Source organism: Prionailurus bengalensis, chromosome B3 (assembly GCF_016509475.1).
Source record: "Prionailurus bengalensis isolate Pbe53 chromosome B3, Fcat_Pben_1.1_paternal_pri, whole genome shotgun sequence".
Taxonomy (NCBI): Eukaryota; Metazoa; Chordata; class Mammalia; order Carnivora; family Felidae; genus Prionailurus; species Prionailurus bengalensis.
The window spans coordinates 139,505,408-139,566,355 of record NC_057355.1 but is presented as its reverse complement, the minus strand read 5'-3'; the positions used below and the strand labels follow the sequence as shown (position 1 = coordinate 139,566,355).

The following is a 60,948-nucleotide window of genomic DNA, read 5'->3' as shown; positions in this document are numbered from 1 at the left end:
CTGAGCCACCCAGGCGCCCTCTTGTTTTCTTTTTTTATACTCTAATTATTTCTGCAAGTTCCTTGGGGTTAGGACCCCTAGCCGTATCATCTCTGCATGCCTAGCCATCAGCGGAGAAAATTTGGGGCGGGCAAGTGGAAATGTAACAAGAGACCCGCACCGGAAACTTGTATGAGTTTCCTATGGCTGCTGTAGCAAATTACCACCAACTGGATGACTTAAAACAACACGACTTTATTGCCTTATGGATCCGGAAGCCAGACATCCGAAGTCCGTCTCCTCGGGCTGAAGTCGGGTGTCTACAGGGCTGGCGCCTTCTGGAAGCTTGAGGGGAGAACGCGTCTCCTTTCCCTTCTCCGGCCTTCAGCGGGTGCCAGCAACGGCTCGGGGCTCCTCACGACACTCCAGCCTCTGATCCTGCTGTCACGTGGCTTTCTCTGACCCTGACACTGCCGCTGCCCTTTTACAAGGACCTTTGTGGCTCCGTCGGGCCCACCCAGACTGTCCCCTATAATCTCCCCCTCTCGAGATCCATGGCTCCATCACCCGTGCACAGTCCTCCCACCCTCATCACACCCACGGTCCCCAGGGACTGGGTCCTGGCCATTCGGGGGGCTCGCTGTCCCCGCCGACCACAACAGGACTTCCCCATGTCCGAAATGGCGGATCCGGAAGCCAAGCTTCGTGACTCCCCGCCGGTTTACTTCTGCCAGAAAAGTTGGAGGATGTCTTTCCGCTGGGCCGGGCACACGGGACAAAGGCTCCTAGGGACGCACTGTTTACAAAGCTCCCGCACCTTGGTCTTGAAGAGCCGGCCCACGAAGACGTAAATCACCGGGTTCAGGCAGCTGTTGGTGAAGGCAAAGAAGTTGGCGTACTGCAGGCCCAGGTCTATGAACTTCTCCCAGAAGCAGCCGCGGACGGCCTGCACCTGGAACAGGAAGTCCAGGAAGGCAAAGAAGTGGTAGGGGGTCCAGCACACCAGGAAGGCAGCCACGAGCGTGAGGAGGAGCCCCGTGGTCTTGCCATCCGTGGAGCCCCCGCTCCGCGTGCCGCCCACCTCCGCGCGCCCTCGCAGGGAGGCCAGGATCTGGCCGTTGTAGAAGACGATGGCCAGCAGCGGCAGGAGGAAGCCCAGCACGTTCAACTCCACCATCCGCGCGACGTGCCAGGCCCCGGGCGGGTGCAGCAGCACGCAGGCACAGGTGTCGCTCAGTTCCGGGACGGCGGCGAGGGAGCGGAACAGGAACGTGGGGACGCTCAGGAGGCCCCCCGCCATCCAGATGAGCGCGCAGGTGGCCCGCGCCCGCCGCCTGCGCCCCCGCCTCCGGCTGGCCATGGGGTGCACCAGCACCCGGTAGCGGTCCTGGCTGATGGCCACCACCAGGAAGATGCTGGTGAATAAGTTGGCCTTGATGACCCCGTTGACGACGCGGCAGAGGAGGGCTCCGAAAGGCCAGCGGAACCGGTTCGAGATGTTCTCCGCCCAGAAGGGCAGGCCCAGGACGAACACCAGGTCGGAGGCGGCCAGGTTGGCCAGGTAGATTTGCGCCACGTTCAGGCGCCGCCGGGGCAGGAGGAAGACGGACAACACAAGCAGGTTTCCCAGCAGGCCGCAGGCGCAGATGGCGAGGATGAATTTCGGCAGCAGTCCGTGCAGCAGGTCCCAGGCCTCCCGAGCGTCGTCACAGGACGTGGCATTTGCGGGCGGGGGCTGGCTCCGGTTCAGGGACAGGAGCTCCAGGAGGGTCCGGGACGCCATCCGCGGCGACCTGCAACGACCGGCATGCGGCATCACCTGGGGGAGGCGGCCAGCCACAACCCGAGGCCCGGATGCAGCCCACCGCCAGCTTTGGGCAAGAAAGCTGTCTCGGCCCACGGCCGCACCTGTTCACTTACGTATCGGCCGAGGCTGCGGCTTGCAGAACGGGAGATAGCTGCCGTCTGTTCCCTTTGGGGAGAAGTTTGCCGCCCCTTGGGACGCAGGAAAAGACTAGGGCTTTGAACGCCGAGTCCAATTCCGAGCGCAGCCACTTGGAGTGAGCCACTGAAACCCGCTAACTTTTAGTTCCGTTTTCGAAAGGCAAAGCTAGTCGTATCCCTCTCGTGTAACCGTGGTAAGGACCAGGGACAGGGTCTATGGAGAGCCTGGCATGGTCACCTGGTCTAGAGGAAGCACTCGGCCTTATTAACAACCAGATTATTATCGTTCGCTCTTGGGCGGACATCAAAGAGCACCCGCTCTGTGCCAGCACCTTGCCAGGGAAAGGACCCAGCCCCCAGCCTGAAGGTGCTCACCGTCCAGAGGCGATGCAGACATGGAGACAGTGGGCGAGGACCTAAGAAAGAATCAGGAAGTGCTAGCAAGAGGTGCAGAGAGCGGGGATGTCCGTCCATTGGGTCCCAGACCAGTGGGGTGGACGGGGTAGGGACAACGGTGGGAGGTTTCCAGCACGAGAAGCCGGGCTTGCAAATTACCAGCAGTAAAACAACAGTAATAAAGCAGCTAACATTGATGAGATGATTTCTAAGCCAGACACCATTCGGAGAGTTTGACATTGACGTACTTTTTCATTTAATGTTCCCAGCAGCCCTGTGGGGGTAAGAGCCTCGTCATCTACATTTGCTCAGAAAACGGGGCGCGGAGGGACTGATCACTCGTCCACAGTCGCACAGGGGGCTGGAGTAGAGAGGGGATTCAGCCCGGCACAGTCTGATTCCAGAGGCCGGGCCTCTGTCTCCTTGATTCTGCTACATGTTTGGCTCCCAGTCGGTAGATGAGGAAGCCAGGCTCGGAAGCGAACAGCCTGTCCTGGGAGCCCTCAGTCTGTGCTGACCCGAAAGGCCACAGTCCCAGCCACACAGCAGGCCTGCCTCCCAAATGCCCACACGGAGTTTCAGCGGGGGAGGGATACGGTGGGAAGCAAGCAGACTGAGTCCCGCCGCCCTCTGGAACCCCACGGAAAGAAGGGATCGCATCCTGTACTCGTGGATTTATGGGCACCTGCCAGTCCAGCTGGCCACAGCTGACTCAGGAGACCCGTATGATCCCCACTCACACAGCGGTTCGCAGCTTGTGAACCATTCTTGGCTGGGTGACCTTGAGCAATCGCTTGATGTCCCTGAGCACGACTTTCCTCAACCGAGGACACGATGACTTTCGAGTTTGGATGCTGTGTGTAACTCACACGCTGTGCCATTCACACCGAGGTGTAATTTACCAGTTCCTCCATGCATTTGCCTACTGAGCCAGTATTTATTGAGCACCTACTATGTACCCGGCACTGTTCTAGGTATTTGGGACAGAGCAGTGAGTCAAAGTAGCAAAGACCCCTCAGAGGCTTCCAGCCTCGTGGGAGGAGAGAGCCCACAACAGTAAACATACTGAATAAAATTGTAGCACGGGGGTGGTAAGCAGGGGGAATGGTGAGATGGAATCAGTTTCCGGATTTTATATTGAAGGTAGTGCCGCCATGATTTTCAGTCGGATACAGGTGGGGAGAGAGGAAGGCTCGGATGATGCCAAGATTTTTGTCCAGAGCACCCGGACATACGACGTTGCCATCAGCTGAGATGGAGACGGCAGTGTGAAGATGGGGCAGGGTTTGGCGGCGGGGAGATCAGGAGTTCACTCTCGGACATGTCAAGGTTCAAGGTTGAAGTATCAAGTGGGGACATCAAGTGGGGATTTCCAGCGACTAGATATTCAAGTCTGGTATTCAATGACAAGAGCTGACACAGTGGACGTCCAAGAGTGGACGAAACCACCGAGGGAGAATGTAGACAGAGGGGAGAATGAACTGCTTGGCCACAAGTGGGGAGGTCAGTGGGATACACGGGGGATTAAGGGCTGGTGGCTGTGGAGTATCTGTGACATGGAGAACTCTGACCGAGTGCATACAGAAGAGTCGAGACACTCTTGTGCTGTAAATCCACAGCTAAATATTTATCTGGTTATTTGGGAATCGTTTTATTTATTTATTTTTTTTTGTGGAATTCTTTTTTTTTTTTTTTTTTTTACCCTGGAAACACTTTAAAAATTTGCAGTATGCCCTTTTGGCCTTGATGAGCTAAAAGATGAAAGTTTCAGGAGGATGTAAGTACTGAGCTCCCTTTTCTCAAGGAAGTTGGCAACAAATTTGCAAGTTGCACAGACTGTTGATGTTTATTTACATCACTAGGCAGGGCTCTGTGGCGATTTCACCAACCACAAGAAAACCTAAGACCCAAAGCTGCTCCTGCAGAAGTTAGTAATTTTAATTTTTTAAACCGTGTATTTTATTTTTGAGAGAGAGACAGAGTGTGAGCAGGGGAGGGGCTGAGAGAGAGAGAGAGAGGGAGGGAGACACAGATTCCAATGCAGGTTCCAGGCTCTGAGCTATCAGCACAGAGCCTGATGAGGGGCTCGAATCCACGAACCGTGAGATCATGACCTGAGCTGAAGTCGGACGCTCAACCAACTGAGCCACCCAGGCGCCCCAGAAGTTAGTAATTTTAAAAGATCTGCCCTAAGACACCAATTGCACCCACAGAGCTGCAGAAGGCGTTGTTACAGGTCGCTCTGGGAAGCGTGGATTTTCCATTCAGATCAAGCTACTATTCTGCCAATTAATTCAGCTCATTTTTGGTTCCAGTTTATCTCCTGCACAGGTAACAGTGGAAATGACAGCTGATCATGGGTCTGCTTCATAACAACTCCCCACACAGAGGAAATGTTATCGGTATCTTCTGATTCTTCTACTAGAAAAAAAATCAGTCATTTCCCAACATGATCCAATTCACGGACTCAAAGCCAAACTTCTGGAAGTTTCATCTGGGCGACTGGAACAACCACTTCTGGGGGATGCTATTCTAAATTCAGTTTCAGTTGTTTACGTTGGAACTAGAGTTGTATTTTTGTGATGATAATACAAATACAGATTTTGCTGGGGTGTGGTGTCATGGTAACAGCGACGTTCTTTCGAAAATAAGAGAGCAGTGGAACAGAAATGGACTTTGAAGAGGCCACTGGTGCACACACCGTTTGCAATTGCATATGAATAAGTTTCAGGATCCTACCAATTAAATCTTTTTTAATGTTATTTATTTTTGAGAGTGAGAGAGACAGAGCATGAGCGGGGGAGGGGCAGAGAGAGAGGGAGACACAGAATCCGAAGCAGGCTCCAGGCTCCGAGCTGTCAGCACAGAGCCCGACGCGGGGCTCGAACTCACGGACCGCGAGATCGTGACCTGAGCCGAAGTCGGACACTTAACCGACTGAGCCCCCCAGGCGCCCCTCAATATTCTACCAGTTAAAGTGGAGGTTAGAGTTGACAAAGTTTAGACAATCTAAAGATGGGTGCACAGGGTTACAGAACCACAAGCTTTTCGTAAGAAGGTCGACGATGAATTAAAAAAAAAAAAAAACCCCTAGAGCACGTATTTCCCTTCTTTGCTGCCCCATCATCAATCACTTTTAGGGGACCTTGAGCCTAAATGCCCGGAAATGTTACTGAGCTGTTTGTTAAAGCGGAACTCTAAATTTTGTTTGAATTTTGTTCCAAATCAATTGGATATCTTTAATCAAGGTAGTCAAAGAATGGAGCACCAAAACACCTGCTTTTACGCTTTTAGCAGACTGTAATTACCTTGAAAATGAAGGCATTTTGCAGAAAATAAAGGACATTTATTGCGAAAGGGAAAAAAATGTTTAAAGAATGCGAGCTCGGTGGCACCCAAGATTTGATTTTAAATCTCTGTAGCGAGCTCTGGCATATCTCAGTTTGTGGGAAGAATCTTTTCACTCGGGTAAATTCGTATTCCGTACAAGAAATGAGACGAAATTGAGAAAACCTACGATGCGCGGCCTCTAAGTTTCACAAAACGTTCAAAAAGGGGAAGTAACTACAACTGATTTGTAGAGTAAAAATATTACCTGGTAAAAATGTTTGTTGAAAGCCACTCTGAACTAGGGCATAAAGGCATCACCTGTGAACATACGTGGGCGAAAAGAGTTACGTGATTTTGTATGTAAAGAGTCAGACCTGAGAATAGCCTCTGCTTGGCAAAATTTGCTCAGAGATTAGCAGGTACCTCGGCACTTACAGCAAAGACATTTTCTTAAATACATTCTAGTCTGGGGCGCCTGGGTGGCTCCCTCGGTTACGCGCTCGACTCTTGGTTTCTGCTCAGGTCAAGCTCTCACGGTTTGTGGGTTCGAGCCCCGCGTCAGGCTCTGTGCTGACAGCTCGGAGCCTGGGGCCTGCTTTGGATCCTGTGTCTCCTTCTCTCTCTGTCCCTGCCCCGCTCATGCTCTGTCTCTGTCTGTCTCTCTCAAAAATAAATAAACATTAAAATTTTTTAAAAATAGGGGCGCCTGGGTGGCTCAGTTGGTTAAAGCGTCTGACTTCGGCTCAGGTCATGATCTCACAGTTCCTGAGTTCAAGCCCCACATCGGCCTCTGTACTGACAGCTCAGAGCCTGGAGTCTGCTTCAGATTCTGTGTCTCCCTCTCTCTCTGCCCCTTCCTGCTCGCGCTCTCTGTCTCTCAAAGATAAATAAACATTAAAAAAGATTTTTTTTTTTTAATTTTTAAAAAGAAGCTGGAAAAAGCAAGGATTCTCCCTTGGAGTCTCCAGAAGGAACACAGCCCTTCTAACACCTTGACGTTAGCCCAGTGCGACTGATTTTGAACATCTGACTTCCAGAATAATAAATTTGTGTTGTTTTAAGCCACTAAGGTTGTGCTGATTTGTTAAGAGCAGCTAGAGGAAATTCAGGCAATTTCGCCCTCCCTAGGGAATCAGGGGCTGCCTCCCAAGCCACCAGCAGAGACCTCTGACTTCAGCTCGAATCTGGTTGGTTTAGCAAACACTGCCCTCCGTCCCAGTGGACCCAGCTGTGTCCGTGGGCCCCCCACGGACACAGCACGTCTGCTCAAGCTGGGCTCATTTTGAAAGGGTTTGTCTTTACCAGCTGTTGTCTGTGTTTATATGACGTCGGACAGAAAGGAGAGCCCTTCCTTCACCAGTTCTTAGTTTTAGCTCTGATATCTGCCTGGCACATAGTAGGTGCTCAATAAACAGCAGCTATTGATAGTATCGGTAATACTCGATCTTATTTGAAAAACGTAGAGGTGATGTCGGGCAGGCCTGCTAGAGAAGATGATTCTGTAATTTCTACGTGATATTTTCTGAGTTTGCATATTTCAACCCTGGCATGTGCTACTCGGGAGACCACTTTCTTCAACGGATTGGGCCTCGTGGAATTCGTTCCAATTTCAACAGTGAGGTGAGATAAAGGCATTTGCAATGCAGACAGAGAGATGAATGAATCTCAACTCAGTCACATAATTAAGATGCGATTTTCAAGCCACAAAGAACCCAACCAATTCATTGGCCTTATGAAATCTTGCAAGCAACCCTGGGAAGACCGATTTGATTTTTAGAAATCAAAATTCGTAGATTGAAACTGGTCAGAGTCCACACGGAGCTCATTAGGGGCTGTATTATTCAGCCTCTACGTGTTTCATACGGCCTTGATGTCAAGAAAGAATTTCTGGGACCTCCATGAACTAGTCCAGACACTCCTCCTTTTCTGCTGGAAAAGCAACTAAACCCTGAAGCAGGCACACAGAATACAATCTCTCCCACTGATTTAGAATTACGTTTAAAACAAAAAATAAAACATACACGTAAAGAAAACAGAAAATCCTGCCAGGATTTCATTGTAAGAGGAAGCTTGCTTTGTTTGTTTTTTCGAACGAGACCTGAAGCTCCGCTCACACCTTGCTCTCGTAAAAGGAAAAAAAAAGAGACGGCTGTTTACTTACTCCGGGGATGAAAAAGCTCGCGACTTCGTCTGGGTTTTCTGATGGCGAGAGCTGCCTTCGGAGGTGTTTTCTGGGCTGAGAAGCACCGTGGAGACGCGATGGCCTTAAATTGCCCAACCTCCTCTCCAATGAGGTCACTGGAGGGATTGCCGAGAAAGTGAGTCTTTCGATGGAAGAAGCAAGCTGGGGTTTAAAAGGAAAATTGCTCTGTACTCTAAGGCTGGCAAGAGAGTATTCAGCTCCCAGCCCCCCTCTTTACTTTGGAGACATCTGGGGAGACCAGGGACTCTGCCAAAAAAAAAGTATGTTGGCCAATATGCCCTTAAACCATATTCCGGCATCATCCAGTCCCTTCGAGCCTCAGTGGACATTGAGTAATGACTGTGCCCCGTTCACCACGGGGTCCCACATGCCTGAGGTTTGCTACAAAACCTCAGCTTTTGTGGGAGCTGACTTCAACGTCCCTTTTGAGTTTCAGTCCTCAAGGACACACGGCCAAGAATCCGTTAGTGTGGACCCCATTAAACAAACAGTGAGCTAGGAAAAAAATTGACTCCTGCAACGTCCGGAACTGAATGGGATCAGAAACACTTTTCCTCATCTTCCCCAGCAGCTCTGAAGCCTATTTGTCTGCACACATCCAATTGAACTGCTCAAGACCTCCTGTTCAGACAGTAAGAAATTTCTGGCTTTCTTGAGTGTCTGGCTTCAAGATCCTGTCACTGAAATGCTCCTAACCCTCCCTCTTAAAAATTAAGACGCTTCAAACTCCCTCCCTAAATGCAGGAGAATGCATCCATGCCTGGGGCTTGAATTGTGGCTTCTGGAAAGGTCATCCTCAAATCTCAGGGCCCCAGCCCTCCCCACACCCAAGTCCTGCCTCTTGGATGCCCCACGTCCCCTCTTTAAAAAGAAATTTTTTTTTTTTTGCATTTATTTATTTTTGAGAGACAGAGAGAGACAGAGAATGAGCAGGGGAGGGGCAGAGAGAGAATGAGATAGAATCCGAAGCAGGCTCCAGGCTCCGAGCTGTCAACACAAAGGCTCAACACGGGGCTCAACACGGGGCTCAAACCCACAAACCAGGAGATCATGACCTGAGCCAAAGTCGCACGTTTAACCGACTGAGCCACCCGGGGGGCCCTCCATGTCCCCTTTTGATGCCACCTTGAACCCAACGTGTCTGGGGCAGAAGAATGTCCCCTTTGTCTTCAGAATCTAGGCTTCTCTGTTTCCTTTCTCTGTACTGACACCTCAGTGGGGACAAACTGCACTTTAGAACTTTCTAGCAAGTTTCTCCTGTTGCTAGATATGTTAAAATTGTGGAAACCGAAGAAACAAAGATTCCGAGACTCAGCAGCTGGGGAGCATTTGAGGGAGGAGACTGGAATTTGTCTTTGGGGACGGTCCCTTCACGTGAGGAGAGACCTGGGATGTTTTAGTCACGCAGACGTTAGGCGAATGTCGGCCAGCGTCTGGGTAGCTTTTCATCAGAGAAGGCCTCCAAATCCCAGGCCTTCAGTAACAAAGATGGGAGTCTCACCAGTGGAAACCATTTGCAGAGACTGACTGCCTTTTCTCTCTTCCATAGGAGTGGAGACTGGACTGCTTCTCACCAGTGTCTGTCTTAGGAGATGCCTTCCTGCCCAGACAGGCATTGACTCGGGAGGGTCCCTGAGACCAGCTCCGCGGGAGGTGAGCCACTCCGTCGGACCCTGGCCCCGCCTCACGTCGGGGAGAAACGGTGAGACGGTGAGAAGGGGCCTGTGTGTGGCAGGACCCTGTGGCCCCCACTGCTGGTGGCCCACTTGCCACGTGATGGCTGATGAGCGGGGCTTCGGGAGATGACTCTGTGGCAGCCTTGCCAAAGCCTTGGGGGCTCCCCCTGCGGGCGGGGTGGAAAGTTCTTTTAGGAATACGGATGTTCCTCCTATGGCTCACTCGGGGTGGGAAATGAAGTGGAGTTGCCCTCTGCCTCTGGGGCTGTGGGGAGAGGGGGCCTGAATTCCAGGGGCTGAGGGCAAGGCGAGGGAACCCCAAGTCTTAGGGACAGGGGGCCTGAATTCTGGGGAGGGGTTGAGGGCAGGGTGAGGGAACCCCAAGTCTGTGGGGAGAGGGGACCTAAATTCTGGGAAGTTGAGGACAAGGCGAGGGAACCCCGAGTGTTAGGGAGAGGGGGCCTGAATTCTGGGGGGTTAAGGGCAGGGCGAGAGAACCTCAGGTCTTGGGAAGAGGGGTCTGACTTTGCGGGGTTGAGGGCAGGGTGAGGGACCCCAAGTCTGTGGGGAGAGGGGGCCTGGATTCTGGGGGGTTAAGGGCAGGGTGAGGGAATCCTACATCTAGGAAGGGGTACAGGCCCCTGTAACGTGGAGGCAGGGGGAGGCCAGGAGTGGGGTGAGGGTCCTCTGGGGCCGGGGGCCTGTGTGGGGCCTCTGTAGGGAGAACAGGACAGCAAAGAGACTATTCTAAGGCATGAAGAGGCGGCTGGAAAGACACCCAGGGCTGCCGTGTAGAAACAGGACAGCCTGGCCAGTGTGCTGGGACAGGTCAACCTTCCCTGGATTGTCCCTGATGCTGATGCTGGGGACTCCAGGCAGCGGGGTCTCCTGAGCTGAGGGCTCGGGCTATGCTCCATGCATATTCCGAGAAGGTGAGCTTGAGCTTAAGGGACTTGGGGACACACGGGTCACAGTCCCACCATGGCACACACACAGTTCTCTGGTCACTAAACCCCAGAATCACCCTGTCTCCTCTCCTAGTCACGTCCAGCAGGTTCTGCAAGGTCACCTCCCTGGGCTCATCTCTACAGGTGACTTCCAGATGTCGGACACCTTCAGGGCTCTCGCTCAGTCCTCACAAGACACGAGCTGTCTCTTTTATCATCTTTACGTGTGGCCGCAGGAAAGGAACCGAGGCCGGCCCGCTTCTGGCCGGGACCGAAGGCCCAGCCGGCCGTCCTTCCCCTCCGTCCAAGCCTTCCTTCCGGCCGTAGGTGTTAGACAGTCACGTGGCAGACACGTCTGCGACAAAGAACTCCCAATCTCCTAGCTTTCTGAGTTTTGTCCTTCTGTCCATGCTTGTGCTGGATTAATATTCCAGAGCACCTGGATTTTGTCATTTCCTAGGACAACAGCTAAACCCCCTGGAATTCAGACTCCCCTGTGGTCCTACGGTAACACGCGGAGCCACCCTCCACCCTGGGACATTTCCTGACGGGTGACTCCTGGGCTCCTAATGCCTCTGGACACGCCTTCCTGTGAGCGTTTGCTGGAAATGCCCCCCCACCCCCACCGCCCCTGTCTTTCTGCTTAATGCGCCTCCGTCATTCAAGGCCCCTTTGGTCCTCTGTGAGCACAGGTCTGAGTGTTCACCTTCTATTCTGCACACACGTAGGGAGCACCTGCAAGGTGCCAGGTGGCTGCTGGGTGCCAGGGGGCAGGGAGGAGGAAGCCTGGCGCCCCCCCCTTGCCCCCGGGGGCCGCTCATGTTCCATGCGTCTGGCAAGCGATCGAGCCAACATTTGCAGCCAAGTGTGCAAACGCCACTATACGAGAGCCCGCAGCGTGCAGCACAGAGGGGGTGGGGACGGATGGGGCCAGGGTCTGGTGTCAAGATGCAAAATCCTACAGTTTGTAGGTGTAACAAGGCACAGATACCTGGAAAGCGACAGGGCGACGGGGGCCGGCTTGAAGGTGTCCCGGGCATGCAGGCAGCTGGGAGCACTGCCCTGGTCTGAGCCGACGGCCATTTAGAAGTGAGGGGCGGGGCGCCTAGGTGGCTCGGTCGGTTAAGCGTCCGACTTCGGCTCAGGTCATGATCTCGCGGTCCGTGAGTTCGAGCCCCGCGTCGGGCTCCGTGCTGACAGCTTAGAGCCTGGAGCCTGTTTCGGATTCTGTGTCTCCCTCTCTCTCTGCCCCTCCCCTGTTCATGCTCTGTCTCTCTGTGTCTCAAAAATAAAAATAAACGTTAAAAAAAAAATTTAGAAGTAAGGGGCTCTGGGCACCGGCCACTCAGCAGAAAATAGCCCACTGGGCCAGGGGTTCCACAAACCAGTGCAAGTTTAGAAATTTGCACATAAAACGCTGCCTGGACAGTGAGACTCAGCAGGCCCTCCCTGAGGGGAGTCAGGAGAATCCCAGAGCTAATGCAGCCAGGGCCGGGGTGCAACACTTGGAAATGACCTGTGACCAGGGAAGGTCAGCCACAATCCTCTATGTTCTAAAGCCTGAGCCAGACCAGGTCACGTCTCTGCCTGAAACCCTCAGGCTCCCCTCGCAGGGACAGGAAAGTGCTGGGATCGACAGTGGCCCACCCACAAGGCTGCACAGCCCTGCTGCCTTTCTCAGTGTCCTTTTCACGCTCCCCACCCGCTCATCCACTGGCTCTCTGGCCTCTTTGCTCTGTCTCAGACGTGCCACGTCCTCTCCGCCTCAGGGCCTTTGCACTGGCCATTCCCTGTGCCCGGAGCACCCTTCCCGTAGACAGCCACATCCCTCGGGTCCTCCTGGCCCCCACAAATCCCCCCTTATCAGAGAGCCCTTCCCTGAAGTAATACCTCCTCCCTTCTGCCCTCTTCATTTTTCTCACCACCTGGCTACACTGTTTAGTTTTCACTTCCTGTGTCTCCACCAGGCAAGGTGTTTACCTCTTTTGATGAGAGTCTTACTCCCGAACTCCTACAACAGAGCCGACGTGCTCAATCAGCACGTATTTGCTGAATAAATTCATAACCCTATTTATTTATGCTGCATATCGGAATATCAATAGTTTGTCCCTATGTCAACACGCACGTCCTGAACCCCTTGGGGGCTCCAGGTCCCTTGTGGGCAATGGGAAGACGGAGGTGAACAAAGCCTTTTCCGTGTCCCCTTGTGGAGCGCGGGGTCCGTCTGAGGACAAAGACAGGCAGGCAGGCAGACAGTGACTGCACGCCTTGGAAGGCAGAATGGTAATGAAGAGCCAAGGTTACGTCCGAGTATGAAGGCCTAAAGAATGGAAGTCTTGGAAGAATTATGGCAGAGGGATATTTGACTGGGGTTTTGAGAGATGAATAGGAGTTTGGGAGGTGGGCCAGCCAAAACAAACAAACAAACAAACAAACAAATGCAAAAACATTGTAGGTGGAAGGCCCAGCACGTGGACGTGCACAAATGTTGTTTGTGGAAGGCTTACTTGGAACTTAGGAGTCAGCCCAGGGTCGAGCCTCAGACCGCGTTTTCTCATTCCTTTTGAGGACCACTCAGCCCCTGCCCTGGCGTCCGCTCTGTGCAGATTTGCCCCCAAAAGCTGTTGTTTTGGTGCAGCAAAGCACGAAACGGTTTCAGATCGGAGTGAGTTCCCTGAGAACGCAGATACTCCCCTGGCTCTGGGGGAGGGGGGGCGAGGGTGGGAAGAGAGCCGGGGGACCCTGCGGGGAGGTCCCGGGAAGGCTCAGACCCTCAGTTTCTTCATCTGGCAGCGAAGGTGCCCTGCCTGCTCTGACAGCTGTTGCGGAGATGAAATACATCCACGGAAAACGTCACTCTTTCATCATATGGACGTTCACAGGATGAGATGAATTATGCGTACGTATGTTCCCAGTTTTATGGCCTTCCTCTGAGGAATCTGGCAGAAGCCGCCCATATGGAAAGCCCGTTGCCTCATCTTTCAGTCAGCCCACGGGCCTAAATGGCCTACGCGTCCGGCGAGAAATGGGGGCGTGAAATCAAGTTCGTTTCCCACGGAAACCAGTAGTGCTCGTATGTCTTTTGCAGGGATGGGATTGATGCTGTGAGCGTGTATCTCTAACACAAGAAACCAGGCCGTGCCCCGTGATCAGAAATGTTTCTACGACCTGGGCGCAGGAGAAATGACACGCTGAAGACAACCCGCACCTTCCCTTGAAGACTTGGGGTCATCCTTGGCTGTCCCAGCCCTCATGGTGGCTACAGATATGTGACAGAGACAGATACGTTGACGATACGTGTGAAATACTTGAATGGGGTTCTCCACTGGGCATTCGGAGAAGATGCCTCAGAAGAGAGCTAACGTTTCAGAGTTTGTTGGCGTAGATGTGTCTCAGGCAGGGCTCTCCAGAGAAACCAAACCAATAGGATATTTACCTATTCCTATCTAACTATCTATCCATCCATCTATCTATCTATCATCTATCTATCATCTATCTACCTGTCTATCTATCTATCTACCTATCTGTCTATGGATCATCTATCTTCTTCATCATCATCATCTATCTATCAATCAAGATATTTATTCCAAGGCATTAGTTCATGTGATTACAGGGGCTGGCTATGTCAAAATCCATAGGGCAGAGCAGAGGACTAGAAACTCAGGCAGGAGCTCATGCAGCAGTTTTGAGGCAGAATTTCTTCTCTGGAAATCTTAGTTGTTGTTCTTAAGGCTTTCAACTGCTTGGATGAGGTCCACCACATTATTGAGGGTAATCTCCTTTACTTAAAGTAAGGGATGTTCACCACATCTGCAAAAGACCTTTGCAGCAACCCCGGATTCCTGTGCGATTAAAGAACCAGGTGCTGGAGCCCAGCCAAGCTGACACGTAAGACTCACCATCACAGATGGCATTTAGAACCATGATCCTGGCTGGGATTAGTAAGGTGGCCCACGCAGAGAGAAGAGAAGAAGGCTTAGGGTCGAAGCCTGAGGAGTGCCAACATTTACATTTTAGGTGGAGAAGGAGGTGCTGGGCAAGGAGAACAGGAAGAGCAGCCAGTGGAAAACAGATTCCGTGCCGATCAAGTCTGGGAGACCTGGGGTTAGACCAGGCTTAGGGAAGCATGCCTCCTTGCAGGACTTCTCAGGGCCTTTAATACGCTTTTGAGCATTGTGAAGCCTCGCGAGGAAGGTGTCCTGGTTGCAGTTCTGAGACTTATCGGACCAATCAGGAGCCGGGTTTTGGTTTTGCTTTTGGTTGTTGTTGTCGTCATTATTTTGTTTTCACTTTGTTTTGTTTCGTTTTGAGAAACTTTGGGGAAAATCTTCCAAAGTAAACAATGGCACCACAGTGGCTTACAGAGTAGAAAGTGAGCCCTATGGCTCTAGGAGAAAATGATTTTAGAACTGAATTGAAGAGAAAGAATTCGGGCGGTTAATGGGGTGGGGGCACCCAGGAGAGACAACCAGTTCTCGCCATGAGAGGGTCTGTTCTTCCCCATGGAGCACGAGGACAGGGGTCAGACTGCCCCGAAAGGCCATCCAGCCGTCGGGATGCCAAGGTCCCACTGCTTTGTCTTCCTCCCAGTGGACAGGTACTTTGGGGGAAAAATCTGACTTGCAAGCAAGGCCCCGGTCCTCAGGTCTGATCTGGAATTCGGGGCGAGCGGGTCTGGGCCGCAGAGCCACAGGCCAGGGAGGGTTCGGATCCTAGCTCCATGACTGAGGAGCTGGGTGACCTCGGACCGGTTTCTGCGCCGCCTCCGGAAGCCTTGGTTTCTTGGTCTGTGAAGCGGGTCCTTTCCCAGAGTCTGAGGATCAGGTGAGATGCTGTGGCGACGCAGCCAGCGGGAGCTGTCCTGGGTTATTGCTTTGTTCTTGCGCAAGAAGGGTTATGTAAGCCGTCCTCTCTCTTGGCCGGGACCCCAGAGAGGAAACAGACAGACAGGGCTGGCCCTCGCTGTGGGCCTCGGAAGTTGACTCAGCGTGGACGGGGTGTCCGGGGAAGCTTCAGAACCCTGTCTTGGTTCATCTTGTGGGGGTTGTCCCTAAACAACCTTCCACCAAGTTGGAAGCCGGGAGCCAGGCCCTGTGGCCTCTACTTAGCCTGGTCTGGGAGGCCCTGAGTCAGCCTGGCTTTGGGGCCTGGGGAAGGAAGAGGGCAACAGGGCAGCCCCGGTCCTGGGCCAGCAGCCTGGGGACTGGGGTATTTAATAAACCCGGCTCTAGCGGGTCTGTGGTTCGTACACTCTGGGGGGCTTGGGTTTGCCCCTAACATCCTACATGACCTTGAGAAAGGCCTGGGGATCCTCCTTTGGAAAAACTCCCTCCAGCTCTGTCAGATGCTCTATCCTGCTCTTTCTTCTTCTTTTTTTTTGAAATTAATTTTTTTTTTCAACGTTTATTTATTTTTGGGACAGAGAGAGACAGAGCATGAACGGGGGAGGGGCAGAGAGAGAGGGAGACACAGAATCGGAAACAGTATCCTGCTCTTTCTTAGGGACACTTCTGTCGCCAGCTGGCATCGCCAGCCCTCAGGAGACCTCAAGGAAGCTTCTGGTGGACTCCTGCATTGCTGGGGGGAAAGGGGTCTGTGTGGACCCCGGTGGGCAGGCTCAAAGGTGAGTGAGCGCGTCCTCAGAACGATTACAGCGCCTCTGGCCGCCTCCCGGGGCTGCCGGAGCCAAGTGCCACAGACAGGCTAGCTTCGAGCAACGGAAATTTATTCTCTCACAGGTCAGGAGGCCAGAAGTCCAGGATCAAGGTGTCGGCAAGTTGGGGCCCTCCTGAAGGCTCTGAGGAATAGTGTCTTCTATGTTTCCTGGCTTCTTGGCGGTTCTGGGGAATCTTTGACATTCCTTGGCTTGTGGGACCGTCACTCTGATCTCCGACTACATCTCCTTGTGGCCTCTGTGTTTCTGTGTGTGTCTCCTCCTCCTATGAGGACCCCGGTCCTTGGACATAGGGCCCACCATAATCCGGTATGACCTCCTCCTACCTTAATGACCTCTGTGAAAACCCTATTCCCAAATAAGATCCTGTTCTGAGGTCCCATGTGGACATGAATTTGAGGGGGGGACGGAATACTATTTAACCCACGAGAGTGCTTTGATCTCTGTTATTCTTCACAGCACCTGGATTCTCATCGTATAGGCGAGAGAACAGAAACTCAGAGCACCTGACTGGCTTTGCCCGAATTCCCAGAGGCGGGAATGACAGAGCTGGCATGTGAACCAGGAACCTGGCTCCAAGCCCAGGGCAGTCACTGTCACATTGGTGCTGCCCTCTACAGTTTATGGAGGGAGCCCTCCTTCCAGAGTCATTAGCTCTGGGTAAGACAGTCACACTTAGGGTGTTAGCTGCCTAGTTTCCAGATGAGGAAACTGAGGCCAAAGGCCGTTGGAGGGGGGGGGTGAGGGGTTGGCCAAGATCACACAGCGAGTAGGTGGCGTGGTGGGGCCTCAAGGCCTGGCCTCCAAAGTTCTCCCCCTACAATGAAATGTTACCTCTCAGCATCGGGCACATGAAGGGAACCAGACACAAAAGGCACGTGCTGTTATGATTCCATCCGAACGAAATGTTCAGAAGAGGCAAGTCTGGAGACGGGAGGGTTAGCGGCTCCCGGAGCTGGGGGGAGGCGGTGCTGGGGGATTTCACGCGGGGGTGATGAGCGTGTTCTGGAGCTAGAGAACAGTGACCACACAGCTCTGGGGGCAAGCGGAACCCACTGGAATGGGTGAGCTGTCTGGCTTGTGAGTCATATCTCGATAAAGCTGCTACGGAGGACATCTCAGGGTAAGGTGTCAGCCTCCAGCCCCTGGTGTGTGTGTGTGTGGGGGGGGTGGATTCTGTAGGAGGTAAATACTCACGAAGCCTACAAGATTCAGACTCTGTTAGGGCAGAAACAGCCCCAGCGCGGGCTCAGAAGCTGTCCCTGCAGGAAGGCACCTTGAGGCCTTTCTCGGTGACCAGATTCGTAACCCCCCCCCCCCCCGGGGAAGTCACAAGCACCCCTCCTGAAGAGCGGTGGGGTCTTAGCAAGTAACTTCCCTCTCTGGGCCTCAGTTTCCCCATCATGAACTGGCAGTAACGCAGGTGCCCATCTCCCTGAGGGGTCACGAGGGTCTGAAAAGAGGTCAGCGGAGTGTGAGACATTATCATGGGGCCATTTGACCTCAGCCAAAAAACAACAAGCAAGCCATCAGGCTTCCAGCCATTTCCACTGCTGAATCGTGAACTCCTCGCCTCGCCCCTGTCCACCCCCCACCCCCCCCCCCACTGCTCCCAATCCTCCAGGGTTTGGTGAGAGGTCAGAGGGTGTGGCTCTACCATGGGCTCAGGGGCTAAGAGCAAGGAGAGAGGGGACCGCACTGCCGGTGGCTGCGGATCGAGACTTTGCTTTCCAAATCATGAAGACTGCACCAGGGACTTCAGAGATCGACGACGGCCCTCATCGCTAGCATTCAGTCCCACCAGGTCGCTGGCATTCAGCTTGCACCGCGACCCCACCTCCTCACCCACTCGGCCAGGGCAGGCTCAGGGGCCCACCGGTGGGCTTGCGGGGGGGCCGCGGAGGGTCGGGAAGGCAGGGGCCGCTCATGTTGCTGGGCTGGCTGGGGGCAGGTGGGAGGGCGGCTTTCCCAGCCCGTTTCAACCTGCCGAGAGCCCAGTTCACGCTTCCAGCCAGGTGGCTGGCTTCCCTCTGGGCTGCAGACATCCTAGAGTCACGCTTACCCTGAGACCAAAGTCCCTTAGAGGAGTGAGCTCCCTCGGGCAGTGGTGGGCAACTTTTTCCGAGCTCAGAGTCGCTGGGGAGGGAAGGGTGCAGGCCGAGTGGGAGGCGCGAGCTCTGGAAGGAGCACAGAAAATCTGTCGGACTCTATCCAGTTGTGGACACCAGGGCCAGAGGGCAGAGAACGAGCCAGGAAGTGGAGAGAGGGAAAGATACAAGGCAGGGGCTGGCTCATGACAGGCCTTGCGAGCCACGTTATGGATGTAGAACTTTATCCCGGGTGCCGGGACACGTTTGCAGGATTTCCTGTTAGAGACCATGGTCCTCGCCCTCACCATCGTCTTCATCACAGCTGTCATCACCATCATCATCACCATCGTGGCCGCTCACACGTGTCGAGCGTGTACCAGGCACCGGGCCAGAGGCTTTTCTGCGCAAATCCTGTCAACAGCTCTGTAAGGCAGATGCCTTTATTCGCCCCCTTTTGCAGATGAGAAAACGTAGGCCCCGAAAGGATCGGTGAGATGCTCCAGACCACACAACAAATAGGAGCCCCGGCCAGAACCGGGACTGGAATCCAACCCAGGTCTGCCTCATCCCAAGCCTCGGCTCCTAAACGCTGCTCTTTCGGGGTATAGCCCCTCTACGGTTGTATTTGTGCGAAGACACGTCATTGGATACAGAGTGAAGGATAAGAGCTGGCAGATGGTCGAGGTCAGTATCAGAGACGGCAAGAGCGGTGAGAGGATGCTCAGCCATAGAGAGAGGCAGATAGGTCCCGGAAACACATGGGTGGAATCTGAAAGAGGTGCTGATCCGGTAGGTGGGAGGGATGGGGGAGAGGGTGTATTGACCGATGACCCCCAGGTTTCCGGTACGGGTGCGTGGAGGTGTAGATGGAGTAATGCCACTTCTGTAGAGACAGAATAGAAGTGTTCTTTAATGAACGAGTGAATGAATGAATATGTGAGTAATGAGGAGGTCCCCTAAATGAAGTGGGTAATGAGTTCCCCATCGCTGGGATTATGCAAGCAATGGCTACACAACTGTTTGTTTAATCTAGACATTGTAGAAGACACTCCTGCTTGGAAGGGGAGGTGAGAGGGAAGGTCCCCAGTAAATATATATTGCATGCATGAATGATTGAACTTGCTGCCACCCCTCTGATTCTAGGGCCTCATGGGGGCTCGCTGGCACCTGGTGGGAGCTTGATGAGTTACCACTGTAGGAACGTAGGACAGGGGAGACTATCAAACCCTATTCAATTTTCTTACATTTCTACTTCGGTATATTTTAGAGCCTGCAGTTTAATACATATTAATGAGTTTACACATTGGGTATGCATAATCAAAATTCTTTTACTTATAGGGATACACAATCACAAGAGCTTGGACACCGCTGTTCTGCAGGACAGAAGCCCTAAAGTGGGTTGAGCAGAAATAATGGCCTTCTCGCTGCCTCTTGATTGCAGTGTCCTCACAAAACTAAGGTTTTCGGGAACCGTGACATGAAAAACCTCTGCAAAAACTACTGCAAAAAAACTCCTCGACCGTTTTTACACCCTTCATCCATTTCTCATTGTTTGTGAATTGCTCCCTCCTTACAATGTAACAGCTCTCTGGGTCTTTCACAGGACAATGTTCTTTATCACAGTGTCAAAACAACCCACTGGGCGGCTGCCCTCCTGCAGACTGATGGCTCCTCAGGCCACGGGGAGGACCCCTAAGTGACCATTAGGTGTCCAGAGCTAAATGACCATTAGGTGCCCATCACACACCCGCTGATGGATGAGTGCTACACATTTGCGAAGCACAGCCTCCTTTTTATTCCACTCACAGTCTGCGCGCGGTTTAACTCCATTAAAATGTTAAACCCTTCCTACTTCTTCAACCGTTTTCTTTCTCCAGCTACGAGTGTGTGTGTTTATTGGGGCAGAGGCGTGTGCGTGGCAGGGGCACAAAGGCTGGGCATCTTTTCTGACTCCTTTTGCTTTAAAATCTAGAGCTGGTTTGATGAGGATTTATGGGCTGTTTGCCATCCAAGATTTCCTGGTCTTTGGGGTTTCCATCTTCTCCGGAGAGGGCTTGCTAACAAGTATCCAATTACTTTGAGTGAATGAATGCTGTCCTGGTGTCGCTTGCCTTACCATCCTGGTAGCTCCTGAGCTCCACTGCTACTGAGCTGGCCCTCCCCGCCTTGGTTCTCCGCCACATGACGTTGGAGCGTTGGAGCCCGGGAGGTGCGTTCTCCTTACTCCCCACGGTGCCTGCCGGCCACAGCAGGCCGATTGGGAGCCGCGTAGAAAAAAAGAAATGAATCCTCCCTGGAGCACCGAGGGCTTGGCGATAGGACTGTCTCTTAAGCCTCTGGCCAAGGATGCTGGTCCAGCTTCCTGTGGCCTTACTCCTGGGACCCGCCCCGCCCCGCCCATCACCCCGCCCACCGCTGCCCCATCGCCCCGCCCACCGCTGCCCCATCCAACCACTGCCGGCCCCGCCCAGCGAAGGCGGAGCCACAGCCTCTCCGCAGCGCCGGCTGGAGGCCCCTGGGGGAGGGCGTTCTCCCTTCTGGGTTCGTCGTGTGGGGCCCCAGGGCTTCCTCTTGGTCACATAAGACCAGGCAGCCACGCCGTGACTCAGACCCAGCTGGCCCAAATGAGGCGCTCAGCCCTGTAGGGGAGCTTGGTCCCAGGATCAGCGCTATGGGGTCCGTGACCCTCGTGCCAAATCATTGGGCTGCTGTCCTCGGGTGGCAATTGGTTGGTGCCCTCGGTTGCTGAGACCGGGACAACGGTGGACGGGCTGGACTCCGCCTGAGTACTGCCCACCCCCAGTCTGAGCATGAGTCCCCGGCAAGTTCACTCAGACATCTCTCGCGGGCATCACAAATCAAACATTGAAGGGGTGGCGTGTCCGCAGAACGCTCGCGTGTGTATGTATGTGTGCGGGGCGGGCGGGCAGCGTTACGGGAAGGTGGAAGGCAGGTAACGTTGTTGCGCACCTGCTATGAGGCCAACCCTGAGACGTGCTTTATTTACAGCACCGTTAGCTACAATACCGGTTCTCCTCTAAAGAGCTATTGTAAAACCCGAGTCTGTTTCTTGATAATAAATTTATTTCCATACTGTGTGCCTAATAAAGCCTCACATTTATATAGCACCTTTCCTTTTTCCCAAGCACTTTCGTGCCTGTTAACGTCTTTCAGTCCTCCCAACAAGCTGATGTCACAGAGGACGAAACAGGCAGGGATTAAGTGACGTGCCACTAATTATCAGCAGAACTGGGGCGTCAGGCTCCTCCTCAGTCCTCTCCTCTGCACCAGCCAGGGTGCCTCGCTCCACCACGTCGCAGAACAGCCTTCTGGTCGTTGCAAGTAGTCATCCCTGTTCGAGTTTGCGAGTTCCTCGGAGACAGATTATACTTGCTTTTTTCTTCCCTCTTGCCCGCGGTGCTCAATACTTGCCTATACAGCAAGTGCTAGATAAGTGCTAAGTGCTCATCGAGTTCTTGTTTGGCACAGACCATCTTGCCCATGGGCAGGGGGAGTGATGGGATCCTGGTCTCCGGGTTCTTACCAGGGATCCCTCAGAGTTCAACCTTCACTGATCTGAGAAATCATCCTCCGGAGTCCCAGCTGAGAGGATTTAAGAGACTGAAGGCAAAACTCCAGCCAGGCCCCCCGCCTGTGGACCCAGCCGTGTCCTCAAAGCTGGGGTGGCAGTTCTCCCGGAGATGTGATCTGGCATGCTGGGGCAGGCTGGGACACCATGTGGGAGGGACACTCAGTCCCTCCCGTCCCTGTCCCCAGGCACCCTCCACTCCTGGGAAGAAGCAGACTGGCCCACGGGTGGCAGCAAATGGGAACAATAATACCGTCATGTATATGGAGCCCTTGGCTCTGGGCACGAGGTCACCCCATCCTCACGGCCTCGCCCGCTGCATCTTGGGCAGGGCGGGAATGAAGCGCCTGTGTCTGGCCGGAGACGTCGACTTACTGCCCAAGGTCGCATGCCTTCCGTTCCTGCTCCGGCACATCCTGAGGGGCAGCTGTAAGCGCACCCTCACCCACGTGAACCGTAGTCCTCGGGGCGGCCCTCACTGGCTGTTCCCCACCCACTCGGGCAGTCTGTGAATCTGGCGTTCCACCGAGATGGAGGTCCGTAGCGTGCCCATGGAGTTCTCCATCTTGGTGGACTCCGACACGCAGCCCCCCTTCTGGCACAGTCCCCGGAACACCTCCCGTGACTTCTTGCGGAAGCGCTTGCCCACGATCACGTACACCAGCGGGTTGAGGCAGCTGTTGCTGTAGGCCACGTAGGACGCGATCTGCGTGAAGACGTCGACGATGTGCTCATCCCAGCAGCCGGACAGGATGTTGAGGCGCAGCAGCGTGTCCAGGAAGGTGCTGACCTGGAAAGGCAGCCAGCAGGTGACGAACAGCAGCAGCACGGCCAGGACCAGCACCGTGGCCTTCCTCTCCGTCTGGATCTCCTTGAACTTCTGCATCTCGTTGTTGCGCAGCACCTTCATGATCTGCACCGTGCAGAAGGTGATGACGACCAGGGGCAACAGGAAGCCCACGGAGTTCAGGAGCACGTTGGTGAACACCTCCCAGGTGCGCGACGGGTAGACGATGATGCAGGCCGTGACGTTGTAGCCCTCGGCCGCGTACTCCTTCATGGTCCGGAAGGCCAGCATGGGCGAACTCAGGAGCAGCGTGCACCCCCAGATCACCAGGCTGTAGAGTTTGGCCCAGCGCACCCCGCGCATCCGGCCCATGGACATGGTTTTCACCAGGGCCAGGTAGCGGTCGATGCTCACCAGCATCAGGAAGCAGATGCTGCTGTACAGATTCATGTAGAGCATGGTGTTCACCACGCGGCAGAGGACCTCCCCAAAAAGCCAGTCGAAGTTGTGGGCGATGGTGATGGCCCAGAAGGGCAGCCCGCAGACCAGGATCAGGTCCGCCACGGCCAGGTTGCCCAGGTAGATCTCGGCCACCGTGCAGCTGCTCTTGTGCAGGCAGAAGACGCCGAGGACGAAGATGTTCTCGAGGGCCGCCAGCACGAACAGGACCCAGAGGAAGGGAGCCTGGATGGCGTTGAGCCAGCTCCACCACTCGGCATAGACGCAGCCCTGGGACGACGTCCCGTTGAGGGTGGACTCAAGCACCTGCGAGGTGATGTTGAGCATTTCGACGCTGAAAGAAAAGCGCAAAAGAGGCCGTTACACCTCAAGGTCACCAGAAGGAGGAGAGACAACTGACGCAGAAGGCGGGGGACTCAGCAAGCAGCTTCCAGAAGCGAGGTCGGGAGGGGCGCTCAGGCCCTTTCTGCCGCGTGCTCAGAGACCGGGGCGCCCCGGACTCCCTGGGGTCTTTCAGAGGGACCCCGTCTCCTTGGGCTGAGCCGAGAGCGCGTGTTGTTTGCCTGGCAGCTCCATTGGGATGTTTCCTTGGACGGTGTCCACCCGCGGCACCAACAATCAGTCTTGGGCCCTGGGCCTCCTCGAAGCTTCCGTGATGGGAGGATGCAAAACACATTCCTTCCTTATCGTGTGGGCCCCTCCCAAGGGAGCTGGGCATCTTTCAGCCTCTCGTGGCCTGGTCACGGTGAGTAATTTATTAGAGGAGACAGATGATATCATGCCAGACAGTGATATTCCAACCTGCCTCCGAGGCCACAGCCCATCTGCCCACACCCTGTCTCCTTCTGTCAGAAGGCAGCGCTGTGCTTCCAGAACCTCCCTCAGCCAAGTGTTGACGGCAGTCCGAGGTCACGGGATGGCAAGGGAAGGCAGGGGCTTTGGAACCAGACAGTTCGTATCTCGGCGCGTTCATTGGCTGTGTGACCTTGGGTAAGTTAATTAGCCTCTCTGAACCTCGGTGACCTACCTTGTAAAATGGGAGTACCAGAATCTACTCCTCAGGGCTGCGGTGGGAACCCAAGACAGTGGGCAAAAAGCTGTGCTCTTGGCTCAACGAGCACAAATAATTATCGACTTTTCGTGAACTTATGAAAACAACCGGCACCACTGTTTTCAGGTTCTTGCTCCTGTATTAGCGACTGTATCATTAACTCACTCCTTCCTCTTCCACTCTTGGGTGCGACTCAGACCATGGGGTGGTTCGTTTTCTGGAAGTGTCACTGTTCAGGCTACTTCCTCTCTACCCTCTGCCAAGAGGCACGGGGGTTGGACAGCTCCCTAGCGGTGTGGTCTTAGGCAAATTGCTTGACCTGCCCGAGCTTCCATTGTGTTTCCTTTGGAGTAAAACACTGCTCTCTTCTTGACTGGCTTTGTACGGCTGTTGCAAGGTCCAACTCAAGGCGTGGGCGTGAAGACCCATCGAAAGCGGAGAGTACAACCAGAGGGCAAGACTCAGTAGATGTTTCCCTAGTGCCCAGGGCAGGGGGAGTCAGGGAAGGTGGTGGGAGGGGAGCTCTTCCTGGGTGGGTGAGTCCTTCCGGGGCGGGCTCATTGGCTGGGAGGTGGGGGGTGGCGGGCTGAGCCACAGCTAAGGGAAAGAATTTGCTGTTCACCGGTGGGATTTCCTAGGAAAAGCCCCTCTGCTTCCGGGACCAGCTGGCTGGCTTTGAGCGGCCAGACTGGGCACCTGGGACTAACTCATTCCTCAGTGCAATTGTTATTTATGTATTTATGTATGTATGTACGTACGTATGTATTCATTTATTTAATTTTTTTTTAATTTTTTTTTCAACGTTTTATTTTATTTTTGGGACAGAGAGAGACAGAGCATGAACGGGGGAGGGGCAGAGAGAGAGGGAGACACAGAATCAGAAACAGCCTCCAGGCTCTGAGCCATCAGCCCAGAGCCCGACGCGGGGTTCGAACTCACGGACCGCGAGATGGTGACCTGGCTGAAGTTGGACGCTTAACCGACTGCGCCACCCAGGCGCCCCCATTTATTTAATTTTTTAAAACACTTGTCTTTTTTTTAATGTTTTATTTATTTTTGAAAGAGAGAGAGAGACAGACAGACAGAGTACCAGTGGGGGAGGGGCAGAGAGAGAGGGAGACACAGCATCCCAAGCAGGCTCCAGGCTCTGAGCTGTCAGCACAGAGCCCGACGTAGGGCTCGAACTCTCGAACTATGAGAACGTGACCTGAGCCGAAGTCGGACGCTCAACCAGCTGAGCCACCCTGGCGCCCCTGCAATGGTCCTTTCAATGTGCTTTGAGCATCTTCTCTGTGCTGAGCTCCACCCTGTCTGTAGGGACCCAGAGGTGAGTGCCACGTGTCCCCCACGCCCTGCCAAAGCTCCTGGCAACTGTGGTCTAGAGTGTGATGGATGCCGTGGGGGTGTGGGGCACAGAATTGGGTGTGTGTGGAGAAGGACGGAGGTGACTCTGTGACTCTGGAGCTGGATCTCGAAAGACGAGGAACATGTCAACAGAGAGCAAAAGGAACAGTGTTATGTGGTGACAGAGGGTGGCTACATTTGCAGTGAGCACAGCGTAACATATAGAGAAGTTGGATGGCTATGTTGTACCCTGGAAACCAAGGTAGCATTGTGTCTCCACTATTCTCAAATAAGAAAATGAAAAAACAAGACAAACAAACAACACCAACAAGGAGAGAGGAAGACCAGGCAGAAGGAGCAGCTTGAGCGGAGGTGCAGAGATGCGGAAGCCTCCGGCATGTTCTGGAAGGCAAGGTGGGAAGTGGCCAGGGATGGGATGAATAAAGGAAAAAGGACAGTCATCACTGGCTGCTAAGAAAGTGAAGCATTGTCCCTGAGAGCTTTAAGGAGGGAGTGATGGGATAGGAGAAAGGCTCTGGGAAGATTCTTCTGGCAGAGTGGTGATTTGGATATGTCCCCCAATTTTTTGCTACCCTTCCCTTCAAAGGGTGGAGTCTAGTTCCTCTTGCAGTGAATGTAGCCGCTGACTTGCTTCCCACCCATGGTGGCAGTGACAGTGTGTGAGTCTGCGGTCTGTCATAAAACACATTGCAGTTTCTTCCTTGGCCTTGCAAGGGTGCTTGCTGTGGGGGCAGCTGGCAGCCATGTTGTGAGGGCGCTCAAGCAGCGGTGTGGGAGGAGCCAACTTGCCCCCTTGGAAGCAGATCCTCTGGCCCCAGTTCAGCCTTTGGTTGACCCTGGCACCCTAGCCTTGGAGTATTCCGGCTGAGACCCCAGATATCACAGAACAGAGACAGGCCGTCCCCACGGGGCCCTAAGTTCCTGACCTGTGCAAACTGGCAGGCTCCTTCCAGAGCCTCTGGATGTAAGGCTTCTCCTGGACAACCTCATTGGTCCAGCCTCTGGCCCTGTTTTTGCAGCTACATAAAACCCATTTTCTCAGTGACCCAGGCTTGGACAGTTGTCTCTCAGGGTCTGGGTCTCGGAAGACGGAAGTATGGCCAGATGCTGCCTGTTAATTTCCCAGCAATATGGTCCTTTGCCAACGGGATGGCCCCTGGCCCTTAGCTGGCTCTGAGAAGCCACTAGATTGTCCAAGGTGGCCTGGGGAGTGCAAAACTGGGAGTTAAGTGCCCCGTGTCTGCCTGGTCATCTCCATGGTATGCTGCACCCCATACAGGGCTGAGAAGCCAGGCGGGGCCCCTCTGCCCTTTGTCTCGCCAGCCCTGAACCCTCAAGACCGACCCTCCCTTTCTTCTGCTTCCACTGGCAATCGGTTCTCTCTATGAAGTGGCTAGGCCTCCTACCAGACATCAGACATGAGTTGGAGACATCCCTTCTCCGTGGTGACCTGGTGCATCTCTGATTCCTTGGGTGTTGACTTCAGAATGTCACTCTCTTCATTTCCAAGTTCATTTGGGATGGGTCTCACATGACCATCACTTCTGTATCCTCCTCCCGCATCCCCGTACCCCACCAAACCCAACAGAACACCACCCGCCCTGCTCCCACCAGGTCCATGGGGGACTCGAACACGGGCCCTACCAGCCCTCGAGAGGTTTTTTTTCTGCAGATCCCACATTGCCTGTTGCTTTCACTGTTGCCCAGGAGATGGGGGTCACGTTCCCCAAGTCTTCCCCAGGCTGTCTGCCCCTCCCACCATAAGCAGTAAATCAAGGAATTCTTTTGACTTACCCGAAAGTGGCTGTGGTGGGCACGGGGTCCTCATGAAAAGTCACGAACATATGTCTCCTCCAGGAAGAGAACATTTGGACTCAGAGGGAGACGTGCGTGAGGCGCCCGGGCTGATCGGAGGAGAAAAGACAGTTAGATCGTGGGCTGGGGACCATAAAACACACATGTGTTTGTCCACGAGGGAAGGGAAATCGAGCCCTTCACTTAACAAATATGTATTCAGCAGCTGCTGCATACTGGGTGCCAGGGACATAATGGCACAATGTCCTGTCCTCCAGGAGCTTACAGTTTAATGGAGAAGCCAGACATTACTGAAATAGTCACTAAATAATTGAAAACTGATGCAAGTGCTATGAAATAAAGGTCCCACGGAAGCATATAAGATGGAGTCCTAAACCAGCCTGGCGTGGGTGGGGGGTGGGGGGTGGGACATGGCTATTTATTTTAAGAGCTGAGGGTGAGCAGGAGGAAACTGAGCAAAAAGATGGCGCTGGAGAGGAGGATGTCTACGAAGGAGCAGCGTTGCAAAGGCCCCGAGGCAGGAAGAAGCTTGGTGTGGATGTGTGTTAGGCCCTGGTGGCCGCCGGGGGACGGAGGGTGCGGGATTGTGGCAGGGACAGAGTGGAAGCAGGGAGACCGGTTAGCAGGTTCAGCCCTGGTGTAAGGCTGGCCATGAGAGCCCCGGGGAGGAGAGCGAGGGACGTGTCAAAGACACCCCCCACCACAGGTGCTGCCATCTCCTGTGAAGGCAAGAGGCGGAGGGCTGACTTGGAGAAGGGGTCACGTGTTTAGACTGGGACGTGTTAAGTTTGAGGTGCTTCTGAAACTCACAGGGAGGGGTGCAAGTAGCCGTGGGGCTCAGAGCGGGTCTGGAGCTGGGCGGGGGGGGGGGGGGGGGGGGCCTGGGCTGGAGGATCTCCAGGGGCTTCGAGCCTAAAGGCAAAGGCGGGTACAGAGGAGCGGTTCCAACCCTTGTGGTGGTGACTGCCACAGTGTGCTCTCAAGGTCTGAGCCCCGGGTGAGAGGGACTCAGAGCCTTTCTCTGTCCCTCTTCACGTTTCACTGTACAGCTGACCCTCGGACAGCACAGCTTTGAACTGCGAGGGTCCAGGTATGCGGATGTTTTCCAGTAAATACGGTACGCTCCCGTAAATGTAAATTCACTTTCTCTTCTTTGTGATTTTCTTTTTTTGTTGTTTAGTATTTATCTTGGGAGAGAAAGAGCGAGAGCACGAGCGAGCCTGAGCAGGGGAGGGGCAGAGAGAGACAGACAGACAGAGAAAGAGAATCCCAAGCAGGCTCTGCACAGTTAGCACAGAGCCTGATGGAGGCAGTGGGGCGGGGGGCGAAAGCGGGGGGGCTTGATCCCCCGAACCGTGAGATCATGGACCTGAGCTGAAACTGAGCGTCGCAGAGGCTTAATAAACTGAGCCACCCCGGGGGGCCTCCTTACGTTTCTCTTAATAACTTTGCTTCTCCCTAGCTCACTCTATTGTAAGACACTATATATTACATATGACATACAAAGTATCTGTTACTCGGAGGTTTATGTTATTGGTAAGGCTTCTGGTCAACAGTAGGCTCTCAGCACTTAAGGTCTGGGGGTGTCAAAAGTTAGATGCGGATTTCCGACAGGGAAGGCTGTCAGCACCCCTCCCCCCAGCTTTGTTCAAAGACCAACTGTACTCTCATCCCCGGAGGTAGGCATCTGCCACAGGCTGGCCTTGCCGAGGAGGTGGGGGTGCAGAGGTGGGGGAGGTCACTCGTCCGGGTGCCATTGCTAACAAGACCCAGAGGTGGGGCTTGAACCCCCCCCTTCTGGTCCAGATCTCGAGCTCGCGCCAGGATCTCACCTGCCCTCTTGCTCCCGTCCAGGAAGGGTGTGAAAACCAGGGTGCCCATGTGCACGTGCATGGAGCCGTGGATCTGCCCCACCCCGGGTTTTAGCCACCCCTCAGCAGGCACACGGAGTTTCCAGAAGCCAGCTCTCCTAATCCAGTTATAGGAGGTGAAGGGAAGGTGGCCGACAGTCCAAGAAACATTAAGGCATTAGAAAAAGAAGAGACTGAGTTAGTAAGCAGGAAACGAGGCAGAAGATATTTAATGAACATCTGGAAAAGGTTTCCCTGAACCCCTGAACTGAGCGGAAGTCAGGATTTGGAACTTGCGAGAGGAGGCCAGCAAGCAGCCAAGTCCTGCTGATGCTTCAGGGACGGAAGGGGTCTGGGGGAAGTGAAGAAAGGTCTAGTAGATTGCCTTTTGGGGAGGGCCTCCCTGGTCCCTGGAAAGCGGAGGGCAGAGGCCATGTGTTTGAATCATTCATTCCTCCAGGACCCTTATTGAGATGGGGGGGCGGGGGAAAGCAAGGTGAGCTTCCCCTGCCCCATGGGGCTCCCCTCTCCTGCTGAGGGACTTCAGTCTGTCCCAGGCCCCCCAATTCCACCCAGACAGTGACAACTGCACAGGTGACTGCGGGCGGGGGCGGGGGGGGGGGAGGGTTCAGCTCAGTCACCCTGGGGAGTGCCCAGTGTTTCCTCTTGGCCCCTGGGAGTTGGGTGTTCCCGGATCTGGCCGGCTGATCCTAATTGCTGGCTAATGGCTGTAAACATTGCTCTCATTTTGAAAACAAAGCCGGGAGTTTCTCTGCAGCCCTCTGGAGAGGGGGTTTCAAGTCTGGAGAAATTGTAGGTGCCAGTTGCTTCTCTGCCTCTGCTGGCGGAGGCATCCCCAGGAGGATTCTGCCTGTGGGAGCCGCAGGCAGCTCCAGGCCACTCTCCCTGCAAGCCCCCCCACCCCCACCCACCCAGGAACCTCAGCAGGGCTGGCTTCCTTTGGGCTTGGCCAGTGGGAGCACCAGCAGGGCAGGGAGGGAGGAAGTACATGGGGCATCAGCTGGGGCGTGGGCTCCCAGTTCTCTGCCTCAGGGCCTCCAGGGGCCGAGCTCACAGCTCCTATCAGGGGCCCTTCCCACCTCGCTGGCCGGGATTCTGGAGACTGCCACCTGGTCCTGTTCAGTTCTCTGGGAGGGAGGGCGTGACCCGTGCCAGGACCTTGGCTGTGCTGGCTCTGGTGCCCTGCCGGCACCCCCACACGCCGTCCACACTCCGAAAATAGACCCTCTGTCAAAAACACCTCAATATTACCCAGTGTGAATGTGCCTGCTCTTTCCTCCCGGGACCCTGTCGAATAGGCCCTGGGATTAGAAAATCTGATGTCCGAGAGCGATCGGAAGGAATGTGGGAGAGAGCTTGGCGCAGCTCAAGCTGGCACGGGGAGGGGGGAGCGGGGGGGGGGGGGCGGTGGCCAGGCGTGCGGCACTCTCCTTGTGACCCTGAACGAGCCCCCTTGCCCCCCCTGGGCCTCGATGTCCTGGTCAGTCCCCCAGCAGACTGACCCTCCTGGCTGGAGTAGAGGTAGAAGAGAGGGGGGGTGACCCTGCGGCTGGGCTCCCCCCTCGTTGCTCACACTGATGTTCAGAAGGAAGCTTCCAACATTCTGATTCCCTTGTTCATCTGCCTCAGAATCCTGTCCAAGAAGGACTTGCTTTAAAAAAGATCTCCCTTCGTTGAGTCACATCGACACTGGCCGTCGGTTCTGCCAGGAGTAAATTCCACCGGAGTCTCAGAGGGATCCGGTTTTGGTTTGTGTCTGGGGGGCTCTGAGGCTGCAGCCGCCACAAAACACACAGTGCCACTTCCTCAAGGGCCAAATCTCGCCTTGTGTGGGCCCCCCAACCTGGGATCCCAGCCGTGGCTGCGTTTTGTGGCAGCGTTTTGTGGCTGCGTGCTGAAGCAGGGAGCTGTTGCCCGAAGCGAGGGTTGAGGGCTGAATGGCAAATAACCCCGTATTGTGTGGTCACTCTTCCCACCGGGGCCGTCCCAGCCCTGTTGGTGCGTTTTCAACACCCCTGTGGGATTTGCTTTCACCGAAGAGGGCGGGCCTCGTGCCTGAATCTCCTCTGACTTTAGTAGCGGGGCTTTTATACGGCAGGCCATTGTATTTATTTGTCACAGGTTGTTGTTATGACAGATGACACTCGTTTTCCGTTTAGTAAGAAGGTGGCCACGTGAAGTGACCGTTCAGAAGTAAGTCTATTAAAGAAGTAGCTGGACAGGTGGCAATAGTATTGCAGAGCCCGCAGGGGGAGTGACCGAACTGGGGGGAAACAACCCCAAAGCACCCTAGAAACTTGTGTCGCCAGCCAGGGGGCCCAGCGCGGCAGCCAGAGGCTTCCGGCATCTGAACTGGGTCCCCCTCTGCTGGGCTTGTCATTTGGGGCTTAGTGTAAAAATAGCCCCCACCTCGCAGGGCCGCGGTGAGCAGCGGATGAGTCGGTGCTTGAACAGGCACAGAGCATGCGGTCAACGTGTTCCAGAATGTGAGCTGCCCTTCCCGCCCCTGTGGGAGGGCTGCTCTGCTTCGGCCACAGCACGGGAGGCATGGGATTTCGGAGGGGACCCTTCCGTGGGGCCTGCTCTCCCGCTCACAGACCCAGCCTAGGTTTTCGGACACTGATCCCAAAGCTGGGTGGAGAGATGATGAGGGTGTCACTGGGACATCGCCGGCCCCGCGGGTCTGGGGGGAACACTTGAGATTGTAGTTCTATCTTCCATCTGAACAAAAGGTGTGCGTGTGTGTGTGTGTGTGTGTGTGGCCCTCTACCCCATTATACTCAGCACCCCGAGTGGGAAGGGCCCTCCCCCTCCACCCCGCCCCCTCCGCCCTGCCTGCACCGATCTGCACATCCCAGTCTCTCCAACACCACTTGCTCCAGGAAGAAGTGGAATGTCTCAGACCACCCAGCCCTTTGGAGCCCAGGCCAGAGCTGGAAAGAACCGAGGTCTCTTGAATCACATCTTAGAGCCCTCTGCCAGACACATCTCCAGAACAAATGCTTTCCTCTAGAATCGGATCTACATGAGTGCCGGGTAAGGATGCGGCTTACAGATAAGCACCCAGGGAAACTTCAGGCCACAGTAAATACTGGGGGGCTGGGGGAGGAGGTGGGCTCATGCACCGTATGGGCCTCGGCAGCGGGGAAAAAGCGTGGCCTGGCCACAGAATTTCCAAAGGACTTTTTTTTTCTCTTTGTCCCTAAAAAAAGGCCATACCTGACTACGGGGAAGGATGGGGTTCTGGGAAGTCCTCCCCCATTCCAGGAACTCCTAGAGAGCTGAATCGGAAGATCCAACCCAATCATGTGGGCCCTTCCGGCATTTGGACACTTTACGGGCCTGGAATGTTTTGGAAACATGTATAGAGAATCTAAGAGGAGAAGAGCCCCTCACCCACATGCTTTCTGCCTCACAGGGTAGGGTGCACTCACCCAACTCTGCCCGCCCTCAGATACCCCAGGGCTGGCTCAGTCTTTATGCTTTGCCTCCTTATTATGGAAGGTTCTTCCGTTCAACTTGTTTTGACTCTTTTCCCCACATTGGTTTTTGGAGGGTTTTTTTGTTTTTTGTTTTTAAGTTTATTTATTAAAAACATTTTTTTAACGTTTATTTATTTTGAGAGAGAGAGAGAGGGAGAGACAGCGCATGAATGGGGGAGGGGCAGAAAGAGAGAGAGAGGGAGACACAGAATCCGAAGCAGGCTCCAGGTTCTGAGCTGTCAGCAGAGCCCGACGTGGGGCTCGAACCCACGAGCTGTGAGATCATGACCTGAGCCGAAGTCAGATGCTTAATCAACTGAGCCACCTAGGCGCCCCAAACTATTTATTTTTGATAGAGAGAGAGCACAAGCAGGGGACGGGCAGAGAGAGGGAGAGAGAGTCCCAAGAAGGCTCCAAGCTGTCAAGGAAGAGCCCTGAGGGCTCGATCCCACTGACCCTGAGATCATGACCTGAGCTGAAATCAAGTGCCAGATGCTTAACCAACTGAGCCACCCAGGCACCCCTGGGGTTTGGAGTTTTAATGGGAAACCTCATTGGACATTCTAACACCAATCCTTCCCCTTAAAAAAAAAAAAAAAAACCCTCCCTAATTGTTTTACAAGATAACATAACCAGTCAAGAGCATTTGTGTTCAAAACTCCCAGAGTTCTATCCCTACGCACATCCACATGCAAGCATCCTTTCTTCTCCCATGATTTTACATGGAATATCATATCAAGTCACTGTATTTGCTTAGTGTTAGTTACGAAACCATTCCTTTATTCCAATCCCTTTTCATGTGCTAGATTTTCCCTGTGCCAAGTGAAGGAAAAGAAACCTCATTTAAAATGGGGTTGGGAGGCCAGCAGGCAGACCTTCAGTGCTGCTCCCAGCAGCCCTCCACAGCCCCAGCAGAAATCACGCAAACCCAGCAGAAGGAATCTTGGGCTTCCCCTTTACAGCCCCAGGGGGAAAGAAGGAAGATTGTCTCCTCGCTCAGCAACAGCCCAGCCAATGAGAGATAGCCGCAGCTCAGCCAATGAGAAGCCGCTCTACTTCTGACTCCCAGTTTCCTCCAATGGGCTTTTTGTTTATAACAGCCCTCCTGACTTGTCCCCCTTCCCTCTGGAAAAAGGGCCTTAGTCTGTTCTCCAGGCTTGTCCGTGGCTTCGCTGTAGTTATGTGTTTCACGTTGTGATTCTGTTACTCTCAAATAAACCATTGGTTTCTGGTAAAAGAACTGACAGTCTTATTTTTAAGGTTAACATGCCCCAGCCACTGTCACCCCTCTCCTGATCTCCAAGGACGTTCCCTATGTATGCTCCCACCTCCTTGCCTTTGCTGGGGCTGCCCACCCCCGTCTGGGTGCCCTGTGCAGGTGGCTGTGGCCTGTGGGGATGGTGCGGACCGCTCAGCTGGCTGCATGGGGCCTGGGAAGTCGGCAGTCCCTGGGACCCCGCTTTGGGGATGCAGTGGGGAGCTTGGTGGATGGGCTCAGAGGAATGGGCACCGTGTGTGTGTGTGTGTGTGAATGTGGAGGAGCATGGGCTGAGTCCCTGGAGATGTCCCCAAAGGGTTGGAAAGACAAGGGACCGGGGTTTCATAACTGAGATCCAACCAGGTCAGAATCCCAGCTCCAACACGGACTAGCCGTGTATAACCTTGGACAAGCCGCCGAACCCCACCAGACCTCGGTGTTTTCATCCATCAAATGGGGATGTTCATAGCGCCTATTTTGTGGGTTTGCTGTGAAGATAAGGAGGATGATGAAAGCGAAGTGCTCCCGACAACGTGTGACCCGTGTGCGGTGCTCCGTGAATGTCAGTGTGCCCTTCCTCTGTGCCCTGTATCAGGTTGCTGCCAACAATTTTCTTGGAGGAAAGAATTTCGCTTTCATGAGAATGCTCCACTACTCCCACCCTCCCTTTTACAGAAGGGAAAACGGAGGCCCAGAGAGGCGATGAGATGTTTAAAGCGACACAGCAAATAAGTGCCAGCCTATGACAAGAGCCAAGTCCTTGCCTGTCTCCTGCTGGAGTGGCCGTTATTTAGGGGTTTGGTACAGGCCAAAGGCGACCTGGGGGTCTGGAGGCATTTACAAGACTGGGGCCATTGGGGACAGAGCCCGAGGACCTGTCTTAATTGAGGCACGGGATTCTTGTACCGGGTATATTCCTCCTTCCAACTTCCTTCTGCCCCCGGAAACTCTTTCTAGGTTAACCTGACAAGATCCTGGAATACTAGGGTGAGAAGGGCTTTTGAACACTATTTCATCAGACTCCCTCACGTCATAGAAACGGACACAGAGACCCGGGGAAGGTGGGCGTTCCCCCAGGACGCACAGCCGGCTGGTGGCAGAGCTCAGCTTCGAAACCAGGTCCTGGAATCCTGGAATTCTGGAATCCTGGCACCCAGGCCCCTGTTCTTTTTTTTTTTTTTTTTTTTTTTTTAATTCCACAGCTGGCCCCTGTCCTATGCAAAAGAAAGAGCTGTGTGCTAACATTGTCTGATTGTGAACACGTTAAAAAACCCCGACTCAGGGCGCCTGGGTGGCTCAGTTAGTGAAGCATCCGACTCTTGATTTTGACTCAGGTCCCGATCTCACGGTCCTGAGATCGAGCCCCGCTTCAGGCTCTGCGCTGAGTGTGGAACCTGCTTGGGATTCTCTCTCTCCCTCTCTCTCTGCCCCTCTCCTGCTCTCTCTCTCTCTCTCTCAAAATAAATAAATAACCATTTTTTAAAAATAAAAAAAAAAAAAACCACAAAACCTCATACCCCTAGCCCACGCAGGTGTGGATGGCTTACACCAAACCTGAGAGCAGCACCTTTGTGCGATTATAAAGATGTCCTTTCCACTTTCCTATAGGTTCCAGGGTTTCTGTCACAAGCAGGTCAAGAATTTATAATGGGGGGAAATAGAAATCCTTGCAATAGAGCCTTGCAAAACAGGAAGGCTGTGCGTCCACAGGGAGTGTGTTTTCCAGAAAAGCAATCCTTCAGGACAGGCCCAGGCTTGGGTATGCTGAAGAACGTTCATTTCTTCCACAGACGCTCAAGCTCCCTGAGGGTCCTGGTGGCCCCCGGGTGGCGGGGGGGCATGGCCCTGCTGGGGTGGCAGGAGAGGGCGGAGGCCGGGGGGGGCGCCTTTGCCAAACTGGCTGCTGGCCTGGCCCCCCTGCCACGTGCAAGGGTGTCCGTACTGGGACCGTCTTCCCAGGAAGCCAGTTTACAAAATGAGGGGGGTGATGACGTAATAAACGGAGACTTGGAGCCAGCTGAAGAGAGAAAAAAAAAAAACGACACTTCGTGGCACGAAGTGGTTCGGGTCCTGTCCAAGGTGCGTGCAAGAGGAACAGTGGAGAACACGCAGTTTGGGGCACGCGGAGTTTTGTCCCTTCCTGCCACGCTGTAGCCTCTGAGATCTGGTCTCTGAAGGGACCTCTACTATTGCCCATTTGCTTCCTAGGAGGGGGCTTCATTCAACAAACTTTTTAAAAAAAAATTGTTTTAATGTTTATTTATCTTTCAGAGGGAGAGAGAGAGAGAGAGAGAGAGAGAGAGAGAGAGACATTGCATGAGCAGGGGAGGGGCAAAGAGAGGGAGACCCAGAATCCAAAGCAGGCTCCAGGCTCTGAGCTGTCAGCACAGAGCCCGATGCAGAGCTCGAACTCATGAACCGCACAATCACGACTCAGCTGAAGCCCGATGCTTAACCGACTGAGCCCCCCAGACTCCCCACCCGGGCTCCCCCATTCAACAGACTCCTATTCCCCATTTGTTTGTCATGTTCGGTGTGAGATATAGTTGGCGACGAGCACAGACACGGCGGGGCAGGATCAAATGAACTTGGACATCAAGCCACAGCCTAGTGCCGTCCTTCGAGGACCGTCTCCTGTCTCTGTCACTGAGCACCAGGTGTGCCCTGGGATAGACGCTGTGACATCTCTGGGACTTCGTTTCCACGATTACGATGAGGGGTTGTCATAGATGATTCTGGAGACCTCTGTACAACCGTGTCCCTAAAGGAAATGAGCTACCACGGGGAAACAGAGGCAGTGGATTAGCACCCTGCAGTTTTGGGGGCTCATCTCCCCAATTGCTGGCATCCAAAGGCTCGTATGGAGATGGATGGAATGAGCCAGTCTTAGCAAGTTCCCCTTCTCCCGGCCTCCCTGAAGCCTCTGAGGATCCTGGGCCAGGCCTGCCCAAGACACGACAGCCACAGGCAAGCCCGAGCCTTGCCCAGCCCCGTGACTATGGCCCTCGGCCCAACTCTGCTTTGGAAGGTGGAGCCCATTGGAACCCAGGGAGTCAGCGCTGAGAATTCCAGAGCTCCAACTTCTGCCCGTGTCACACCTTGTCCAGAAAGGAGTGGAAGGGGGCCGTGTTTCTTAGTGTGGATCTGCAAAGGAACTGGCCTTGAGTCTCCCAAGGCCAGAGAAGCAGAGAGGAATGGGAAAAGCTGGCCCCGGGTCCCCAGCACAGGTAAGGATAGCATGCTGGGACTCGGGATGCAGGGAAACCCCGGGCGTGTCTTGGGTTTGTCTGGCTGATGACCTGTGGCAGGAGCCCTGGCCCCTTGGGTAACTGGGAATAGCTTCCCATAAAAAGGTAGTGTGAAGGCCAGTGACAGGGTGTAAGGCACCTGCAAAACAAATCTATTTTCTTTGCACATCTCTGCAGTGTAGGGACCATTGTTCTGTCCCTATTTCACAGATGAGCAAACTGAGGCATGGCTAGCCGGGATCTGAACCTAGCCAGAGCCCCTGGTTTGTGTTTTTGTTTTTGTTTTTTAGCTTATTCTTATGGCAAGTTTTTTTTTAATTAAAAAAATTTTTTTTAATATTTATTTACTTTTGAGAGAGAGAGAGAGAGCAAGTGCAAGCATGTGCACACGAGTGGGGCAAAGGCAGAGAGAGAAGGAGACACAGAATCCGAAGCAGGCTCCAGGCTCCCAGCTGTCAGCACAGAGCCCTACATGGGGCTTGAACTCACGGACCTCGAGATCGTGACCTGAGCCGAAGTCAGACGCTTAACCGACTGAGCCACCCCGGCGCCCCTTATGGCAAGTTTTGAAGATCTACACAAGCCGACAGGCTCCCATCATGAATCTCTGTGCCCATCACCCGGCTTCAGTAATTGCCAATTCACGGTCACTCTTGTGTCTTCCACACCAAAACCTACCGGACCCTTCCTGTAAGTTTTCAAGCAAATCTCACGTGCCTATCTGTTCCGTGACTACCTCAGGGTGTTTCTAACACATAAGGACTCTTTTCAAGAAGCTTAACTGTGCATCCATGATCACATCTACCAGAAATCAACAGTAATTCCTTACTAGCATCAACTCTCCAGGCGGTGTTCCAATTTCTGATGGTCTCACGATTTCATATTTTTTCCCAAGTTATTTTTTCTTTCTCTCTCTCTTTTTTTAAGTAGGCTCCATGCCCAACGTGGGGCCCAAACTCACAACCCCGAGATCAGGAGTCGTATGCCCCTCCGGCTGAGCCAGCCAGGCTCCCCAGGGCTATTTTCTTGAATCAGGACCCGAATTATTTGTCACATTGGGTTGGTTGATGTGTCTCTTACGTTTCTTTTAATTTAAAGGTTTCCCTGGCATCTCTCACTCTGTGTTTTCTTCCTTTCAGTTTGCTTGTTCGTGAAACCTGGCTGTTAGTGCTAGAGTTTCCCACAGCCTAGAGTGGTGCAGTCTAGTGGAGATTTAATGTGAAACATAAAGTAATGTAAATTTTCTAGTAGTCACATTTAAAAAAAAAAGGAAAAAGAAGCAGGCTAAATTAATCGTAACAGTGTGTGTGTGTGTGTGTGTGTGTGTGTGTGTGTGTTATTTGAGAGAGAGAGCACAAGCTGGGGAGAAGGGCAGAGGGAGAGAGAATGATTAGCAGGGAGCCTGACACGGGGCTGGATCCCATGACCCTGGGATCATGACCTGAGCTAAAATCAAGAGTCGGCCAGGAAATCCGCCACCACCTTGGATGGAGGTCTACTGGTCCCATTTCACAGATGAGAAAGCAGAGGCCAGAGTCACACAGCTGGTGCCTAGTGGAGCCAGGATTTGAACCCCGGTGCCTTGCTGCGCTGTCTCTCTTTATGGTGCCACTCTAATGGTAAACTAGAGCCAGCAGGTGCCCTCGGTAGCTCCCAGCTGGGTGGAGTACGCCCAAGGGTGCGGGGCACAGGTGGCTTCCTGGAGGAGGCCATCACCTGAGGCTTTGGCCCGGAGCAGTCCCACCAGGTGATCTCCCCCATACCGCTTTCATGCATAGATCTCATCTTCCTGGCTTTTCGGCTGGGATGCCCGGACAGCCAAAGCATGGTGTTGTTGGGGTGTGACTGGCACCGTCATCTGGACGGCTCGAGGGGTTCCCTTAATCTGGAGGCAGAGAGTCAGGGGGCTGAGGCAGCCAGGCAGCAGAGACGGAGGAGGTGGGGCAGGAGGGCGATGGTGGGAGGGGGAGATGTGGGAGGGGAGATGCAGGGCGGAGTGGGCTCCGGAGGGGGTGGAGTGTGGTGAGCAGGATGGGTCAGTGGCCTTGAAGGGGCTCGTAGTGTGGAGGGTGCGTCCTGTGTGGTCCCTCCACCTGCGGATCTAGGTGATCCTTCACCTCCTCAGAAGCCAGACGCGAATAAAAGAAGCTCTTGAGGTTTTCTGCCTTTGTCCATGTCGCTGCTTCTCTTGGTGCAAAGCTCTGTCAGCTTCCTGCCCTGTCTGCCTTCTGTCACCGATTTACAGCCTCCCTCCTGGTCTGTCTGTCCTGGTGTGGGAAGTTGGTGCCTGAGAAAAATCCCCCCAGGGCCCGATTCACGCCCCACCCCCCAACCCCAGGCCCTGGCGTGGGGTAGAATCCCAGTGATCACTTTCTCAGTAAACACTCCCGCCGCTCACTTGATCTTGCCCAGGACCTCCTGCAGGAGGAAGAGCCACCCCGCCCCTTAGCCCTTGGGACATCTGTCCGGACGAGGGTGGCTTGTTCAGCCAACGGAGAGGAGCCAGAGGCGGTGGTGTGCCAGCAAAAGTTCACAACGGGCTCTCGGGGAGAGAAAGGCCTCATGTGTAGCCTTTGGAGATTGTCGTGGTGGTGAGTTGATTCCTGCCATGGTTGATTTCAAGCGCGATGTGATGCTCAACGAGCTCACAAATTTCCTAAGCATGTAACCATCGGCGCACGCCCTGGGCAGAGGTGTACCCCTGCCTTCTGCCCATTCCCTCTCCGCGAGGAGCCCTTCCAACTCCTGTTATCCTTCACATTCAGCTTCATACCCCCTCCTCCAGGAGGCCTCCTGGAGCCCCGGCTGAGCTCTCCCTGCAGTGAGGCTCCCAGCCCCTGTGCTCCCATTATGTCTGAGCTCACTCTGTGTCCACAGCCGCCCCGACTGTCTCTCTCCCTGCCAGGCCGGGTGTGCTGGAACCGCATGAGACGCCTCTGACTTCCCCTCCACCGGCCCTGGCCCCGGGGCCGGCGCTTGGGAAATATTTGACGGAAGGACGAATGACGACGAAGGTGACGAAGGTGACGCGGAAGGTGACATCGGCAGCAAACGTGTGTAGCATCTGCCGTGCGCCCGCTGCGTTCTGAGCGCAGAAGCAGCGTTAACTCACTTGATCCTCGGAACGACTCTGAGTGGGCACGGATAGCCCCATTTTACAGGTGAGGAAACTGAGCCTCAGGAGTTTGGTGGCCAGGCCAGGCCTGGGACTCTGTGCCAAAGTGCCCCCGTGTACCTGGGTTTCCCTCAGTCCTGTAAGGAGGGTGGGGCTCGTAGGATTGTCCTCATTTTGATAAACAACAAAACAGGCTCAGATTACCCCCCTCCCCACCATACACACACACACACACACACACACACACACAGTCTTTTCTTTCTCTTTGCACCTTTACGGCCATCCCGACTGCCATATTGTCAGTCCCTGGAGCATAGGACAGGGTCCTTGCTTCTCTGAATCCCCGATCCCGGCAGGCAGGGTAGCAGCTGACAGAGGCTTTGCCGAATTGCAATGCTTTTCCTGTTACTGGAGGTGTTCTAGTAGAGTCTGGGCTGATCTCCCCGACTTCTCCGAGCAGCACAGCGAGACGGTTATGCTGGCTATGACAGCACCCGATTTCTGGGTGCAAGACGAACTTCAGAGAGGTCACCACCCCCCGGAAGACCACCCAGCTGTGAAGTGCTGGCCTTAAACCAACGTCCTCACTTACTCTGCCCCACCAGGCTGCCTCCTTGTGGCGCGGGTGCGGTGGAGAAGGGGGTCGAACACAAGACCGCTGTTATCTCTTCAGGTAACCCTGCCGAGGAAGGTTTACAGCTCAGCCGACTAGGGGTCTTGCAGACTCGCCCAGGGCTCTAATACCTTCGCAGGCCCTGACGCGCACGAGCTTGCCTAGGCCCCTTGTATTTCACGGTTGGGGAACTAGAAACAAAAGCCTCTGAGATGCCCTGCCTGGCCCACTGTGAGTCCGTGCCAGGCGCGGGCCGCACCCAAAATGCTCACCTTCCCACACAGTCTACTCTGAAGCCTGCCACAGGGGAAATGGGGGCCACGGTTCTGTGTGCCTGCTTACTGCCAAGTCCCGTAGCCTCTCTGAGACTCAGTTTCCTCACTGGGGAAAGGGGTTTGGTTTTTAACAGGTTCTCAGCAGGGATTGCTATTAGTAGGAGTTTGCATTGATGAGATACCAGATCCCTTGTCTTCAGTCTCTGGCTCCCTGGCTCCAATTTCTGTCGGCACCCCTCAGGGCCAATCCAACATAAAAGCAACGGGCATCAAAGCAGTGTTCAATGGGCCGGTCTCAGACTGAGAAAGGCAGGCAGGTGTGGCCTGGGTATCTTCTCTGAATAGGGTCAGGCAGGTTCCTACACCTGTCTCCAGGAAATCCAATTTTTGGATAGTTTGCTGAAACACGTCAAGAACCTGATTCCCTTCCTGTTTTGCTTGGTATTTCTGAAAATGATCAAAGGACAGGAAAACAGAGATGTCGATCAGCATTTAGAAGAGGAAAAAAAAAGAAAAACTGAAACACTTAGGATTGGGAAATTGGTTATATATGGTAAAAATTGTGCTCCAAAACCTTTGCCAAAAGAAGAGAGAGAATATTTCTGACATCATGTCAAGCAGGAGAAAAAGCAGAACATAAATTATATACACAACACAATAGGAAAAAATCTGAAAGGCAAGACACCAAATTATTAACTAATGGTGTTTGCCTTTGAGCCTGGGATCCTGGGTTGCTTTTGTGTTTTCTTTATTCTTTGTAGTAGCCTCCAATTTTTCTATGAAGAGTATATATTACTTTTGTAACCAAGATATTTGAATAAACCGAATGTTTTCTCCTATTTAAAAAACATAGGGAATGAATCATGGGCTAGCTTATATGTAGGGAAGATAATCAGTCAACTTGTGTTCAAAGCGAAAGACTTGCTTACATAAAAACTGGTAAATAAATACGCAATCATGTTTTTCATTTTAAATGACATGTTTAAAGTATTTATGAACTGTTTCTTCAGTGGTTTCCTGTTTACCCAACCACCAGCTCCAAGCAGGTGGATTCAGCAGGCTTCTAAAACCCAAGGAAAAGTACCCAGATGAGTACTGGGGACGGGGAGGGCCGTCTTAGATGCGGTTTCCTGCCGGGCACAAGCCTCTCAATGTCAAGGGCTCAGACCGATTTCCTGAATTTGGGGTCCCCAGGAAACAAAAGGAAAAGGCAGAAGCAAATCCTTTCCTGATCTGTGTTCTTGATTTTGACTCGTGCCTCTGTTGCCTGGGTTACGGCTTTGAGTGATTTTTTTTTTCACGACGGTGGCAGAGATGGCGTGTTTTGTGAGCCCTTTTAGACGTGAGCCTGTCGGTCTGCTGCCTTTGCTCAGGGAGGACCATTCAGTACCACAGTCTGTTTCCCTCCTCAGTGTGTAGATGTTCCTCTGTTGGGGTCTGGTGTATTTGCAGAAGACCTGAAAGCAGCCTGCTTTTCCTTCCTCTGTGTGTTGCCTCCGCTTCCCCCCCCCCCCCCCCCCCCCCGGTTTATTCAGCTGCCTCAACTCGTCACCCTAGGGCAGGTCAGCTCTGACCTGTGAGATAACAGAGCTGTGTAATGAAAGACCTTGGATGACAGAGTCTCACTGGTGGCATTCAGATCCCAGCTCCGACATTTACTCATAGTGGGACGTCGATTCGGGGGCCCCCCTCTCTGGGTCTGGGTCCCCCCACTTGTAGGACACGGCGCTTTATCGCCAGCGTGTGGGTTGTGGTGAGAACCCAGCGGATCACTCCTCACACTCATTAAGCCTCAGCTCCATTTTCTGCTTCAGGAATAATAGTCACTTCCAACGTCCCCGCCAGATCCAAGGGCTGTTCTGTGCGGTGAATACCCTTGGTGGCCCCCCCTCTGCCCCTTCAGCCACAGCCCCCGTAGTCCGAACAGACTCTCGGGAGAAGTTCCCCAGGTCTCTTGCAAGGAAAATCCCCATGGCTGGTACTTATTCTTACAGTAAACACGTGTCCAGGGCCAGGGGCATGCGAGGTGTCCCCGTCGGGGCTGTTAGCGCCCAGCTGAGGCTTCCAGTATTATGTTCCGCTATGGGAAGCACCCACAGTGGGGTCCCTCTCCTCACGCCCTTGCCTAGGCAGGGAGGCGTGATGTCCTCACGGGAAGAACCAGCCCAGCCCAGCCTAGCTTGGCCTCTGACTAGCTCTGTTTTGCCTCCGGAGACATTTCCTTGACTCTCCAGTGGTTATACCATTCCTGCTTAGTGGGTTTACCGGGAAGAATACTTAAGGCAGTTCTAGGTGGCAAGGGAGCCCAGGCGTGGGGCCGAGATATACTTGTGGCGTGAGTAATGGCCCAGTCTACCCCACTGCCACCTCTTTTCCCAGTTAGTCGTACCTTCCACTTAGCTTGGGTCTTGGACCCTCATGGGAAAGGAACTGAACACTGCCCACAAAGGCGACTCAGACTTCAGTGACGTGTCACAAGTTGGATGGGGGGGCCGAAGAAGCAGCAGAGAGTCAGTGTGCGTGTGTGCATGTGTGTGGTCTGTGTGTGTGTGTGTGTGTGTGTGTGTGTGTCAGCGGGTGACAACAGAGGCCCAGGACCGGAAGAGAGGAGACCTCGCCATTTGGCACTGGATTTGGGATGCTTGGAAATAAGCCATGTGTGTGACTGTCCAGCATCCTCTGGGGATGCCACCGGGGGTCACAGAAGCAAAGTGCAGTGTCAGAGTTTCTTGGGCCCTTGACTCTCTCTCCCACCAGGCTCTGCGTGCCTCGTGGGCAGGTGTCTGAGCTGCGGAGCCCAGAGCGATGTCAGTAAGTGGCTCGGGGAGGCCGGGACAAGAGGAGTCCTGGCGTTGTGTGGGCACCTGCACGCACCACCCTGCTCTATCGGCAGCACGACAGCTGTGGACAGGCTCCCATGGTGCAGGGGAGGGAGGAGAGGCTCAGAGAAGGCCGGGACTTGCCCTACGTATCTCAGCAAACAATCGGCCAAGCCTGGGTCAGAATGCTGGGCTGCGGGCCGGCAGGCCAGTGTCCCCCTCACCCCACCCCTGCCCAGGGGCTGTAGTGGCCGGGGGCTACCTGCTGAGAAGCCTGCTCTCAGCGACCAGATAGACCGTCAAAGGAGCTGACTTTGCAGAGAGTCGTAGGTCTATGAATGGCTGCCATGGGCCCCCCTGGGAAAGGACCCTCTTCCCTTGGGGAAGGGGCCTGAGGCTCGGGACTGCTGAGCTGAGAAGTGAAGTCCCATCCGTGCCCCAGAGCCTTTAGGACGTGGGTGCTGGCTTGCACGGTGAGGCCCATAGGGGAAGAAGCCTCGAAAGTCCCAAATCTGTCTGTAGTGACAAAGAGGTCTCCTTGGAACACATTTTCTCGAGGAGGCCAGAGGCCATCCTCAGGGGATTCCAGGGCTTAATGGCTTCTGATGGCCAGATGCCTCTTACTGTCTCTGCAGAGTCTGATCTCCCAGGATGCCTGGCTGAGCCTACCCAGGTGCGGGCCCCACGAGCCAGGAGGGTGCTGTTAGGTCTGGTTCTGGGTCACCTCGTCCGCCGCAGCCCTGCTCTGTGCTAGTCTAAGAAAGTTCTTTCTCCCAGATGGGACCAGCTTAGTCCTGCCAGATCATTGCCTTTTCTTTAGTCTAAAGAATCCTTTCTAAACAGTTATTAAGCTTCAAAATTACAACAATTTATTAGCCATACCTCAGACTTTAGTTGATTTCATTGATCACAGTCATCTTGTCTGTAACATCTTTTCCTTTCTGGGATTATTTGATGGGATTAATGTGACTGGAATGCACAGACAAGTAAAAAAAAAATTTTTTTTTTTTTTTTTAGAAAAACTCCTCCCCGAATCTGAGTATGGCAAGCAGTTTCGGGATCCCTAGCAGCATCCCAGTGCCCAGCACAGAGCCCATACATAGTAGATGCTCAGTGAACGCACTTCCCCCAACAGTCACAGAATGGACCAGAGGGCCGCCTGCCCCACCACCCTGCGGTCCCTCCTGTTCCCTTGCTGCCTCTCCCCTGCACTGGCTGCTGGAGGCAGGTGCCAACGTGTGAATTGTCCTCTCACTGCCTCTCCCCTGCACTGGCCCCGGGAGACAGGTGCCAGTGTGTGAATTGTCCCCTCCCTTCATTTGTAGGACAGACCCAGGGTGTGGGAAATGGGCAACCTGGAGGATTTTGGCTCCTTATTTGCATTCTTTTTCATTTTGTTTAATATATTGAAACTTCTGCAAAGGGATATGCATGCTCATGATAAGAATTTCCATGAAATTCTATGAAATTCTTCTACGAAAGTGTGTGGAGCGACCAGGAAACCTGCCTCCTGGCTCTGATCCCTCCCCGTCCCAGAGGTGCTCTTCTGGGTTTCTCGAGGCTCCTTCCAGGCATCCTCTTTTTGGTTTTTGGGGTTTTTTTAAATGTTTATTTATTTTTGAGAGAGAGAGAGCGAGTGGGAGAGGGGCAGAGAGAGAAGGGAGACACAGAATCCTAAGCAGGCTCCAGGCTCCGGGCTGTCAGCACAGAGTCTGATGCGGGGCTCGAACTCATGGATGGTGAGATCGTGACCTGAGTTGAAGTCGGACGCTCAACCCACTGAGCCACCCAGGCGCCTCTCATTGTTTGAGGAGGACACGGGAGCATCCCCAAAGCACCACATCGTGGTCGCCCATGCATTTAACAAGCCAGACACCCGCTGCTGTTTTAATGCCTGGGTGAGACCCCAGACAGAGCAGGCACTTCCCAGCTCCTTTCAGGAGGCTTCCAGTTCTATTATTATTTGTAGATGAATGAACCAAGGCTAGAAGAGGCTAAGTGGTGGTCCCAGGTGACACGGCTGGGGAGGAGTGCAGCCGGGATTCCGTCCTCGCGGTGGCCTCAGAACCAGGAGGAGGAGGGGAATCAGGGAAGGAAGGAGCAGGGAAGGGCGAGGCATCGCTGACCTGGGAGTCTATTGCCTCCACGCGCCCCAATTCGTGTGTCTCCTGCTTCCCACTGCTTTGGCTGCCACAAATGATGTGTGCAGACCCACCTTGCCCGCGACCATTGCCCCTGCTCTGAGCGCACCCGTACCTCTGTCCCCACCTGGCCCGCCTTTGTACCTCTCCCACCTGTCCTTGCATCTTAGCCATTCATTGCCGGACACTTCCGGTCAGAAGAGAGCCCAGAGACCCCTTCTGCTGCCCTTGTTTTACTAATTGGCAAAGCGGGGGTCCAGAGAGGGGGTGGCTTGCCCAAGGTTCAACCCGGAGGCAACACCCTTTGCTCCCCTTGGGCTTCCCGGGGGGGGGCATGCTAGGCAGGTCCAATCGCAGGGGCTCTGGAAGGACCCCAGAGAGCCTCCCCTCAGGATCAGGCTGTCACCTTGCCCTGCAGGTGTGTCCCAGTGTGCAGTAGGTAAACCCGCGCTGGGCTCTATCTTTTCCCTGGAGGGGATTCAGTTGGGTGGGGAGGAAGGCCCAGCATGATGAGTCCTAGCAGTCGAGGCCCAAGCTGCTGGGCTGGGAGCTGTCTGGACTCTCCCAGTTCTCAGGACGGGGTTTCTGCCCGTTCCTGAGTTGAGGCCGGGGGGGACCGTGATGGGTCCCAGGTGCCCACGGTTTGCGCAACCCACGTCTCTTAGCTGCTAGGACTGAGAGAAAGGGCCTGGGGAGGGTGGCGTGGACAGGGCCTGATTTCTCCTCAAGTTTGTTCCCCTCAGAAAGCCCTTTGCAAAGGCAGTTTGTCTCCCAGGTGTGGGAAGAAGCCCACCAGCTGTGAGGAGTTGGAGTCCCAGGGGAAAGCCTGGGTGTCTGCAGGTGGTGGGAAGAGGGGACCAGGCTCCACGTGACTCTGATGCACAGTGGCGTTGGGAAGTGGCTTAGTCTTTCCCCATCGGGCAGTGCCCACACTGGACTGCAGTGGCTCAGGGAACCCGCAGGGAAGAGGAGGAGAAGCGGTGTCACGGATACAAATCAGCACAATAACAACCACAGAAGTGACAGGCACTCTACAGTTTATGACATCCTGCGAGGTGTCCCATCCAGGTACTGCTGATTTTCAAGTGTGGACCCATGAGGCCCAGAGAAACCAAGTGACTTGTCTGAAGTTGCTCTGCTGTCTCATGAGTTTGGACTGGGGTCTGGAAGTCAGCTCTCTGTGCCCCACCTGACAGGGCTCCACAGAAGTCAGGAGGCCCGCAGCTGCTGGTGGTGGTGGAAGGTGGAAACCTAAAGGTTAGGCCCTGAAGGGAAGTACAACAGGGCTCCTGCTGTCACCACCCAAGGATGAGGTGTCTGGGAACATGAGCACATGTGTATTGGGATGCTCTTTTCCCTGGGAACTCCCAAGATGTAGTGGCCCCACAGCAGGGCAAAGACCACACCTCTGATAGTCCCAGATCCATCCAACCATCCATCCATCCATCCATCTATCCACCCATCCATCCATCCATCCATCCACCCATCCATCCATCCATCCACCCATCCATCCACCCATCTAACCATCCACCCATGCATCCATCCATCCATCCATCCACCCATCCATCCAACCATCCAACCATCCATCCAACCATCCAACCATCCATCCATCCATCCAACCATTGATCCCTCCCTCCATCCATCCATCCATCCATCCACCCATCTAACCATCCACCCATGCATCCATCCACCCACCCATCCATCCATCCAACCATTCATCCATCCATCCATCCATCCATCCATCCATCCACCCATCCATCCACCCATGCATCCATCCACCCATGCATCCATCCATCCAACCATTCATCCATCCAACCATCCATCCATCCATCCATCCAACCATCCATCCATCCATCCACCTCTGCTAGGTGGGCACCTGCAGTGATTCCGATACCTGTTTGCACCTCACAACACCCTCTGAGTTAAAACTCACCATGGCCTTCAGACATAGAAATGATTATCCCCATTGCACACCCGAGAAAACAAACTCAGAGAGCGTCCCTAAGGAGGAAGCAGTTGGGATTTGAACTCATGTGTGTTCCACCCTGCTTTGTGCTGTGACGATTTTGCCGGGGCTTCTATTTTTCTAGCCCTCAGGACCTCACAGATCCCCACTTTGATGACAGAGTCAAAGAAATAGCTGACTGTTTGGGTTTGCAGTAGAAAATGTGTCTTGGTTAAGAGGCTGTGGAGATTTAGCTCCGAAAGGACCTACAAGGACTGGAGTTGGACAGTCCAGCCCCAAGAACTAGAAAGTGGCCCATCGCTCAGTAGGAGAAGAGTTTCACTCCAGTCTAAGAAAGGTCTTTTTAACAGTAGAACTCTCCTGAGATGGAGCGGGCTGCCTGGTAAAGAAGGGAGCTCCCCATCCCTGGAAGTGTGTGCACTAAGAAAGATACTCACAGATCAGGGGATTCCTAGACTGGGTAGGCATTGGAAGTGATGTACTCAGGGAGTCAAATCTTAGTAAGTTCTGATCATTTGACTCATGGTCTTGAGGTAGTCTGAATCCTCAAAGCAACACACTTTGTGTGCTTTAAAAAAAACAAGACTGTATTTTGGGAGAAGTTTTAGGTTCACAGAAAAATTGAGCAGAAACTACAGAGACTTCCCATATATTCCCTGCCCCCACACATGCACAGCCTCCCCTGTGATTAACATCCCCCACCAGAGTGGTGCATTTATTACAATGAATACCTATACCGATACATCATTATCACCCAACATCCACAGGGTTCCCTTGGCATTGTATATTCTATGGGTTTGGACAAATGTATAATGACGTGTATCTCCCATTACAGCATCATAAGATTAGTTTCACTGCCTCTCCCTAATCCCTGGCAACTACTGCTCTTTTTACAATCCCCTAGCTTTGCCTTTTCCATAATGTGATATAATTGAAACCATACAGTATGTAGCCTTTTCAGATGGGTGTCTTTGATTTAGTAATTCCATCCATCTATCCATCCATCCATCCATCCATCCACCCATCCATCCATTCAGTCATCCATCGATCCATCGATCCATCCATCCATCCCCTCATCCATCCATTCATCCATCCATCCATCCATCCATCCATCCCCTCATCCATCCATCCATTCATTCATCCATCCTCCCTTCCATCCATCTATCCATCCATCCATCCATCCATCCACTCATCCATCCATCCATCCATCCATCCATCCATCCACTGATCCATCCATCCACTCATCCATCCATCCACTCATCCATCCATCCATCCATCCATCCCCTCATCCATCCACTCATCCATCCATCTATCCATCCATCCATCCATCCATCCAGTCATCCATCGATCCATCCATCCATCCATCCCCTCATCCATCCATCCATCCATCCATCCATCCATCCTCACATCATTCCATCCATCCATCCATCCACTGATCCATCCATCCATCCATCCATCCACTCATCCACCCATCCATCTATCCATCCATTCATCCATCCATCCAGTCATCCAGCAAAAAACGAGAAGTGCCTGCGTTATGCTGAGTGTGGTTTCCTGTGCAGGGGAGGCAGCAGTGAACTCACAGAGGAGATTCTGCTTTCATTCTGAAAACCAGTCCTTGGCGTTACCCTCTGACCCCCTCTGAACTTTCAGGTCAGACACAGTCATTATGTTAGCAGAGACCACATGGCACAGCTGTTTCCCCTGCTTGGTCCCTGCTTGGCCAGTATCTTCCTGAAGTTGGTCTAAGCCAAAGCCCTTAGTTCCCCCCACTCCTCCAACCTAGACTCAGTTATTTGAACCTTCCCCTGTGTATACATGACAGAGCCTGAGTCCTAGAGAGGCCGAGACATTTCCCCCGATGGCGAGCAAAGGGCTTGGCTGGGGTTATGTCCCCGTGCTGAGACTGTTTCTTCACTCCTACCCTGAGGGGCTTGGAGCACAGAATTGCAGGGGTTTTGTGAATTTAGGGCAGACCTGAGATACGACCCTAGGGTTTTGCCTGTTGTGGGGACAGCACGGGGTCATTCTTGTTTTCGATGTTTTTCCAAACTTCTCCTGGCTGTTCCCCACACCTGCCTGCCTTCTCTACCGCACGCAAGGGGAAAGCAGAAAACTCCTTCCTCGAGCCTGTGAGGCTCCCCATCACCCCACTGCTGCCAGGGCCTAGAAGGCCATAGAATAGTTTTCTTCCAGAGGATGTAACAGCACCCTCTGGGGTGGCCCACCCCACCCCCAGCCAAGCCCTTCTCTCCTTTAGAGAAAGGACCCCGTGATCTCACATCTGGATCACAGCTCCCACTTCCTGTGGGCTGGCGGGAGCCACAGGCAGCCTGTGACTCAGGGAGGCACATTCTAACCTGCCTGGGAGAGCAACGCCCATTGCCCACCCCAACCCAGGCTCACGAACCACCTGCCCTCAGCAGCTCTGACTGCGCACGGACTGCACACGTGGGGCTTGGCAGGCAAGCACGAGCCCATTTCTACCTTTGTAACCACCCTGCCAAGTCATATTTATGCTCAGGAAACGAGGGGGAAAATAGTTGGCTCAAAAATGTTACCCAGGGGATGAGAGCAGAGCATGGTGACTCCAAACCATGCAAAGCCCATGCTCTGAGCCATGACCAGTTTTATCCACGACAGACAGGACCAGCACAGGAGGGAGCGTTTATAAACCTTCTCCCATCTGCTGCCTGATTTAACTCCGGCCACCCTGGGAAGCCAGCAAGTAGAGTTCTTTGCAGACAGAGAAGCTGAGTCTCAGAGAGGTTAAGAAACTTGCCTGGGGTCACACAGGGCCAATGATCAGCACAGCTGTGAGATAAAAGCCAGGTTCCAGAGTCTACACCCCACACCCATCCCTGCTGTACGACGCTTGCTCCTTACTGCTTATGTCCGAGGCAGCTACCCAGAATCTACAGAAATCAGATCGCTAAATTGTTTACACAAACACACACATGCCTGTCTCGATTCAGGGAGAAGACAAATCTAGAACAAACAAGATCATTCCTCCTGTTTGGGAGCTGTTCTTGTGACTTGCCAGGACTAAGAAAGGGAAAGAACTCCCCCCCCCCCCCCCAGGACCTGAGGGAACTTTAGCCCTTGTGACACTCACCTGCAGACTCTCTCTTGGTGCTGGGACCTCCTGTCCTCCTGGCAACGGCGAGGCGACTGGACCAGCCCCTGTCCAGGACTCACCTTGTCCAGAGCGAGCCACAGGAGCACCTCGGTGGCTCCCTCCGTGCGGCAGGGCAGCCCGATGTCCCCACCCCTCCTAGGAGCTGCCAGAGCAGAGCCGGAGTGGCGGAGGGAACAGCTCATCTTTCAAGGGCTGGGTGGTGATGTCATCACCCTCCTGGGCACTTCCTCCCTCCACCTCCAGCCCAGCCCAGTGCTCCTACCCAGCGACAGGGCCAGGCTGGCTACACTTTCTAGAACCCAGGCAGGCAGAGACCACACCGAGGTGGTTACAGCTACCCTGTGAGCCTTGAGAGCTCGGTGAGCCACATGGAAGATTTCCAGGTTTTTCTGAGGAATGTTCTATCGTGTAGTCTGGCTGCTCTTTAGAGCCACAGGGTGGCCAATGTGTTGGGGGCTCAAAATCAGCCGGTCCTGGATCCGGGTCCCTGTACTCCCTTCCTTGGCTAAGGGCTTGGGGGAAAGTAGCTTAACCTCTCTGAGCCATGAGGCAGAGCTGAGATCGTGGCCAGGGTCACAGGGGATGTGGTCAGGATTAACAGCTTTTGCTGTGTGTCAGACGCTTTTTCTAGGCACATCAATGGATTAACTCAGCCAATCCTCACTGGAACCCAGGCAGCCTGGTTCCAGAGTCTGTGGTCGGAACCACTGTGCTGTCCCTTTTCTCTGTCACGTGCAGTGATGGATGTGAAGAGTGGATGTGTCGCAGGTGACCCCTAAATCCTAAATAGTATTCTTCCTTCTGGTGTTGAGGCAGGTAGCTGGCGGGCTCCGTAAGTGACCGAGTGTGTCTAATACAACATTTAACTCGTATCATTATTTTCCTCACGTGGTTGTTTTTATGACTGAGTTCCAGTGTAAACAGCGGTCATGCCTCCCAAGGGGGCGACAGAAACGTGGAAACAACTTTAGAGAAAGAAGACCTTTCCTTGGCTTGTTCTGTGGCCACACGTAAGGTTTGCGCTGCCCCCTCTCCCCCCCCCCCCCCCGCTCCACTGATCTGGGGGGTGTTTGGCAATGATTTCTTCCCTCTTCAACACTGATTGGCTTCCTTGGCTTTTCTCTGGAGACTTCCTGACGATCTGCAGCACTTAACGTTTCCAGCAGTTGATAAGCTGGAAAGTGCAGGGGCTTTCAAGTGTATATATTTTTACAGCCTTGAAACCTTTCCTCAAAAAGAGACCAGATAAAGTGGACGCGGTGGAGGTGGGGTGGGGGGGGGGATAGATAGGAAGGTCAGATCCCCACCTATCTCCTTTTCCCCTGTCATTCCTCCGAAGCAAGCCTACAAACAGTGATCAAGCCTACAAACAGTCACCATAGAGAGAGGAAAACCGAGTCACAGAATAGTTCACTGGGATCCAGGCCTGGCTTGGCTGTAGAGTGAAGTCCCTCCCCAGCCTGGGTGCCTCAGTTGACTCCTCAGGGTACTGGCCCCTCCTACCACACGGGAATCCTTAATAGGCTCCCCCAGGGGTCCCTGAGCCCTCTAAAATGGTGTGCAGAATTGCACGCGTGTGCTTTTTCCAGCTGAGAGGGTTGCCTTCGTCAAGTTACTGAAGACCAAAGCATGTTGAGACCCAACAGAACAGAGACCTTGTGAAGTCCCCAACTGGTACATTCTTGGGTTCCAGGTCTACGAGATGAAAATCCTCAGATATCCGAGTCCGGTGTTGAGGCTTTGGTAGATGCTATTGAGAGAGCTCCAAAAGGCATCCATCCACCCACACACTTTTCCATATGCTGCTATAATACAGTTTTTGAAAAATACCGTCTTGATCCAGGTGGAGGCTGGTCAGTTTTTCTTAGCGCTAAGTTCCCATTCTGATACCTTCCTTGCCAGGCTCTCACACTCTGGGCTACTATGTACCTAATCATCCTGTGGCCAAGTACCACATAACTGTGGACACCCCTGATACCCTGGAACTCAAAAAACTGTTCATATTAGCCATTCCCAGGGAGCCTAGGAATCCTCGCTAACCCCACCCTTCTTGCCATAGGTAAGCCACTCCCTACAGCTCTGGTGTGCTGCTACCCTGTCCCTGGGTACAGCCCCTTGTGTGGATATGCCTGGAAGCCTTCTCATATTTGGAACTAAAGTAACACAAAGTTCTATCTTTCATCTATCCAATTATCATTGTGTTGTGTCATCAAAAGAATATTTAAATCTTATCAAACAATTATCCACTCTTCCATTCACCTACAAGTGTATCCACCCATTCATCCAAATATCCATCCATCCATCCATCCATCCATCCATCCATCCGTCCATCCACCAACCCACCCACCTATCCACTAACCCATCCATCCAAATATCCATCCATCCATCCATCCATCCATCCATCCATCCACCAACCCACCCACCTATCCACTAACCCATCCATCCATCCATCCACCCATCCATCCATCCATCCGTCCATCCACCAACCCACCCACCTATCCACTAACCCATCCATCCAAATATCCATCCATCCATCCATCCATCCACCAACCCACCCACCTATCCACTAACCCATCCATCCATCCATCCATCCATCCATCCATCCATCCTCCAACCCACCCACCTATCCACTAACCCATCCATCCAAATATCCATCCATCCATCCATCCATCCACCAACCCACCCACCTATCCACTAACCCATCCATCCATCCATCCATCCATCCATCCATCCATTCATCCATCCATCCATCCATTCATCCACCAACCCACCCACCTATCCACTAACCCATCCATCCATCCATCCATCCAACCATCCATCCACCCATTCATCTACTCACCACCCACTCATCCAGCTATCCATGAACTCATGTATCAGATATCCACATAGCTAGGCTGGGCATTGGTAGAAAGAAATGAATAAATCTGCCTGCCTGCCACGGAGGCCAGTCCCTTGCTTAGGGTCAGAACCTAGGTGAGGCACCAGGTCCTTTCAAAAGTAGCTCTGTGTGGACTCAGTAAACACCCACTTTAATTTTTATCTGTATTAGCATGTTTTCTGTACTTCATTTTTGCTATGAGGAAATTTGACTAAACCTTCCTGCAAAATCACTGCACCCACTGACTTCTTATACTCCTCACCACTGAGTCCGCTTGGCTGGGGCCTGCAGAGAGGGTTCGGCCGTGCCAGGACTCCCGGCTCCAGCTAGCACAGCTGCATTCAGAGAGAACCAGAGGGGGATCGAGTTATTTCTACACAACCCTCATGGCTTCCCCATGAAGGCAGGGCCCCTTATGAGGCATGGAAGGAAACTGCCCAGGCCCCCTGGCCTTTCCAGCCTCATGCCCAGCTCCTAAGCTTTAGCCTCATGGAACCACCTAAGGTTCCTGAATGCACAGATCACGCTTACTTCTAGACTTTTGCACATGCCGTAATCTCCGCCCAGAGCTCTCTTCCTTTGCCCTCACCTGTTAAGCCTTGCCCTTCCCTTAGGGGGCTGCTCAGGAACACTTCCTGCTATGCCTGGTTGGGGTGTGGGGCCTGTCTGCATTCAGCAGCCTGACTGTGTCCTCCCACAGCCTTGGGGTTTCCTCTGTGCCCCCTGGATGTGAATTCCATGAGCAGGGACTCTTGTTTTTACTTATTGCCTGTCTATCAGCCAGCACAGAGTAGGCACCCTATGAATACATGTTAATGGAATGAAGACACAACCCAGTCGATGGACAAAAGCCCCCAGATCCAACCTTTTTGGGGTGAAGAAAAGACCACACAAAATAGAACAGTACAAAAGCAAGCCATAGACATGTAGGTTCGTATATTTGTTTATATATGTCTAGCCCCTCCACTCCAGTGTTCTAGAACATTCTCTCCAACTTCTGTGTATGGGGCTAGCGTTGTTATCCTCACCCCTCTTCCACCCCCCAACCCAGGAAGGCCCCCAGGGGCGGGCTCTTTGTACAGAACGCCACAGTCCTGACCAGAAAGCCAACCCCCATTCTCTGTGATCACCGGCCACTGGGTGAAAGGCTGATCTGTCAAACACACCCCAGACAGACCAGTCCTGGAAAGCTGGCAGGTAGAATCGAAAGGTAAGCTGACTTTGATGCAGAACAAAACACATGCAGAGCCTGTAGTTTTATTATTTTTTTTTAATTTTTTTTTTCAACGTTTATTTATTTTTTGGGGGACAGAGAGAGACAGAGCATGAACGGGGAGGGGCAGAGAGAGAGGGAGACACAGAATCGGAAGCAGGCTCCAGGCTCCGAGCCATCAGCCCAGAGCCTGACGCGGGGCTCGAACTCACGGACCGCGAGATCGTGACCTGGCTGAAGTCGGACGCTTAACCGACTGCGCCACCCAGGCGCCCCAAGAGCCTGTAGTTTTAAATGGTTGGCACCTCCAGCCACACCTATGAACCCTACGGAGTTCACCCCAGCTTTCGTGCACCTCTGTCCTGCCTCTGGTCCCCGCGCCCAGAGGCTCCTACGCAGCCCTGCTGGAGGCATCGTCCTTGTGCTCCGACCCCACGGCCGCCCCGCTGCCCGATGATAACCCTCTTGGCTATTTAAGGCCATTCCAGGCAAAGAAAAATTAAAAATCTAACTTATTAGCACGCATCTGCCATGCATCTTCATTTGCTCAACACCAGTTTTAAGTGCAAAAACATCAGTGCATTTAACTCATAGGTGAAATCATCAAAATGACATAATTCAAGTTTCATAGCTAGTGTGTGCAGATGTATCTGGTTCGTATTAGGCAGTGGGAAACACTGCAGAAAACAAAAGCATCTGTTTTTGTTTAACTTTGGGCTATGGGAATTTTCCCCACGGTTTCTGTCCAACTGGGCTTTCCCAAAGCACTCCCCCTCCCCCACCCCTGATTGGGGGTGGGGGTGGGTGAGATCCTTGCTATCCCTGGTAAGCAGACCTCAGAAGGTGGGCTGTGAGAGGTATTGCAAGGGGTGACGGAGGCAGCATGAAGAGGCCAGTCCCTCCTCCAACCTTCTGTCCATCTCCTGGGATGCTGTTCTGGGAGGTGGGTGGTGGGGCCTGGTCCCCTTGGACCTGGCAGACTGTCGAGCACCCCGGGTTTGGCGGGAAGGAGCCTTCTGTCTGCCCATCGGCCTGGCCACACTTCCTAACTCTGTCCTTGGCCCTGGGGCTGTCGCCAGCAGGTCTTGAGAGGTGGTTACTCACTTCCTGCCGCTGGGGCTGGGAAACCCTCAGGGTGTGGAGGGAGGCCGCTTCCTGGCACCCTGCGGGCCCTCTTCTCCTGGGACTGATGGCTGAACCAGGATCCCCAGGGAGCTGTCTCTGCGCGGGGTCCTCTATCTCCCATGGGACCTGGGGCCCCTCCCCTCATGGCCTCCACCTGGGCACCTGTCTGGTTCATGCCCTGGATTCCGCCAGGCTGGCACCACAGCCAGGCCTCTCCACTCTCCCTCCCACCCTCTCCTCCTCCTCTTCGTCTTCATCGGGAACCTGAAGCCAGGAGGGGGAGTCCAGTGAGCGGTGGAGTTAGGCTTTGGTGGCTTCTGCCTGCGGAAGCTTCTCCTCCAAGGACTTGAGGGGGGCGGGGGGGAAGGCTGGGGTGATTGGTCGAAACGTTTGGGGATGTGCAGGGAGGAGAGCCGGAAGGACATCGCATTGCCCTCCTCACCCCATTCGCCCTCCCAAATCCCCAATTTCATCCCCTTGGCCATGGGAAGTGACACTGTGGGCCCCGTGCTCAGGGGAGATTCCCTAGGGAAGGCTCCGCGTCCTGGATGCGCCCTCCTGTCCCACGTGTCTTCCAGTGGCCCCTTCACAGCCCAGGTCTTCAGCCCCTGTGGACTCCAGCTGGGGATCACGCTGTGTTCTCCCGGCTGCCCCTCCCTGGACTGCCTTCCCATCGCTCTCTGGCTGGTGCGGTGCACCTGCTCCAGAGGCCCCCGTTCGCTCTGAGCTTGGGGTTCCACAGCCCTCACCTTCTGTCCGTGCTCTCCAATGCCCCAGGGCCGTCTTCCCTCTGGGCCTCCCAGACCCGGTCACTCGTCACTGGGGTGGCTTGGGCCCATGATTCTTGATTCTAACTGCTCTGTGCATCCGTCTCCTCTCCTACCACAGAGGCGATGATCCCGCCTGGTGGGGCCTGAGACTCAGGTGAGGCGATGGGTACGTGGCGCTGGTCGAGCAGCAGACAGAGGGAGGGGTCCACAGCAGGAGCGCAGACCTGACTTCCAGCCCTGCGCCGTCACAGGTGCGCTAGCATGGGCGGGATCCCGGCGTCCTCACGGTAAACAGGGTTACCGAGTCACGCGGGGCTGCTGGTGGCTAAGTGGGCAGCCCTGCTTCTCACCGGATTAGTCCTCTCTTCCTGGCAGTATAGACCGCAAGCGCTCTTCCCTGCCTGCCTTTACAAAAAAACGTAACATGAGTTAACCACTTTAGAGTTCACTGCCGTTGAGCCCATTTACAGCGTTGTACCATCACTTTGGTCTAGTTCCAAAACACTTCCGTTCCCCTCAAAGGAAAGCCTGGCCCCGCTGGCACTCCCTCCCCAGACGCCCCTCTCCCCAGCCCCTGGCAGCCGCCCATCTGCTTTGTGTTTAGGGATTTACTTGCTCTGGATAGTTCCAGATCACACAATCTGGGGCTTTTGGGGGCTGGTTCCTTTCACTCAGCCTAATGGTTTTGAGGTTCAGCCGCGTGGTAGCAGGGTCTGTATTTCGATCCTGTTTACAGCCGAGTAATATTCCATCATGCATGGAGAGACCACGTTTGCGTATCCATCCACACACACGGATGGATCTTTGCACTGTTTCTACCTTTTGACCATTGTGAACGATGCAGGTGTAACATCCACGTAAGAGCATCTGAGTTCCTGTTTTTTCAGTTCTTTGGGGCAAAGACCAGGAGTGGAATTGCTGGGTCATGTCGAAGCTCTGTTTACCTTTCCGAGGAGCGGCCAGGCTGTTTTCCACGGCAGCTACGTTCTCCCCGCTTTCTCTCCCCTCGGGTCCAAGCGCCGGGCCACCGATGCTGTTGGGGAGGGAGAGGCGCTTGGACCCGGGGCCTTTGGAGTTTCCCCTGACTCAGTGGTCTACCCTTCGGAACCAGCACCGGCCTCCTTTTTACCCCCAGTGTCGGTTAGATTTCCAGTTCCCTGAGATGCGTTCCCATGTGTTCCTCATCAGAGTCTTCTAATGAGTCAGAGAAGTAGAGTATTTGGCCCAAAGTCGCCCAGCTCAGGAGAGGCTGAGTTGGAACATGAATCCAGATCTCCCGCCCCTGGCGCGCTGGCCTACAGGATGCGGGGCTCCAGCCCAAAGTCTCCACTTTCCAGTGGGTCGCCCCACAGTCCAGGCTGTCCCGGGAGCTGTCTGCCCTCCGCCCCAACACAAGTGCTCTGGCCTCCCTGGGGGAGAGAAACACTCTAAGTACACAACATTCTGGGCCACATTCCTCTGCCCAGGGTGGCTGGATCCCCAGGTCGAGGCCTCCAGCCAGGTTCCCTTCACCCTTGACTAATTCCCCTTCAGTTTACTTTCAGGTCTGTTTTCTGAACGCAGCCCCTGGAGGCTCCCGGCCCCCTCAGGGCACCCTGAGGTCGGTCACAGCCACCCTCTGGCAAAGCGTCATGGCTCCTAAGTGCCGGGGACCTTGCTCTAGCCAGGCCCCACCAGGCAGGTAGGTTACAGGTGTCACCTCCAATCCACAAGGTCAGCCTCCAGGTAGGAATCACCGCACCGTGTCCTCAATGAAGAAATCGGGGCTCCCAGGGGTCAACAAGCTGAACTCGGGTATGTGACCCAGCTATTGTCCCCAAGGTCATTGCAGTGGCCCCAGCTGGTTTCCCACTACCCCCTCCCCCCACCCCCCGCCAACCTTTCTCCTCATAGCTGCCGGAGGGATCTTTTCGTAATTAAGAAACTTTAAAAAAATGTGCACACGGTACAATTCATTCTTTGTTGTGTCCGGGTCTGTGGGCTTTGACAAATGCGGACTCGTGTACCCAGTGCCCTAGAGCGACGCAGAACAGTGCGATCCGCTATACAAGGGCCCCTCTGTGCTCATGCCCCCCCCCCCCCCACACACACACACTCCCTGGCCTTGCTCTCTGGCAAGGAGCCATCTGTGCTCTGTCCAGAGGGATTTTTTAAGAAGGTAAAAAACCCTCCTGTGGATTTTTTGCACCTAAAATAAAACACAGCCCCAGGCCCGGTGGCCCACCCATCGCTTTCCTGCCCAGGACACTGGCACGGCAGGTCCCACCCCTGGGAACATTCTTCCCTCTGGTCCCCTGGCCAGTCCCTCTTCCCCCAGTCACAGCCTCAGTGGCTCCTCTCCAGGGAGTCTTCTCTGCCATCCTGGCCAGGGAGGTACCCACCACCCCGGTCTGTTATCCCATGTCACCTGAGGCTCCTCTGTGACAGACACCTGCCATGTGCAGTGACGTGCGTGCGTACATCTGTGGGGCCCCTGTGTCTGCCACGAACCTGTAGCTCCGTGAGGGCAAGAACCATGTCTACACTGCCCGCCAGTCCACAGCCAGGCACATACAAGGGGCTCATTAACCGCTCATGGAACAGCTAAAGGAAGGCCATGGATGGCTGTGAACCTGGTTGCTTTCTTGTTCCCAACTTTACCTTTCCCACGATGCCCTGTGGCCTCCCCAGATTTCTCACACATCTGTCCATCGGTCCATCCATCCGTCTGTCCATCAAACACCCACCAGGGCCAGATTTGTTCTCTTGCGCCAGCCCAGGGCTCACAGAACCGGGAAAGCTGGGTCCCTGCTTTCTCATGGTCAAGATGGACAGCCCCCTGCACTTCAGAGGCAGGAGAGCACCCTCCCATCCATTTCTCTACATGGCCACCTTGTCACAGATCTGTGAGGTGAGTGACACTGGAATTATCAACAGGAGGGAGAGTGACCCTACCCAGGGAGAACGGGGGCGGAGGGTGGTTCTGGGCAGTCCGGTGGGTGGAGTCACGCTGTCCCCTGAGAAAGTGTGCTTGGGGAGGTAGGAGGTGGGGGGGGGGGCAGCCCTTACATTGGGGCCCCTGGTGAGCGCAGCAGGAGTCTGGAGCCTGGGAGGGTCTGTGAGGGGGCCTGGGGCGGTGGGGGGGGCATCTCAGAGCTGGAGGCCCCCACTCACCCTGTGCCCAGTGGGGAAACCGGGGTACTTCTGGCTGGGCTTTTCCCTCCCCACTCCCACCGGAGTGCAGTGGGTCCCCGTGTTTCTTGGTAGGTCACAAGAGCATCCTGGAGATGCAGGGGAGGGGTACTCTGGGGCCAACGTGGGAACCAGTCCCTACGATGACGTCAGGGTGACAGCAAGCGCGTCCTGTTGTCCCTGCCCCCAGACGCAGGCACCACCTTCCTGAATACCACGCTGTCACGGACCTCGAGTTTGTCGAGCTGGGAGCGGGATCCAGAGTTCCCCGTTGCCAGAAATAGGTGAGGGGCCCCCCGACGGGGCAGAGACCATGTGGGTGGTGGCTGGCCACTCTTCCGGGCACCGAGCCGCCTTCTCTTCCCAGACTAGAGTGATTCAGAAAGTAAGGAGGTGACGTTTTCCTTCCCCGAGGGTCGCTGTTTTGGTCCAGGGTTTATTTGAGGATAGAGAGTATTTTAGCACTCGGATGGAAGCCAGAGTGGATTGTGTGAAATTACCGAGATTGACAAGGTGCCGGGCACAAGGGGAATGAATATGTAATAAACAGACGCTGATT

At 54.0% G+C, this 60,948-nt stretch overlaps 1 protein-coding gene across 4 annotated transcripts; it reads right to left on the bottom strand.

Moving 5' to 3' along the window:
* Positions 1–214: 214 nt before the first annotated feature.
* LOC122469509 (B2 bradykinin receptor-like) lies at positions 215–51,833 on the bottom strand. 4 transcript variants are annotated; one of them, XM_043556961.1, is made up of 4 exons: positions 51,209–51,822; positions 29,138–29,274; positions 27,285–27,394; positions 21,305–23,408 (listed from the first exon to the last, which is right to left on the bottom strand). In XM_043556961.1, exons 3-4 carry the CDS (start codon positions 27,356–27,358, stop codon positions 22,304–22,306), a joined length of 1,179 nt encoding a protein of 392 aa, XP_043412896.1. In that variant the 5' UTR covers positions 27,359–27,394; positions 29,138–29,274; positions 51,209–51,822; the 3' UTR covers positions 21,305–22,303. The 4 variants fall into 4 exon arrangements, with proteins under 4 accessions (XP_043412897.1, XP_043412898.1, XP_043412896.1 ...); XM_043556962.1 differs by lacking the exons at positions 21,305–23,408; positions 29,138–29,274 and adding an exon at positions 215–1,772 and having other exon boundaries at positions 51,209–51,833; XM_043556963.1 differs by lacking the exons at positions 21,305–23,408; positions 29,138–29,274; positions 51,209–51,822 and adding exons at positions 215–1,772; positions 7,811–7,993 and having other exon boundaries at positions 27,285–27,396.
* Between the last annotated feature and the right edge of the window lie 9,115 nt (positions 51,834–60,948).

Excerpts from the sequence above, each read along its gene's own strand:
- LOC122469509 (XM_043556961.1), bottom strand. The coding sequence starts at position 27,358 with ATGTTCTCTTCCTGGAGGAGACATATGTTCGTGACTTTTCATGAGGAC. Across the intron at positions 23,409-27,284 it reads CCCACCACAGCCACTTTCGG|CGTCGAAATGCTCAACATCA; the intron begins GTAAGTCAAAAG and ends CTTTTCTTTCAG.